At 40.6% G+C, this 72,089-nt stretch overlaps 3 protein-coding genes across 8 annotated transcripts; 1 reads left to right on the top strand and 2 right to left on the bottom strand.

Moving 5' to 3' along the window:
• The first annotated feature begins 5,586 nt into the window (after positions 1–5,586).
• Positions 5,587–7,800, top strand: LOC147636466 (uncharacterized). 2 transcript variants are annotated; one of them, XR_015266542.1, is made up of 3 exons: positions 5,587–6,433; positions 6,815–7,182; positions 7,388–7,800. XR_015266542.1 is itself a non-coding variant. In XM_086801907.1 (2 exons), the coding sequence occupies exons 1-2, from the start codon at positions 5,631–5,633 to the stop codon at positions 7,485–7,487; spliced, it is 903 nt and encodes a 300-aa protein (XP_086658033.1). In that variant the 5' UTR covers positions 5,587–5,630; the 3' UTR covers positions 7,488–7,800. The 2 variants fall into 2 exon arrangements, 1 of the variants encoding a protein (XP_086658033.1); XM_086801907.1 differs by lacking the exon at positions 6,815–7,182.
• A 34,947-nt stretch (positions 7,801–42,747) lies between these two features.
• Positions 42,748–45,370, bottom strand: LOC147636465 (uncharacterized). 2 transcript variants are annotated; one of them, XM_086801906.1, is made up of 3 exons: positions 44,198–45,370; positions 43,862–44,003; positions 42,748–43,744 (listed from the first exon to the last, which is right to left on the bottom strand). In XM_086801906.1, exons 1-3 carry the CDS (start codon positions 44,261–44,263, stop codon positions 43,503–43,505), a joined length of 450 nt encoding a protein of 149 aa, XP_086658032.1. In that variant the 5' UTR covers positions 44,264–45,370; the 3' UTR covers positions 42,748–43,502. The 2 variants fall into 2 exon arrangements, with proteins under 2 accessions (XP_086658032.1, XP_086658031.1); XM_086801905.1 differs by having other exon boundaries at positions 43,862–45,370.
• Positions 45,371–45,519: 149 nt separating this feature from the next.
• LOC147636464 (putative protein phosphatase 2C 57) lies at positions 45,520–47,873 on the bottom strand. Of its 4 annotated transcripts, XR_015266541.1 has the most exons (5): positions 47,403–47,873; positions 47,147–47,305; positions 46,421–46,632; positions 45,704–46,322; positions 45,520–45,608 (listed from the first exon to the last, which is right to left on the bottom strand). XR_015266541.1 is itself a non-coding variant. In XM_086801902.1 (4 exons), the coding sequence occupies exons 1-4, from the start codon at positions 47,470–47,472 to the stop codon at positions 45,797–45,799; spliced, it is 909 nt and encodes a 302-aa protein (XP_086658028.1). In that variant the 5' UTR covers positions 47,473–47,873; the 3' UTR covers positions 45,520–45,796. The 4 variants fall into 4 exon arrangements, 3 of the variants coding, with proteins under 3 accessions (XP_086658028.1, XP_086658027.1, XP_086658030.1); XM_086801902.1 differs by having other exon boundaries at positions 45,520–46,322; positions 47,147–47,247; XM_086801901.1 differs by having other exon boundaries at positions 45,520–46,322; positions 47,403–47,872.
• Positions 47,874–72,089: the final 24,216 nt, after the last annotated feature.

Here is a 72,089-nt window from a genome sequence, read left to right as displayed (position 1 = left end):
TGCAAGCTTTGACCACATTTCCTTGGCAGTCTTCAAAGTCTGTATAGCAAGGCAAATTTCCTTGGTGAGAGATTCTGCAATCGCTGACATTGCCTTCGCATTGTGAGCATCCCAATCCACAAGAGATTTGAGAAACTCCTCCTCCTGAAGACGTGTGAACTGATTGCTATCCCTTCGGGGACGTTCCTCCGAGCCATCAACAATGTCCCATAAGCCTTTTCTGCTAAACCATAGCCTCATGATCAAATTCCAATGCGCATAATTGTTGCCATTCAGTTTGTCGTCCTTGCTCGAACACGGGAGACCCATCTCCTTCGTTAATACGATCCACCTCTCCAAAAAAAAAACAGCCCAGATCTCATCCAACTTCACGCTGAAAAAACACAGATTTGAAGGGGTTCTCCGCGATGAAAACACTGCTAGATCCGATCAACCCCCCTCTTATAGCAAAAACACTGGTCCAAGGGTGCTTCTCGCGATGAAAATGCACAAATCAATCGCTCTCCTATCGGCTGAAAAACGCAGCCGAGATCTGCCTTCTCCTCGCACTCTGGTCCCCTAGGCGTTGACGTGCCTTGGCTCTGATACCATGTCAAAGTTGACAATACGGAAGCAGTATTGCGTTAGTGAGAAAACACTAAGGGAGAGAGGATGAGAGAAAACGCTGGCAGCAGAGAAAGGGAGAGAGAGGGTGCTCAAACGCTAGAGAGAGATAGAGAGAGAGAGAGAGAGAGAGAGTGTGTATTCGAACCAACACAACAGCAATGAATTAGATGAATTTTTACAATGGAGCTAGGGTGCTTATATATCCACAAATGGACTTGGTCGACCTCACTTGAGATGCATGCAAAATTTTAACAATACATACTAGGGTTCTCTATAGTATGAACCCAACTAAATGAGCTGGCGCTATAACTATGCCAGTCTCTAGAATGGCTGTCACACAGCCTGTCATCCCACTGGCCGCATATCACCCATGATCTCACCAACCATGCCAGTGGTGTAAGTGTGGGGCCTATCCCCCAGGCGGGTCATCAGTGTCCACCGCCTCACTAGATGAGCTCGATATCTCAACAGGAGCGCCCATCGAGTGCAAAAAAAAATTAATGGATCCGATTGAAGTGTTACGTTCACGGCAACGTGGACTACGAGAAGGTGAAGATAATGGATCCTCCACGAAGATGCCAAAATACCACCTCGAGAAGCGTGCATAACAGCGACCCTAGAGAGCATGCTCCGGATGTGACTGCATCTCTCTCCTTGGGAGTCCCACAAGGAATTAATGGCCAAGTTAGCTTGGTCATTGTTTAAAAATAGGTTTTTGATTGAATTTTTAATATTAGCATTAAATTAATTAAGAGAAAGATATCACTATGCTTGCTTTGAAAATTACCAAAATCCTTGTGATACTGTTGTTTTCTAGAGAAGGTGATGTTGTTTATCGTATTCTATGGTTTAGTTTAAGCAATTGTTATCTTGATTAAATTAAAAAGTACATGTACATCTTCTCCCAGCCTCGAGGCTAATCCCGTTTCCGTGCTTGTGTAGCCAATCGGCGACATTAGCAAGGCCCGGAGTTGGCCCAAGGTATCCCTCCTACCATTGGGAAGATGAGGTTCACCGGTTTAGGTGAGTAATATGATGCTGCCTAGTTCTGCGAGCCCAAGCTAGTGCAGTGAATAAGCCCTCCCTAACGTTAGACATCCCTCTAAGGAGCGAGAGGATCAAGTGATGGAGCTTGAGAGGGCGACAAGCTGGCTTGAGTCCTCGCCATCTGTCGATGATGAGGTGTATGGTCCCGTGGTTGCCTAGTCTATAGAGGCTGGAAGGCTGAATTCTAGATCATCAATGTAGAATAAAGTAAAGGAATAAGAGAGCCTAGATTTAGCTATGGATAATTTTGAACATTGTATCTATTTCTTTTATTAAATCCTTTGTTTGTAAGCATTGTTGTATCATCGCGTTAGATGATGTTTCAACAAACAATGTGTAAGGTTATTAATCAAGGAACTTGTCTATATATGTCACACATCGTGGTAGGACTAATTAGAAAACAAAATTGTTTCGTGAGTTGGGTGGAAAGTGGGAGGATGGAATACCCTAGTAGTACTATCCTATGGACGGGTGGACCCGATTAGTAGGGTAGCTTTCCAAAATATTAATTAGAAGTTCTATATTAGGTAAGTATGTTCTTGGGCAACTCTACTCTAGAGGACTAGGCCCTAGAGAGCGGTACCTTGCATAGTAGATGAGGAAAAAAGCATTGTTTCTAGGAATCAGAATAGAGGTTGCCCAATTTAAGGCCAGTCACTCTATGAGTGATCTGATTTTAAGAGTCGTTTAGAAGACCACCCTCCCCCTGCAAGATAGAACTAGGTCTTACCTTACGAATCGTATCCTTATATCTTTACATGGTCAAGGTGTCGATGAGTAGGAATTTTTTTTGTTAGACTTAATAGACTATCTTATGGTTTTCCCCTATTTCTTTAAGGGGGGGAACCTTACTAAAGAGATAATGACTTTCTTGTGTCTGCCTATAGCTCTCATAGCTACCAAAGGTGTTTCTCTAAATCAAAGAGGGGAAGAGATGGAAATACCCTTACCCGTGTACCGCTTCCTTACTTGCCTTGTTCTTTTGTTCACTGGTGCATACCAACCACTCATCTCATCAAAGACAACAATGCTACTTACTTGCATCTCACGAGTGGTAGGGTTATAACATTTATAACCTTTCTTCTACAAAGCATGAACATGCTTTTCTCTGCCTTTGGATCCACTCTTCTACTATAACATACAAAGGTCAGTCCATAGTGTGAACCAGACTTCATGAGTTGGCCCTATAACTATGCCATAACTCTAATACATCAAAGTGGCTATCACAGAGCTTGTAAACCACTGCGGCTTATCACCCATAGTCTCACCAACCATACCAGTGGTGTAAATGGGGAAGCTATACATAGGTGAGCATTAATGTATGCAGCACTAGTTGAGCTTGATATCTCAACACCTCACATATATAGGCCCAATTACATGGCTCCACATTGATCACCTCATTACTGTGAGTTTACTCCCTAGTTTCGAAGATCCCTTCATAGGAGCACACTGAGGCTTTGCCATCGATTGTATCACTTTAATAATATAATATTCTTCTCTACCTCTGTTATATCGCGTAATTTGTGTTTTCAAGTTTTGTGCTATGAAGATCCAATTGCTTGTGAGTCTTGTGAGTGTTCCCTTGTATACACCACATGCTCTATCCTCTTACATCACATGCTATATCCTCTTACATCAATATGAGTATAAATATGACCAATGCAAACCCAAATCCTACTTCTTGTGAGTGTTCTCTTGTATACACCACATCTTACATCAATATGAGTATAAATATGACCTATACAATAATTCCATTTTTAGCAAAAATGTAAAAAATACCCTATTTTGGATTAGTGATTTGAGCTCCCAAATGATGTATATGATGGAAAATAGAGAAATAGCAACACCCCAATTAGAGATTTACGACTAACATTTTAATTAAGCATCGGTTACTCTCTCTGTTTGTAGATTAAACATGCCCTACTCATCTCCCTTTATTCTAGGTCCACTTAGACTCATTCATGTTGATTGAAGACTTTTGTGCTCTCTCCACATGCCCACTTGAAGGAGGTGTCATCTTCCTAGGAATCTACCATGCTTGGTTGACACCTTTTGAGGTTTACAATTCTTCCTATCATTTCCCATTATGATTTCTCACTAGCAACCTTTCATTGCTAAGATGCTTAATACTAAGATGCATGCTCCCCCTCATTTCTAAGTGCTCTTTCATCGTCGCTAAGATGCATACTCCCCCTCATTTCTAAGTACCCTTCATCACTCTTAGTTTCTAACAAATTACATTCCTTACGTCAAAAGGGCTCAAACTATATTAGTATAAATGTATAACATCATGATCCCCTCCCTTCATGCATCTCCACCTACCTCCAATGTTTCCCCTGCCTCTCATGACTAGTTGGACATAGTAATTAATTATTTGACCCAATTGAGATAGCTCTCAACATCAAAAGGGATGGGCTAAGGCACCTACCAGCATTGCAACCCCGTCTCCCTTCTCCCTTTCTTCAGTGGCCTTCCTCCTCCGCCCCATCCTTACCTCATTAAAAGATCACAATGTACAATATGGCTTGGAAGCCCATGGAATGTTTCAAGTGTGGAGAATCACCACTTTACAAAATTTGATTCCTCTTCTAAGAATTTTCTAAACTGTTTCATGATTCGTTTGGGATGGAACTCTAACATCATTGCCTTCTCAAGTCGCTCTCCTTTGATAGTCCATTGTACAATCTTTAATGGCACATGTGATTGCTTGCTTTTTGACAATGCACAAAAAACTTGCAAAGAAATCTATATATCCATAAATGAATAAATATATATATACATATATGTATATGTATGTATGTGTACACACAAGTATGTACACACATTATATATATATATATATATATATCACACATAAACGTGTGTGTGTGTGTGTGTATGTGTACACACATGTATGTACATACGTTATATATATATCACACATATATGTATGCACGCGTGCACACACACACACATGTGTATGTGTGCATATGCATGTGTGTGTGTATGTATGTATGTATGTATACATATATGTACACATATATGTGTGTACATGTGTGTGTACACACACACACTATGTACGTACGCACATACGTGTGTGTGTGTATACACCCACACACATAATATATGTACGTGTGTAGTGTGTGTGTGTATATATATCTAATGTACGTTCATATGTACGTGTGTGTGTATACATACATATATAATAAAATCAATTTCATTCGGCTTAAAAATGTATTCATGCTGAGTTTTACATGGAGTGGTGACAAATTGAGCCTAGTGGCACATTTGTATAACATCAGGAGCATGAGTCAATGAGAGATTATAAAGCATTTCCAGGTGTAAACTTTGTGAGGGCTTGTGATGACTGATGACCAATTATTGATGTGCTTCCGCAAGGGAGCATGTGACCCCAGAATGCATGACTATTTGCTTTCATCTAGGCCGTCAACATAGAGAGAGAGAGAGAGAGAGAGAGAGAGAGAGAGAGAGAGAGAGAGAGAGGTAAATGGTGTGCTCAGAGAGAGAGCGCTCGTAGGTGCCATGATCTTGTTGAAGGCGTCCCCTGCATAGTGACTCGTGGGTAGCATGGAGCAAAACATTGACAAGCATCCATATTACTGAAACTGGACATACCTTACATGGGTTGCATAGTGATCTCGAAGGCGTCCCCTGCATAAGGAGTCGTGGGTTACATGGAGCAAAACATTGACAAGCATCCATATTACTAAAACTGGACATTAAAATACCACCTTACAAAAGCAATACTCGATGCACCCAAAAGAGCATTTCGGTTGTATGAAAACTAAGGGCTTTACTGGAGACTCCCGGAGGATTCTCCCCCTATGGGACAGGGCAGATGTGTAAAGCCCGTTAAAAAAAAAAGAACCTTTTCACACTGGTTTGAAAGGCTTATCTTGAGAAGATACCAAAGGCTGAGTTAGTACCTAGCCTCCCTGCGTCTGAGAGAATAACAAATCATTACTATTATTATAGCCATGCCTGGAAAGCAAGATTTCCGATGGGGCGACTTGGGCGAGGACGATGAGGGCCTGGATGCGGTGCTGCCCCCGCCGCAGGTCATCGGCCCGGACGACAAGGGCATCAAGTTGATTATCGAGTGGCGCAACAACGAGGACGGGGCCGACGGGGCCGTCGTCAAGGTTACCAAGACGGTGCGCGTCAAACGCCAGGTCAAGAAGCTCAGCCCCGCCGTCGCTGCTCGCCGCAGCATCAAGAAGTTCGGTGACGCCGTCGGCCAGAACGCCTCCGACAACCTCACTGTTGTCTCCACTGAGGAGGTTTTCCTTGACCGGGCCAAAATCGCCAGTGGCGCCTCCTCCTCTAAGCAGGACGGCGGTGGCGGAGGGGGTGGGGGAGACCTCGTCTCCCTTGGCAACGCTTCCCTTATTGTTTGCAGAATCTGTGGCAAGAAAGGTGATCACTGGACCTCAAAATGCCCCTTCAAGGACCTCATGGGCGGCAAGGGCTTCGGCGAGAAGCCGCCAGATGACGATGGACCTGGCACGTCCATTTCTGCGGGAGCGGCGCCTGCAGCTAGCGGCAAGAGCTCCTATGTTCCTCCCAGCATGAGGGCTGGGGCTGGGAAGGGTGAGGGTGAAGGTATGAGGAGAGGTCGGGATGAGAACTCCATCAGAGTCACTAACCTTTCGGAGGATACCAGAGAGCAGGACCTCCAAGAGCTTTTCAGGCCCTTCGGTCCGATCTCCCGTATCTATGTTGCATTTGATAGGGATACTGGGCTCAGCAGAGGATTTGCTTTCATCAACTTTGTCAACAGGTGCAGTTTCTGCTTCCATTATTATGTATGGCCATCATTGTTTTTCATCTTCATCTACAATACTATAAGGGGGTTTACACTTCTCCCGCCCATGCTGGTTTTGCGCTGACGTCTTGGCAGAATTCTGAAGAAATTGGGAGATCTCCCTGTCCAGGGAGTCTCCCCCGCCTACCCTGTTTGTTAAATGAGCAGCCCAAAAAAGTGGCTACATATGCGTGAATGCGGTAATACTAATACTAGTAGAATTACTAGTATCTAGTTTACCTGTACCCTCTTGCAAGTATTGCGGTTACCTGGATGTCAGTATCGGTGTCAAGTAGTGTCGATTTCAGTTAATTGCTATCAATGTCAGACCTAATCTTTATGTACTTTGCCCATCAGCTGAGATTGGTTTACCCCATGTGGGCCTGCAATGAAAGCTGTCGACGCTAAGATAGTGCCTGAACTGGGTCTGGCAGCATTTAGACAGAGGACTTTATCTGTCTGCATTGTCAGAAGGAGGCTTCAAGTGTGCCAGAGTGAGGTGCCAAAGCATGTCTTGCATGGAAATGGGTGGCATGAGAACATCCTGAAGATCAGAGGAAGTCCTTTTTTTACATTGCATGGATGAAGCAAATGCGTGGAAAGGCTAAGGCCAAGTGATAGAGTGCAAGGAGTCAGTAAGTCAATGAAGCCACACAAAGAAGGGAGACGATGTACCGTGTGGAGATGCTGTCGTGGCTGATGACGTGGTTTGTTTCAAGGAGGAGGTGAGGCAGTTGGGTGGGATGTAGTCTCCCTTTTTTGGGTAGCGAGCTTGCAAAAAAGCTCTCCTTATTACCCTCTTTCCTTATTGCTTCTCAGAATCTTCATATGCCTGCTTCTTGTGTATGACATGTTCCAGCCTAATTCTTTCTTGTGCCTCAATTTTGCTCCAAATGTCACTAAGAATTGGTTTCTGGTTTTGCATTGCAGGGAGGATGCCATTCGAGCTATCAACAAGTTGGACGGTTATGGATATGATAGTCTCATCCTTCGTGTTGAGTGGGCAACACCAAGGTCAGACAAGTCTTAAGCATAGGCGTCTTTGCCAAAGGGCTTTCCTTATGAAAGCTAATTGGAAGTTAGGTACAATGTTCCTCCAAGTTTGGCAAAGTGTATGGACATAAAGTTTAGTTGATAATGGTTAGCTCTGGACATTCTCTATTTTGGGGACTACTCCGGTTTCTTTGTATGTGTCTTCCCCCTTCACATTAATGTACTTGCTTATAATCAAGTTCTTATGTTTGCATGGTACATAGGTCACATAGTAGTTTAGAAGGCTATGTTGGCATAAGACTATGGCAGTAAAAAGCAGGAATATTATCAATTGTGATTTGGTGTCTTCAGAGTGTTGCTCTTGTACAACCAATTATTTTTTAAATGTTATTGAATTGACAATATATAATCATTCATGTCTTTTGAAGGATTGCATACATTAGCCAGTAGCACCATTCACAACCATTGTCATGTTCATCTCTGCTACTCTAATCGCAGTGAGTCAAACCTGTGTACAGCTTGCCCTAGTTGTGTAGATGGGCCAGGTCCGCTTCTTTCAAGTCTTTCGTCGTTGAAATTGCAGAAGTCAAGCAAGCGTTCTGGCCTTATACATAAGCTGTGGCTTAGTCTAGCTAGCTCTTCCTCTGTAGGAGTAGAAGTTTGCGCTGGTCCATCAAGAATGAGTTTACCATCGTTGTCGCTAGGAACGAAGAAGAGGCTTTTTGAGTTTTGCAGTAGGACCTGGCTCACACTTTGTGGGATGATCAGGTCTCATCTACTTGCCATTGGGTGCTTTCTCATATGCAGAAGTAACAATTCCAATTTATCCTTTGCCGAGGCATAGACTGCCGTTTGGATTAGCTTGGCAACTTCTGTTGGGTTTAGGGCGTAGGCTAGGATGCGGTGCTTTGTTTTTTCTTTATGTCCAAAGCCATGTGTTTCTTCATCAATAGCTCATATGTCCAAAGCCATGTACAAGGGTTTTCCACTTGTAGCATGCATGACACACAAGATTCTCTTGAAAAGAATTGATAAAGATTTGTGGTTGAGAAATGTTCCATAAACTCCTAATCCAAGGTTCTATAAACCGATCCTTGCGATTGATTGGGATCGTGAAAGGGAAAAGCAATAAACATCCAGTATACCGAAGAGAAGGTAATGCTTGATTTTTAGCCATTCCAAAACTTATTTTTTCCAAAGTGGACTTCACACACACCACTTCAATAAAAACCATAAGCAAGACATTTTTGTATGGTGAGCACTCTATTATATATAATGACTTACCACATGTCAAATCATGTGTTAGATGGCAAATAGGTAGCAAGCCAATATAGAAGCATGGAAAGTGTGCCACACATATCAAGTCAAAGCAATGCTTTACAACTAACAAGAAGGTTAGGTGAACCGGTAGGCTTACGTTGGTAGAATGGTTTGATGGGTTGCAAGAACACCATTATATAGTGCTCCTATTGTTTGTTGACTAAAATATTTTCAAAACGTAGACATAATTACCACTCTTCGGGACACATACTAAGGCACACAAAGATCAATCAAAGTTGAATATGTATAACTCACTTTTTGACCAAATTGATGCTGTGATAATTTCCACAAGAAAGTAACTAAGAACATTTGTAAGAAGGGGGGGGGGGGGGGGGCAAGGTTCTAGAAGAGAGAGGTGGGGTAGGTGCGTTGCTGAGGGCCACCAGGGCGCTCACGAGGGGGGAGGGGATGGGATGGACTCGCTTCAATTCAAGGGGGTCGAGCCCCCTTGAATTCAAGCTAAAAGTTCCATTGTGACGAAGGTCCCTATGTTGCGGATAAAATGTGCATGCCATATTTCCTTTTCATTAGAAAATGAGTTAGAAGTTTTATTCGAGAAGGTTCTTTTTATAGCTCATTCCACCCCTTGTGCAAAAATTTAATTTTCATTGTGTAACTTTAATCCCTAACAAGTACTTATGGGACTTATATACACAATTTAAATCAATAGTCCTATTGACAAATGCATGACTTTTGCCATACCAAGCTCTAAGGGGTTTCTTGAGTCCATGAAGGGTTGTTCTAAGCTTGTCGATATAGTTCGAATCTTCATGTCCTAGTGGCTACACCAAACATGCCTCTTTATAATGCACCCTTGTTGAAGCCTTTCTAACCTCCATCTAATGCATGATCCCACCATGATGTTGGCATAGTAGGTGAAACCACTCTAGTGAATGTCTCGCATAATAGACTAAAATTGCTCTTCATTGTGTCCAACCATGATGTGTGGGAGTATGTGAAACCACTCTAGACAATGTCTTGCATAATTTACTAGAATTCTCTTCATTGTCTACCTCCTATTGGCCCTTGGCCACTTGGCCTCTTCCATGACGGCACCCAACTTTGTAAACCCATTTACATTCAACAACATGCTTTGCCAGGTTTGGTTGGTTGAAGTCCATCCATTTTCTCATTCGTGGTTGTCGTGCACTTTGGCTAGTGTAGCCTCCCTTCAAAGCACTAAGGTTCACATGTATGGAAGACAACTGATATGCATTCATATTGTGCTGATGTAAAGCACCATAGGTTGTCCTTTTCACATGTTTTCCAATCCTATGGTGTTTTAAGATTGGTTGAATGGCATATCATCACTTGTTGCCCTTCATTTTTTAAAGCAAAAGTGTTGCATTTTTTTAAATTAGCATCGATGTCCTCAAGCTTGAGATTATTAGAAGCACATAATGAATATTGCATTTTAGCTCCATGGATGGAATAAGCTTCAAAACAGTCGGTAATATATTTTTTAAAATCCATTTCCTAATGAAAAGAAAATGATGCAATTTTAGCTCCATGATGGAATAAGCTTCAAAAGAGTCAGTAACATTTTTTTAAAATCCATTTCCTAATGAAAAGAAAATAAGAAAAATCATGGGAAAGGGAGATGGAAATCAAGAGCTACCTAAGAAGTTCATATTTACAGTATTTAGACAATGACTAACTAAAGAATAAAGAAGAATGACTAAATTGTCAAATTAATATATTCATCAAGTCTCTCTTTTGAGGTGAGAGCTAAGTGCCCTTAAATAGATCAGAAACCATTCAATGCACACACATGCACTCCATGTGGTTATAGCACATTCCATGTGAGAAACACTATATGGAAACTTCCATGTGTCTAGCCCATGTGACCCATGATATTACTCAAGTTACATCATCCCATTTTCTCCACATGTTAACTTTTTCTCATCCATTCACAATCACCAAACAACATAATAACCTTAGTTTTTAAGACCTTTTCACACATGCAAGTTGCAACAAACTCCAAGACTATGATTTCCTTAAATGCACAATGTTCACAAAAAATGCATGAGTCCAAGGTCTTTCATTTCAAACTCTTATCTCAAGACCTCCTTTGTATGTGTGATCATCTTTCCATGGGTCCCCATCAAGAGATGAGGTCATCCACATCCACATAAATATGTAATTTCCCTCCTTAAAGAAAATATACAAATTTACAACCTATGGGCTTTTTGAAACACTGATACTTACAAAGTAAAAAAGTTGTAGAGACCTTGGAGGACTGGGAAAACTTTGTCTTTCTAAACCCTTTGATTCGGCCATTGAAATCCTCATTAATGTCCATAATGCTACTATGTTGAAAATGATGCTAGTTGTTGTTGACAAGTTGATGTTGTGAATGACATTGCTTACTGTGTTTAGATCTTTGTGAATGATGTTGCTCTTAAACCCTTGTGTTTAGATCTTTCTCAATGCTTTTCTTTGTGAATGATGTTGCTTGCTCTTAAACCCTCGTGTTCAATGCTTTTCTTTGTTACGAAGATGAATACTTTATTGTTGATCTACATCTCACCTGGTGAGTCACACGTGGTGGTTGTAGTTGTTAACAATCCTAATATGGGATTGATCATGGTGATAGACACAAGATTAAGGTGGGTTATACCACACTAAAAACTCTATGACTAGAGAGAGAGAGAGATTGCACACTCAACATAAGATCTCTATTGCATATCACAATGAACCATACAATGATATAGGCCTTCTAGCCTTATCCCACTTTACACATCATTATCCACGTGGCACTCCCTTTTCCACTCTTTTAGTCAACACTCATCACAAACCATACAATATCACATGTGGCATTCTTATCTTACCACAATATCTTGCACCTCTAGGGGCTTTCCCACATACACACAACATCGTGATTACATCTCTCAACACCCTCTCTTAATCGAGGTGTTCCACAACTCACCCATCACCCATATCAATGTAGCATTGGCAAATGTAACGCATCTCTCAACACTCCCCCCTTCAATGTGAAATTGGAGTGTTAGCCAATGAACGTGTGTGCGCGTGTCTACCATCTTAGACATTGAGTCTATTTTGAGTTGACTCGCTCACAACGAAACCACTGAGTCGAGTTTAAACATAGAAGTTCGGGTGGGAACCAACCCATGCGCATACACCTTGCATGTGCATCGCTCATGCACACATTACGACAACCATTTTGAACTTCTCGGTGAGCTCGGGCAGGGCAACTCTGATACCAATAGGTGATTACAAAAATTTCTCGTTTTGAGCACACAAGCTCGGGCACGGTTACCCTCATATACATGGGTAAAACAAATACAATGCCTTTTGGCCAAAGCTGGGCAGCGGACCTAATGTGTGTGAACATCTTCTTGAAAGGTTCTGAAAATTCAGTTGTGTGTGAATGAACCCTTAAAAATACTAAGGGTTAAAAGAAAACATTAATCATAAATCATTTTAATTCACCACCATTAATTTTATTTTTTTAAATATGCATTGAATTTGCTGTTAGGTGCCAAATCTTACAGCTGCCAACTCGAGTTGTTAGAGCGATAACAAATGCATGGAATAAAGTTGCATCGTTTATGCCATAATGGTTGTCTTCTCCACGCTATCCTTTCGTGTTGTCCGCACCATGGCCATAGCTTGCCATACCTTACTTTGTTTTGCTGCCATCTCTTGAATCTTTCATGCAGAGCTTCCTTAGTCAAGGTCGAGCTCCTTCAGGGGTCAACCTTTGCTTGCTGCTAGCTCTTCTGAGATTTCTCTTGCACACACGCTCTATTTCCATGGCCAAGAGACCTGCTATCTTCTTCCTCCTCTCTACGCAGTTTGTTGTGATTTACATGTAGGTGACCATGAGCTGCCTGTAGCATGCCAGGCAACTGGTCCACTTTCTACAATCCACTGGAGTGACCCTATCTTTTGTCCAGCCGGGCACTGCATGCCACACCTGCAAGACCTTTGTTTGCACCCACCGAGAGGGCTCTCTCCACAAATATGGCAGCGTGCTTTTGCCCCGTAGTAGCTCCATTGGTTCGTTTTTCACGATCGTCCATCCTCACATAAAGTCCCCACATCCTGTAGCAAGTTTCTTCTGGCTATCTCTTCCACGGATACGCTACGACAACATTAGTAAGGCTACCTGCCCTTCCGTTTTTCGCCATCCCAGATGGGACTTGGACTCCGCCTCTCACTAACAAGGCCACCTACTTTTCTGTAAAACTACTCACTTGCACGAGCATGGCTTCTCTTTGCCACAACTGTCTATGGACACTTTACTGGAGCATGTAACCCACTCCCACCAGGCCTCAAATCTTCTTCCATAGATTCTCCAAAGCCATTCATAATGGCTACCATAGCTCTACCATAACCTGGTTGCACTTCTTTCTCTTCCTTCCAAGGACACAAGCTCTTCCATTAGTCCTTTCATGGACAAGGCTTCACAATAGCCTTTCTATTTGCTGCATTGCCTCTCTTTGAGGTATCCAAGCACATGAATTTTTAGCCAAATCCATGGCCACCAAGCCATCTATGGCTTTCTTCTTACTGGTAGAGAAGAGGAACATTCCTCTTCTCAAGCTTGCTTACCAAGCTCGAATTGTGCACCCTTTTGTGCACTACCATTATGCTTCCTTTCCATGAAGCATTCACCATATGCTCACCCCTTTATGAGCATCAAAAACAGCAACCAAAATTTTGCAACAACGTAGTGCTTCCCATTGAAGCACTCTCCAACTTGCATGTTCCTCCTCTTGACATGCAAAATAGATACCAGGGGTGCTTCTTCACATGTTCTCTCAAACAAAACCATAGGTGCATAACCAAATTAATGAAGGCTCCAATAGCATCCACAACCAGCTTATCTTTCATGAGCAAATCAGTGAGCTTGTACAATCAGCTCCAACCAGCCCCCACAATTGCTTGTTTTCACATGAACAAGCATGCACCTCACATCCTTGCCAAATTGCAAGGTACCAAGGGATTCACACATCCCAAAATAGCAACCCTTTTCAAAAAATTTATGAGGCAAAACTCACAAAACCAACCTTCTTGAGACACCTTTGTCTCCTTGGCAACTTCCTTATTGACACCGAAGACTCCCTTCATACTTGCTGAAATCTCCATTTTCAGCTTCCATGACAGCACCATAATCTCTAACTCTCCATGAGCAACTTCCAAGACTCCAAATGCAATCCAAAATGATGAGTGTGCATAATATTTCCATAATAACTAAAAATAATGCTTAATCAAATAAACACATAACCAAGAAAACTATACATAAATATTCACCATGACCAAGAGCCCACCCAAGCTCTGATACCATGTTAACAATTCTAATATGGGATTGATCATGGTGGTAGACAGAAGATTAAGCATAAGATTAAGGTGGATTATACCACACTAAAAACTCCATGACTAGAGAGAGAGAGAGAGAGAGAGAGAGAGAGAGAGAGAGATTGCACACTCAACACAAGATCTCTATTGCATACCACAACTAACCATATAATGATATAGGCCTTCTAGCCTTATCCCACTTTACACATCATCATCCATGTGACACTCCTTTTTCCACTCTTTTAGTCAACACTCACACACCATACAATATCACATGTGGTATTCTTACCTTACCACAATATCTTGCACCTCTAGGGTGCTTTTCCACATACACACAACACCAATTACATCTCTCAACAGTAGTTGGAGCTAAGTGTGTCTCTCTCACAGTTAGTGTTGTAGTTGATGTTTTGAGTGTCTCTCTCATAGTTGGTAATATAGTTAATGTTTTGAGTGTCTATCTCATAGTTTTAGTAATATAGTTGATGTTTTGAGTGTTAAGAAAACTACCTAGATGCTTGCATCACACACACACACACACATTAATACTCTTAAAAATGATATCTAAAATATATTAATATCAATATCTGGGTTGTTATGCAAAAAATCATCTCTTTGACGGAAGAATAAGATGGATTTTGGGTCATATTACTGTATAATCTTTTTTGGTTTGATCATACAATGGGAATCTTGGCCAATTTCGATTAATATTATTGATACATATGTAATTGCACCATCTTCTCTTTTCCTTAGGATATTTAACTATCTTGATAATGGATTCTTGCAACTTTTAGTCTGATATTGGCATAATTCACACATTAATGATTGGTAACCATGTTATACTTTGTCTATGAGAAATGGTAATAATGGAATAAATATAATAGTCTAAACCCACACCGATCTATCTATGTTTACACAAAATCTTTTGGCTATTGGAGTCATACTTTCTAAAGGTTATTTTTGACCCTTTGATATGTTACTCCTAATGTACTTTAGTATAAGTGTTTATTAGTAGTAGTATTGGATCTAGTCTTTTGTTAACAAGTTTTACTTAGTAGAGTAGTATTAATATTTGTTTATCCATTTTGGATTATCTGTCTCATAAATAATATGTGCAATTTTAAAAAATGCTTCTATTGAACCTATTGGTAAATTAATAATCTTATATGGGCCCTATCTTTTTTATAATAGTTAACTATTACATGTAATAGTTAACTATTATATGTACTTGATCTTTGTGATATTATTTGTTTAATTTTAATACTAATTATGTAATAATTCTCATAGTTATTTTAGCAAGTTGTTATTTTTTCAAAGTTACCAGGTTATGATCCTAGTTGATCAATTGCTTTCTTGTTATTGGGTTCTACTAATTTTCTCCTCTCTTCTAGATGAACTTAATTACACACACACACACACACACACACACACACACACACACACACACACATGTACACTTACACACGCACTCACATACACACACACACACACACGCACGCACATACACACACACACATGTATATATTTAATTATCAATTTGATGAATAAATGTAGAATTTTTCATTTTGCACATTTTAATGTTCTCTTACTTTCTCATGGCTTTTTCATTTAAATATTAGTTTGCATAGTTTTTTTTGCATAATGATCTCTATTTTTTTTATCCTCTCTCTCTCTCTCTCTCTCTCTCTCTCTCTCACACACACACACACACACACACACACACACAAACACACACACACACACACACACACACACACACATACCTACACACACACACACACGCACACACACACACACAAATTTTTATACTCCTTTGTCACTTGTACTAATATATTTGGCTTAACCTACGTATTATGATGCTTTATTTAATAATTATAAGTTTCTTTTTTTAACACATCAATTAGTGGTGGATGATCAATACTCTTTTCTAGCTCTAGGGTTGGTTGGATAATGGTGGTTAAAGATGTTGCTACTCTGGCTATAGATATAATCATGTGCCAATTGTAAAACAACATATTATTTCATATTAACAATATTTATTTTAATTTCTAGTCTGATTGGATTGTATGGTTATTTTATGATGGGATATTAAAATCTAAACACACACACATTGGTTTCCCAACTAGCCTTTGGTTTGGCTAGTACCATACAATCTTATCATAGACTATTGACAATTGATCAATCTTTTTATTAACAATTTTGTATTGTGCAGTTGCAATGGATCCCATCTTTGGTGACATGCTAGTACTAATGTCTCCCTCCCCATCCCTACTATTGGAACCCAATGCATTCTTTCATGCTTTAAAGGTCTAGATTTCCATAAAAAATTGTTGGATTTTGAAAAGCAAGCTTTACTTATAAAACTCCATCTGCATTTACTATTGCCTCTGTTAATGATTAGATTGCCCTTCTTGTTACCTCAAAAAAGGATCAATCATCTTTCATAGAAGCCTTCAATAAGTTACTTTCTTTCTTAACGCTTATTGACTTTCAGGATTCTTGTGGCTTTAACTTCTACTTTTCTACCTTACCTTGTATTGTAAACAAACTCTTTCAAATCAGTGGCCTGTGAGGAGGAATGAAAAGGCACGGGTTGGCATAATAAGCTCCTGGCGGGGGAAATGTTCTGCCATTCCACCCCATCCTTGGTGGTGGGCCCCTGGTATGTACCTCAAACATGGTGCATCACATTGGCCAAATGGACATAGGGATGCTCCATGCAAGGGAGATGTAGTGCCTCTCCAACGAGGTCCAGGGTTAAGGTGGATCATCTAGGGGTGGCCCTCGTTTTCAAGTACCTACGCTCCTATAGCCTGATTCGCATCATAGGTTTTGGTGAAGTATAGCCAGTTCAGTAGATTCGGGGGCCAGGATTGAAGAGTGGGAAAACTATCGAGCCCTATCTGCTCCATGTGGGCCACTATGGCTGGATCGGTTATTGCCCTATAGCAAGGTTTGGTATGATACAACAACTTGTGCTTGACCTTGTGGTTGTTCTTCATGAGGTTGTGGGTTGTGTGGCCGATGACTTGGTGCATGAGGTTCTCACCCAGGTGGGAGAGCTGGGTGGGGTGCTTTATGTACTCCTCGAAACGGGGACCGACAGGTCGCATCTTCTTCTGGGGTGTATGAGGGAGAACCGCATAGGAGGAGTCAGAGTGGGCAAGGGTTGCCATGCTGTTGAGGGTAGAAGGCTAGTAGGGAAGTGTGAAAGCTTGGGATAAAAAATTGTAATAGTTTAGGTAGGGAAGAGAGCAGAAAGTGAGTGAAATGAAAGTGGTGGGCCCTTTTTATAGATTTCTAGGAAAGGAACAGTCGTGGCTTCATGAGGGTATGGCTATGGCTAAGGAGCATACAGCCATGGCTAAATAGAGTGAAGGGTCATGGCTAAGGAGCATACAGCCATGGCTAAATAGAGTGAAGGGTCATGGCTTCATGAGTGAATGGTTGTGGCTTGATGAAGGAACAGTCGTGGCTTAAGCTTGGACAAGGGAACGACCGTGGATTCGTGGAGTAAACAGTCATGTGGCTAAACAATTGACAAGGGCATTGCCATGTCTTCATGAGGAAAGAGCCATGGCTTAAGACAGTACGGCTGACTAAAGGGCGTACGGCCATGGCTGAACAGGTGACAAAGGAACAACCATGTCTTCATGAGGGTACGACCATGTCTTCAGAGAGAGTTTTTTTTTGGCACACTATAAACATGTTTTGTACCCTAGGGCTATATATCCAGCACCCCATTGTGGGTTTTGTACTGGCTTCTAGCCTAGCTTGCAAGAGAGAAGATGGCTCCAATTCGGTTTTGGCGACGTTGGTAGTGCCATCATCGGAAGCTTGGAGGCTTCCATCGGCGGAGGGAGCTACTAGGTGAAGGGGGGTTGGAGAAGTAAGGGGTTGAGTGGGGGTTTACCGAGGGAGGCAGATGATATGGGGTGGTGGAGTAGCCAAAGTTGAAGGTACATCACTGTCGAGGACAATGGACGGGGTTGTATGATCATGGTGTCCTCGTGGAGTTTTGCTTTCCCTTTGTCCTGCACCGTAGTAGTGGTGCCATTGAAATTTTTGTGATTCCGAATTCACGGGAGTAGGAACAGTAGACCTTGGTTGTTGTGCGGGACCCATATTTGCTGATTGCCTTCATAGAAGTGTTGAGCTTATAGGAGAGACTTAGGGATCCACCTGTAACAAGTAGTTGTGAGGGGAGGACAAGGTTGGTGGTGATGGGCCACATTGAAGGTTTGCGCACCGGAGGTTCTCCTGTATCCTATGGTTTGTGGTTGTTGAATCGGAGGTCGGCGGATAGTACAAGGAGTTGGTTGTGTGCCAGGGCGTGAGTTGGGGAAGTGGATCTTCAAGGAATCCATAGAGTTGTCATGCCCTCATAATAGCCTTGGTGGGCTGCAAGGAGCTTCTTGGGCACCCAAGTATGAAGGGTCTTGGATTTTGTGTATTGGGTCGAAGTTACACATAGGGTTAGTTAGTCTTATTAGTGGGGTTAGCAATGGTAGTGGTTTCTTTGGTGTGGGCTTGGGTTGTGGCAGAGCTTGGTGTAGGTGAGATTTGGTGAGGCAATTGGGTATTCACTATGGGGAGAGGCATCTTTTTGGGTGGCATGGTTTTGTGCTATGGCCAGAGAGCGAGGAATGTAACTTGGCCGGAGGCCAGGATTGCCGTTCTTGCATCCCAATCAATTTGACACTAGTTGTGTCCCATCCATCCATGTCCTAGAAGGACCTCTTTGCTCATTGTTCCTGTATAGGCATCACATAAAACTTCCCTTTCCAAGGGGTTATTGCCAATGTGAAACAAAGTTGTAATTGTGCCTAAACATTGGACCAACTGTGAAGAAACAATAGTGACCGTGGGCTAGGGTGTTCAGTAATGGTGGCCTCCCGAGGGAGTGCCATGTGTCATAGGACACCAGATTCTGGTTAGCTCCTATATCAATGATAGCTAATTTTTGTGTGAAACTTGCCGAGGTGGTCATCCCTAACCACAACCACACGGGTTTCACCTCTCAGTTCTCTTCTTTGAGGTCCACTACTTGGGCCATGTTTACCATGATGTTTTTGTCCCTAAGTTTTTATTTTTGCTCTTTTGCTTCATGTTGGGCCGTGTCTTTCATTTCCTTGTGTCGTTTATTTTGTTGTTTTTGGCATGAATGGCCCTTAATGTGGTGTCACTATGAGTGGGCCATAGAAGCATTGTAGTTTACTACTATTGAAATATCCCGCCATTGTCATCATGTTTCTATGCGCACTACGCCTTGTGGGGTTATTTCAGTGACTAGGAAGGTCCTAAGCCTCTGAATTTAATTTTCTTTTTATGGTTTTTCGTGTTGTAGAGGAGAATCGTATCGCCCTCTCATTTTCGTATCTTTGAGTTGGTCATTGTTTACGCCTTAGCTTTTCCACAGTTATACTATACACAACTAGAAGGCATGTTTCATCAAGCTTTTCAAGTTCGAAAAGGTGACAGCTTAGGAGATTTCCTGTGAGTTTCTCCCATACCGCAACTCTTAAGCTGGGTACTAAGAACTACATAAGCATGATTGCTTTAGTACCATAGGTTAAACTAAAGGGTGTTGCGTTTGTGGCTATCCTATATGCTGTGCGATATGCCTAAAGGGCAGTTGGTAACTTTTGCTCCCAATCATTTCGGCTCACCTCAATTGTTTTGGTCAAGATAGTATAAAGGACTTTATTTGTGCTGTGGCTTGGCCATTGGCTTGGGGATAGTAGGGGAGGATTTCCTATGGGTGACTAGGAATTCTTGTGCTAACAAGAGTTATATCACTTTATTGATAAAGTGTGTGCCATTGTCACTCACTAGCTCAAGAGGGAACCCAAAGCGAGTGATCAATGATTCATAAAGGAATTTAGCTATGGATCTTGCGTCAGCCTTGCGGGTAGCCCTAGCTTCGACCCATTTAGTACAATAGTCCGTGGCTACTATGATGTAACGTACTTAAGTGTATGAGCTACCGAACTAATGGGTCCTACAAAATCCATGCCCCAGTTCTTAAATGGTTTTAAGGACAAAACCAGGTTCAGGGGCATTCTGTCCTTAAATCATGGGATTGCCACTCGTCGTTCATCACATCGTTTGATGTATTCCATAGTGTCTACCATATTAAGGTGGGCCACCATAGCCCTGTTATGAGGATTTTGCAAAGAGCAGTAATGTCTGCTCTACGAAGTGTCCACCTGCACTTCCAGAGTGGGCCTTCTCTAGAAGGAAAACATATTGGTCTTTGGGGACACAACGTCTTATGATTATATCTTTACCTTGCATGTAGAGTTGCCCTGCAATCAACTGGTAAGGGGTAGCTTTTTAATGAGGTGCCTTGCTCAGTTTTTATTGAGGAGTGGGTCAGTAGGTAGGCCATTGGCAAGGAAGTGTGCAATTTCCTCTCCCCATTTGGGAATTAAGCATAACTGGAACAAGGCGGCATCTGGTAAGTCATCATCGACAATCATTGGTGGCTCATCATTTGGGATGTGTGACATATGGTTAGCCAAAACATGTTGTGAGCCCTTCTACACCATTGCCAGTGAAGTCAAACTCGAGAAGAATTAGCTGGTGATTCTACCCAGTGGTACATGGTTTATTTACAAGGTAAAGGAGAGCTTGATGGTCCACAAAGAAAATGAGCCAAAAGATAATGGCAAAACTTTTTAATTTTGTAGACCATCGCTAACCCCTCCCTCTCTATGGTGGTATAGTTTTGTTATGCTTTATTTAGTTGGCAACTACTAGCAAAGCTAATAGGGAAATCTCTATTGTGTTCGCCAGGTTGAGCCAGTACACACCCAATTGCAAAGGCGGAGGCATCGATGTGAACATGAAATATGATGTCCCAATTGGGGGACCTCAAGGCTTTCTTCAGGGTATTATACACATGTTGGCACTCCTCTATCTATTAAAAAATGATTAGAAGTCTATAGAGGGGACGAGCAATGTCGGCGTACATGAAGATAAAACGTCGATAATACCCGACATGTCCCATGAAGCACTAGACTCCTTTGAAAGTGGTCCACGGGGTGGCAACTCAAGAATGAGTCACACCTTGCTGACATTTGTGGTCCGTGTTTTAAGACAATGTGTCCCAAGATGACTTCGTGCCAAACCCAAAATTGGCATTTAAGAGGATTGAGAGAAATGTAGTAGAGTCGGCATCTCTCTAGAACTTTTCGTAAACACTCTAAGTGTGCTTTCCAAGTAGAGTTGACACAGAGGTCATCGATGATTGAAGACTTCAAGGAATTTTCCAAGTAGAGTTGACACAGAGGTCATCAATGAAGACTTCAAGGAATTTTCAAAGATATTGTGCACATTAGGAGTTGGAAGGTGCCTAGGGCATTGGTCAGCCCAAATGGCATGACACGGTATGCATTTGTGCCCCATTAAGTCACAAAGGCTGTTTTATGTTGATCCTTTAGGTCGATTAACACTTGATTGTATCCAGAGAATCCGTTAGGGAAACTGTAGGCTTCCTTTCCTCCAACTCTCTCGAGCACATGCTGTGAGGGTAATGGATAGTGATCTCGTATTGTGGTTGCATTGACCTTTTTGAAGTCTACGCACACTCACACTTTTCCATTCTTTTTGGGGCACTATCACTATGGGTGAAACCCATTCTGTGTGCTCTATCTTGTAGATGAATCTAGCATCTATAATTCTTTCTATTTCCTCCCGAACCATCTTGGAGCATTTGGGGTTTATAGGGTACACCCTTTGCTTTACTAGTCTCACTGCCTCTACAATGGGAATGGTATGTTTAACCACTTCTAGAGGTACACCCTTCATGTCCGTGTACTTCCATGCAAAGCAATCTTGAAATTCTATGAGAAGAGCGACCAGATCTTTTTCTTCTTCATCCTAAGAGGTCTTCCCCTATGTAGATGGGTGTGGGATCCTCACCTAGGCCTGTCAGATTGACTTCTTTAACTTTGGCTAGACCATCATAAGATGTCCCTGGCTCTCCATCATGGGTTCTTTGGGCCGAGTCATATTGTACAAAACAATCGGCCATCTTGAAGGTCCTGAAGTTCTCAGGGACTTGTTTAGTCCCCTCATCTTTAGCGCTTTCTTCTTCTATCATTTTTTAAGCTTATATCACTAACTTTTTGTTGCGTGCCTTGTGCACGGAGCAGCAAAGCTTTTGCAATTTAGGTTGGGATTCAATGGGTTCCTTTAGTATGGAGGTGACTGTATTGACTGGAATGGAGACGTTAGCGAGCTCCTTTTGCCAAACTTGGTTGAAGTATGTGTCCATGTCAATAGCCCCTACATATTTCAGCCAATATGTTTCCAAGTCAATAGGGAAGACATGCGTCTCTTTTTTGAAAAACCCATTGGATTTACTAGTTCTGTGTGAACTGTTGCCTTGTAATGGTTCCTCCCTATTGTCATCAAAAATATCATTTTCTACTTAGAAAAACGGATTTGTGCCAACAGCTAAGTTTTAACAGTCTCTCTCTCACTCTCTCTCTCTCTCTCTCTCTCTCTCTCTCTCTCTCTCTCTCTCTCTCTCTCTCTCTCTCTCTATGGAGCCTTTGCAATCTATGTGTGTAGCCCCTTGTGAAGCTAGAAAATGGAAGGTTGATTTACACATTCGTATTCCTGAAGAGTATGACAGCTCTAAAAAAACCCATCCTACTGATGCACAATCTATCCAAGCTCGTACGATAGCTAAGGAGAAATATGTAGATCTTTGGGTTGATGGGCATCTCTATCCAATTGACCCTCCATTAAGAGAGCAAACCCTCCTTTTCGCGATTTATCATCTTTTATGTAATTTGTTGGTGGAGTGTTAGGATACTGCAGAAGATTGACTACAAATGGAGCTTGGCGAACCCATATTCTCCAATCTCAATTGCAAGCATCACAATTCAGCCTTTTACAATGTCAAGAAGGACTTAAAACATCATCAGATAAAATGAAAGAGATCCTCGCAGAGAATGTGAAGGATGCAAAGATTCAAAGGCTAGAGGAACTTATCAAACGACTCAGAGCAATGCCAAATGGTGTTCGTGAACGCAAAAAGACATTGGATAAGGCTAAGAAAATAAGTTTAGTTAGGTTTTTTTCCCCTAAAAAAAACTATTAATAGTTCCTTCTCTCACGTCATTTTCATTTCACTTTTTTAGAGAGCTTGAGCTCAAGATCTACGTAAGCACCCACATAAGGACACCAGCACATCACCACGTTAGCATAGTCATACATGGATATGGGATGCACCAAGAACACTGCACTTGTTACCATGCCTTCACAAAACACAATGCACGGCACCCAACGACCACATATTGTGGCGACACCACGGAAGAGAGTGACCCCTTGGATTCTAGGACACACCCAATGGGATCACCAAAGTCCCCAACCCTCCTCACACAGCAACACCAACACACACACATGCAGACCCTTCTAGTGGGAGCAAGCGCGTGAAGAAGACTCCACAATGCAGCCACCCCAGAGATCAAGACAGAGAGGCCAATGATGAGTAGTTCGACTGGGTTGGTGAAAACATTCCTACATTGCGCAGCACCATATGGCCAGACGCTACTACCAGGACAGGGTCCCCTACCTACCCGGGAGGAACTTGATACACAGGTACCACAGCAACAGGAGGAGGAGGATTTAGACTATGAGAGAGACCAAGAGGAGGTTCCTGCAAGTGTGCGCAAGCGTAGAAAGGTCAAGATCTTCTAGCTAAGGAAGTCCCAACCTCGCCAATACACCAACACAACACAGAGAGCTCCAAGGAGAAGGATGCGCCAAGGGCATAGGGCTCTACAAGAAATCAAGGGCATAGGGCTCTACAAGAAATCAAGTTTTATCAGAGGAACACTGAGTTGCTGTGATAAGAAGAGCCCCTTTCACTTGCACAGTGAAGGAGATTCTCCAACGATATAGAACAGAGTTCCGTGTGCAAGAGGGATTGCCGTTGAAGAAGCATTGCAAGAAGCCTCTGAGGCTTACCTTGTTGGGCTTTTTGAAGACCCCAACCTCCTTGTAATACATGCAAAGAGGATTACCATATCTGCCAAGGACATGCAACTAGCTCGGTGCATTCAAGGCAAGCGAGACACGATCTAGAGATCTTAGATGTTAACCTTCTTTTTGAAGCAACTCTTTTGTTTCAAACCCCCCTTTGTAACAAGGCTATCTGGCTTTCATTCGTAACCTTCTGATAATTAAAATTTTAAGTTTCTCTTACAATGTCTCGGTGTCATCATGTTTGTTTAACATGGAGTGTCTATCATGTGCCAGTTTGTCACCCAAGGCATCAGAAATGCTCCTGGAGGACTGAGGAAGCTATGCCAGAACAGTGCAAATTTGGCCTCTGCAACGGCGATGTAGGCTCAAAATTTGCACTTCTCCCCTAGCCACTCAGGATCATTTCTGATGCATTTATAATGAAGTTGAGCACACTAATTGTAAGAAACAATAGTTTACAAGATAAAAACACCTTTAATCATGTGTAAAAATACAGTGTTTATCATCCAATGCATCAGAATTGCTCCTGGAGGACTGGGGGAAGCTATGCCAAAACAGTGCGAATTTAGGCTCTACAGCGGGGCGATGCAGGCTCAAAATTCACACTGTTCTGGCACAGCTTCCCTAGCCACTCAAGATCGTTTCTGATGCATTTATAATGAAGTTGAGTACACTAATTGTGAGAAACAATAGTTCATAAGATAAAAACAGCTTTAATCATGTGTAAAATTACATTGTTTGTCATCCAATGCATTAGAATTGCTCCTGGAGGACTGGAGAAGCTATGCCAGAACAGTGCGAATTTAGGCTCTGCACAGCGGCGGTGCAGGCTCAAAATTGGCACTGTTCTGGCACTGCTCCCCGAGCCACTAAGGATCATTTCTAATGCATTTATAATGAAGTTGAGTTGCATCAAAATTACTCCTGAAGGGCTGGGGAAGCTATGCCAAAACAGTGCAAATTTGGGCTTTACAGCAGCGGTGCAGGCTCAAAATTCGCACTGTTTTGGCACTGCTCAAAATTCGCACTATTCTGGCACTGCTCCCCCAGGCTCCCAGGGTCATTTCTGATGCATTTACAAAAACATTGATGGTACAAACTAGAAAAAACAATGATATTCTTGATGAAAATAAGTTTGCAAAAATTGTATTGTATTCATAATAAGAAGTGATACATCATATTTACAAAAGCTTTCTTACAATATTGAGCTTCCTTCTCTTGTTATTGGACACAGAGTGTGCTCAAGGAGTGATTGGGCTATTTCTTGAGGATCCTCTATGTCTATGCTTTTGGCTATACCTATACGAGCAAGAAGCTTACCCCTAAATCCAGGGATTTTTTAATCAGAACTATATATTTGGTGCTCTCTGTGCCATAGAGGTTACACATAGCACCTTAGAGAGGGCTTTCAAAAAGAAGAGAGTGAAGGCAGATTGAGGGGTGTAGTCCCTGTGGATAATGGTGATGCCATCCACAGGAAGCTGACCAAGATAGTGCGCCTTGGCCTGGTCTCCGCTGCCTCTCCTAGCAAATGCGTCGATTTCAACCGTGTTCTGCAATCAAAGGAAAAATCAAAATATTTTCCTATACATAATTAAAAATGTTTCTAAGTTGTAAAAGGTCGATTATTACCTCTTGCTCAATGTCTTCTTTTGCCAAAATGCTGGTGGGGACGGAGAGGTCAATCGAGGACTTAGCCTCATCCTTTTTAGGTGCTTTGGTCTCCTCCATCACTCCAGCAGCAAGAGTATCCTTTTCAGCCTCTAGCTTGTCTTGTAAGGTTGTGAATTCCTCCTCTGGAACTAGGGCTTGCTCCGCGGTCTCAACCACAGTTTCCTTGACCAAAGCAACTGTCTCTGCGATAGATTCTCCAAGGGGTAATATAACACTATCTAGGTGAGGACCGAGGTTGGACGTATCAAGGTCCACCTCACATTGTGTGCATATAATGCCCAAGCATTCATCCATTCTCAAGCCAGCGGCATTTTCAAGGTCATGAAGAAATAAGTATTCTTCACCTTCCACCACAATGGTGCTCAAGAGATTGATCTCAAGCTCTGGCAGCACCTTGCTCTCCTCGTGTGGGGAAGATGGCCCCGCATCTTCTACTACAATGGGCTGTTCAGCTATAGATTGTGCACCCTCTGGAAAGTGCTTTGATGCAAGTTGCTCTTCCACACCAGCACTCATTCCTACTGCCTTCACTTCCTTGTCATCCCTCAAATACCCTGCCAACTGCAATACAGGCATCTCTACCTCCTCATCTGAATCCTCATCTTGCTGATGAAGAACGCAAAAGTGGCGAGCCATGAGAGGAACCTAGTTCCTACATTACCCTTCCCTAACCTCTTCACCTCCTGCGGGGATGCAGATGTCAATAAAGCGTTCAAGGCGCTGGATGTAGGGGCGGGCATATTGTTGAATGTACTTAAGCAGCTCAACAGGCACCCATCAATCATTGGGGAAAGCACAACATCTAGTGCATTTGTGCTCACATTTCGGTCACGTGGAAATACATGCTTTATTTGCTTTCCAAATTGGCATGCTTCACATGTTTTCTGCATACCTTCAACTTTAAACTTTAGCAGCCCTGTCACAATTCCTTTAGTCTGCATAGACTTCATTCTCTGCACATTCACATGTCCAATTCTTTTATGCCAAATGTCTGTGTCTACAACAATTCCTAAACCATTTGCAAACATCGCAACACTCACTTCACGCATGTTTACATTCAATGTAAACATTCTACCCACTCTGTTGCCTTTTGCAACCAACCTGCACTTGTCTTTAAAGTCTTCAACATAACAACCATCAGGGTTAAACCGAACCTGCAAACCCTGATCAATCATCTAACTAAAACCGGGGAGCCAAGTATTTCTCCATGTATGCAATCTGCATCTCATAATGTTGGGATGCAAGGGCGAGTGACTTTTCAAAGTCGACTTCACGAGCGAACATGACAAAGAGCTTGCTCTTGCCCGCCCACGGGGTGGTGGAGAGGAACTCACAAAAGTTGTCAAAGTGGGTAGCCATATGAATCCAAACAGATAGTGTGAGCTCGTGCTTGGTTTCTATCGTGTGAAAATGAGAAAGAAGGCACCTTTGGCTATTTATAGTTAAAATTGAAAGTTTGCCCTTTTCACACTAGATCACTAAACAAAAAAATCACAGTTTGCAAGATTTCAATTAAATAAAGATTGGTTAAAAAAGAGCCTGCTACAAAATTACAAGCATGTCATCTAATCTAAAATTGTTATAATGTCTTCATTTTTTGCCCCTCTTGTGACATTTACTTCATGTTGTCATTGCCTTTGCCTCGATCCTGAAACTCTTGCCCCTCATGTGCATCAGAACAGAGACTATTTTCCCATATACCCAGTTCATCTTCAAGCTCTTCCACATGCCTACTATGTGTTGGTAGGGCTATGCACCTTGCTGCTGAAAATTCAAGGTCCCCCATTTGCCATGATTCTGAGACCATGGTTGTCCCCTCCTTATGCTTCCCAATCTGTAAAAATATAGAAAGTGGCACAATAACTAGAAAGTGTAAGGGTTAATTCTAGACATGGAGTGGAATCACATATATCTTTCTTCTCATCAACTTGAAACTTGACTCTTCCACATTGTCAAAGCCCATGATGCTAAAGTGTTGACGCAGGTCTGCTAGGCTCCAATGCTTGCTTACTGCCACTCGCTCAATCCATCCATTTTGCATCATCACAGCTAACTCAATAGGCACAATTTCTTCTTCTGATGCTTAAGTGGGATCCATGTCCCGTGCTTTTGCATCCATCTTTGATAGTGTAGACGCATGTACAAAATAGAGTGTGCCTTCAAGAACTTGAAAGACACTGTAGAATCTACTACATTGCACTTGTACATACACATCACCTTGATGTGACCCCTCATTAACCTCCCAACCCTCTCCTAGTAATCCTTGAATAAGGGCAGACCGTACCTCCTTACAAATATACATTGTTTTTGTTTGGTGCATTGGCATGGAATTGAACATGTGCACAAAAACATGTAAAGGACAAAACCAATTTAGCCCTACTGACCTAGATGCCTTTGAAAACTTGAGTGATGTCTTGATATCACTTACCATCTTAAACTTTAAGCATAAGATGGTCCAAGCTCAGGTTTGGGCCATTCGAGATTGTTTTAAGAGGGGGGTTGGGGATCTCTTCTAGCTTGCCAAATAAACCTGGTTTTTTATCTACAAAATATGAGTGAGAAAAGAAAAAGATATTGTTTTGTACAAGATCACTTGGGCTTTGAGATACAAACATTGCCTCTCCAATGGATGCATGCATAACATAGAAAACACTAGTGAGGCTTTGGAGTGGTTGTTCCTCAACATAATTAGAGGGGAAAATATCTGCAGAGAGAAACATAAGAAAATGGAGAATCATAAGAAAATTTGAAACAAAAAATCCAATATTAGCATGTTAAAGTTGTGTTTATGTTACATTGACAATTTGAAGGAAACCTTGGTCGTTGGCCTTGAATGTACAGGTCTCCAAGGGTATACACATGTTGCACTATGGCAACAGTCCTTCCTTCTCTTAGTATGCTTGAAGCCTTGTAGCCGCCCCTTCCAATGATGTAGCATATTTCCCAGTTGATGCACTCGATGTGTTCCCTTACAGCTTGGCTGCATGTAGACCCAAGCCCCAACCCTGAATCTTGTTGGAGCCCAAACTCCATTCTCATCTCTTGTATTATGCAGCACAAGCTCTTCCACCTTGTCCTAGGTCTTCTCACATTACTGGAAGAGGCCATGGTGGTAAGAAAAGAGAAGAAGGGAAAAGAAAAGCTTGTTTTACAACAGAGGAGTGGAGAGGAGAGAAAGTTCAGGGTTTTCAGTGCAGCAATAGAAAGCTTAAAAGAGGGTTAGAGTTTGAGAATAGGCTTCCTGAATCTAGAGTAGACTAAAGAGGGATAGAGTTTCTGCAGCAATGGAGAGGGAGGGAGCTTGAGAAGGAGGGAGAGCTTGAGAGGGATGGAGTTTTTGCAGCAACAACAATGGAAAGCTTAGAAAAGGAAGAAAGAGGGAGAGAGAGCTTGAGAATTAGAGAGCTTGACAAGGAGGGAGAGCTTGAGAGGTATGGAGATTCTGCAGCAATGGAGAGCTTAGAAGAGGAAGAAAGAGGTTCAAAATAAGCTTTCCAAACCTAGAGTATGTTGGGAAGTTTGAGAGGGAAACACACTTTTGGGAAAAAATTGAAAATTTTCAATTTTTAGGGTTTTTAATCTGCACGATTCTAGGTGGGGGGACCTCTAAGTTTGGGCCCAACAGGTAGGGGGACAAGAGTAGTAATTAGGCCCCATTAGCAAGCCAAAGCCTAGGCCCCCTAGGGTCAAAGAAGTAAAAAATGTGCACCCAGCCCTCTTCCTATTAGTCCATTCCTAATCAAAAGTTAATCCAAGAGGCTCTCTTTGGGTCCAAAAAATTCCTAATGGCTTCAAGGTATGTTGTTTGAGGCTCATCCTCAAGTTGATCCTGATAGTCTCTGACCAACTTTTGAGCCGCCTTTAGCCTTTCCTTCTCTAGAATGGGGTTAGGATATTCAGCTAACTTTCGGGGTAACTATTTGGGGGTCTATATGTCCTCTAATGAGAGGGGTTGAAGGTAGTACTTTCTCCCCTTTAGACCAGGGGTTGACTCATTGGTGGTTGTTCCCTCCTTGGACCCACTCTTTATGTCATGCGGCTATCCCTCTTGCCTATCTTTGTGGCCTTCTTTTTTCATGAGAGCCTTGTCACATGTGCTTGTTCCGGGACTTCCTTATGGGATAGAACTTTTGCGTGTCTAGGGTGTCCTTGATTTTGCGAGGTTGATGCCTCAGTTGTAGCAACGTGAGCTACGGCGCTTCTTCTACTTTGCATTGTGGTAACTGCATTAAGAGGGACCGTTATGGATGAAGCAATCTCGCACAGTTAGCAAATTAATGCTGGTGCTAAGATTAGTTTCATGTGTTTTCCCCATTGTGCTAGTTCTTAGTGGACAGTCCTTGTTGTAAATGTGGTCCATTCCACACCCCATGCATAAGGAAGTTAAGGTGGAGGTACTCACAGGAGTACTAGCCATCCCCTTTTTTACCAGACACTCAGCTACTCGGTGAGGTCCTGCATAGTGATAGCATTGCATGGGTGGTTATTTGGCCATGTTATTCAAGTCTCGTCCATGGAGTTGGGGTTGCTAGGTACACAGGGTACATCTAGTCTCCCTCCATCACATACTGACTTGGGATTTGGGAGGGTGGACTGTTTGATTCAAAGGGCTCGAAGGTGGTCCCTTCAGCAATCTCCCCCTCATCACCCTCTTCTCGAAGATTTCAGTTAAAGTTAACTGACAAACAAGAGTGATTCAAGGTAGTGGGGGTGTGGTGGTAGTATAGGGGGTGGTAAGGACACTTTGGGTTCCCTAAGAATTCCTCTCTAAGAGCCACTTCATGGCCTGTTTGAGGTGCATTATGCAGTGTTGGTGCTGGCAAGGCCAGTAGTTGTCTAGGATTTGTTGGCAAGGCTTGGGGTAGGGCTCGGGCTTGAACAGCTCTTTGATAGTAGTAACAATTTATGGTTTCATGATTGCCCCATCTTTGGCAATAAGCACAGTAGAGAGTGGGATAGGTTCTTAGATGTGGACACTCCATTCTAGTATGGTTACCTAGATAAATCGGGCACCATACTAACTCCCTCTTTGGGTAAAGATGGGTTTGGCCCACTCAATCCCATCCTTGGCTTGTTCTCCAATGTTGGGTCATTTGTTGCATATCAAGGCTGCCAATGTGTTGTCTTAAGGAGGAATCTTTCCCTTTCCCTTCAGATCTTGTGCTGGTAGTTTTGAAAGATGTCTCAAATGTGCCCTCATGTAGTTCTCAGGAAGGAGTTTCCTTGAAATTATCCTCAAAGTCCATAGCAGTCATGCAGCATTGCTCAAAGGAGGTAGCTCAAAGGAGGTGTGGGCTAGAGCGTATAAGGATTTGTGCAAGGGTACATCTTCAAGGCCCTCGAGGAACCTCCCAATCACCCTTTCATCAGAGAACTTATATCTATTGTTTACAATGGGAGTGGAGGTATCTCACCCGGTTGATTTAGTCCCGTCTGGATTTTACGTTGTATAGTTGTTCAATTGGGCTCCATCGGGTTCCTTGTCATGAGAGTATCCCACTTTGAAAGCCTCTTTCAAGGCTTCAAAGGTGGCCTTATCCTCTACCTTGATCAAAACCACTCTCTGGCTTTACCATCTAGGGTGAGGCAAAAGGCACTCACCTAAACCTGGTCATCCACGTGGATAAACGCCTCACAGATCTGATTGAACATTTTTGAATGTGGTATGGAGTCTCCAGTTCCATCGAACTTGGTGATTAACTTGGAAATGTGGGTTGGTTTGTTTCGCTCTTGTCTTGGCGCTTGTGCAGGCTAAACTGGTGCTAACAGTGTTATTCTAGCATCTACCCCCCTCCCTATTTTCATGGCTATCCTCAACATTTTCGTGTTAAGCCTACCATAGCCAGGGCTGGGCTAGGATAGGCAAGGGAGATAGGCAGGGGAGATAGGCCGAGTAAATAGTATACCATTGGGGGTCCTTGTTTGAAAGGAGGACCGATTTTTCCTTCATAGGGTCCCATATGGTATCCAGGGTATATCCCGCAAGGCGAGTATTGTTGGTACTTGGTGCGGCGGGTTGATAGGATTGTGTAGGGTAGGCTCCCACCCTAGAGAGAAGGCTCCTAACCTAGGTTTGGTATAGGCCTATAGTCTTAGTATGAGTTAGCCATTCTAGTGGTTGGCATGGCCCCCCAAACTAGGATTAGTCTGGGTTTGGATACCCTCGCTTTTCCCTATCTCTGGCATGAAATATAGAGGTGGCATGGCCTCCCTCTCTGGTTGGCGTTCCATGCCCCTGTCCCTGGGAATGGATTGTATCGAGTGTACGCTTGCTGGGTCAGGCAGATCTCCTAAATGCGCAGGGACAACGTGTCTTCTGACAGCCACCCCCTAATATTCTCCTAACTGTACAATTGTACCCTTTTGTACTTCAATGCTCTTTATAAATGCACTTTATTCTCTTTGAATGCACACTGCCCATATTTATGAAGCAAATTTGAAAAGATCTTCCCAAAAGGAAGGAACGACCATGGCTCTGAGAAGTGAACGGGCGTACGCTTCTTAGAAGACAGGCAAAGCCAAAAAACACGCCAAACCTCCTCTTGAAATCTCTGAGATTTTGGGTTTTTCTTGATGATTTTTTGTGTTTTCTTTTTGTGGGTGGCTTGAGCTAAGCTTAAGCTACCCAATGGTACCTAGAATGCTTAACAAAACCTATTTAATTAAGACTAATTAAGGTATTAAGCTACTTATGAAAGTTTTAACAAATGTTGAAGGGAACAAAGATTCATGGACTTCAAGAGCAAAATTAGGCACGTACTTGTGTCTCCTGCTTTTGATGAATACTTGTTAAATTTGCAGCAATGTGATGAGCTATGGTGGATCAAATACTAGAATCAACATCATTAACAAAGAGATCAGATAATAATTAAGATGTGATTAGTGAGCAATTAACTAATACCTTAATGTAGGCATAGGTAATCAAAAACCAGCAAATTCTCATTAGGCCAATGCCTCAATTTATAGAGTTTACATCCAAGCATCCAATCCCATTGATTTCTCCTTGATTCACTCCACCTCTTTTGCTTGATTCACTCCATCTCTTTTACTTGATTCTCTCCACCTCTTCCCAGAATATCTCCACACCTCCTAAATCTCCTCATGCTACCCTTTATTCTCTCCCAGTAGATACTTCTCACCTTTTCACAAGTTCTCTCACATTTACAGATTCTCTTTTACAGCCTCTTGCTCTAAGGGCTTGTTCCTGCACACACCCTATTCACTTGTATATTTCAACACCTCCCCTCAAGTGAATACTCCTAGCACACCTGGACCCTATACCAAGTTTCCCTCTTACTTTATAGTCCGCGACCAGTGCCTATCACACCTCCCCTCAAGTGAATAATCCTAGCACACCTGGCCCCTATACCAAGTTTCCCTCTTACTTGATAGTCTGTGACGAGTGCCTCAAGTCCCTAAACTCATAGTCCTTGACATTCTCTCTCTCTATGTGTCCAAGGCTACTACGAGTGCCCATGACCTTGACTAAAGTGCTCACACATACATCTAACACATGGCCTACATCATCGGTGGCTCAAAGGTGGTTTTACTCTGTTGGGGCAAGTTACATTGGGTTGTGGGGTTTTTTTTCTCTCTCTCTCTCTCTCAGAGATTTTCATATGGCTCCTCACTTCTTGGAGCCTCAGATCTTCTCTTGTCTTCAGTCTTCTTGTCGTGGTGGTAGCTTCTCTTCACGCGTCCATGTCTTCCTCTTCTTTCAGTCTTCTTGTTGTCCCAGCTTCTCTTCACGCGTCCATGTCTTCCTTTAATGCTTCCTCTAGCTCTTCTTCTCGGCGTTGATCCTCCTCTTGGAAAGAGATGTTCTTCTTCTTTCATGGCTGGGGCCATGAGCATGACCATCAGCTCTTGCTCCATGTGAGCAACATGTTTTAATGTATTGTTGACATTTCTTTTGAGCTTTTGATGTTTATCTTGTGTCATTATGCAATGCAAACCCAAATCTATGCGGGAGGTCTTGCCTCTTGCCTTATTCTGGAGAAGGGTAGTGTTTAATCCCATTTTTAATGATGTAATGTGCCCAATACATAATGCATATAGCATTCATTCTTATGTACATTCCCAAATGCAACTCTGGCTGTGAATAACATGAATATGTGTGTGGGTTAAATGCAAGATGATGATTACCACAAATTTATCAGCATAATTTTACAAGAAATTACATTAAACCAAGATGATGATTACAACAAATTTATCAGCATAATTTTACAAGAAATTACATTAAACCAAGGGTAACAAATCTATACGGAATGATTGGAGTGTCAAACCATCTCCGAATTTCAATATGAAGTTATAGGGATCTGTATCAGATACCTAATGGTTAATTTGAACCCTCAATTACACCAAAAAATAGTGATTAGTATTGATTAATCACTAATTAACAAATTAATCCTCTATTTTGTGTGCAAAAAATAGAGTATGCAGGGAGTCCAGATCTAAGGCCTTAGAGTTCAAATGAGCTCAAATCCTTTCAAGGCCATCAAAAGCAATTAGTCTAGTAGAGGATTAAGCCAAGAAACACAAGATTTGACCAAACATTGAATGCTAATCTCTGTTTTACCAAAGTCACCTGCACATTTGATGAAGAGCTTGGATCTCACTGTAGACTTGATCAAATCAAAATCTGTCTTCACCAGCTTGTAGAGCACCCTTGAAAACCCCTAGGGCCAAGAGGAATTAGAGCCATTCCATCTGGTGTAGACAAGATCTCATTTTTTCCTCAAAAAAAAGGCACTTGTAGATTCGCGATTTTCGCAGCTTGCGTTGGCGGTTTGCTTGTTTCTCTTGATGGGCTGAAGCACAAGGCTTGTGGGTATGTGTGGCTAAAGTGGTTTGAGCCAATTTTATGTATGAAGGGAGAGAGAGCTCCTCCACTAGCTAGGGGTGCAGAGACTACTTGAAAAAGCGGTTAAAAACTTAATTATTTACTGATCCTAATTAGCTAAGTGATTAGCAAGATAATGGGCTCATAAGATTGATGGATTCTATGTTAAATTTGCAACAATGTGATGAGATATGGTGGATCAAATGCTAGAATCAACATCATTAGCCAAATACATTACATGATAATTAAGACATGATTAGTGAGCAATTAACTGATAGCTTAATGTAGGCATGGTTAATCAAAAACCAGCAAATTATCATTAGGCCAATGCCTCAATTTATAGAGTTTACATCCAAGCATCCAATCCCACTGATTTCTCCTTGATTCACTCCACCTCTTTTGCTTGATTCTCTCCACCTCTTCCCAGAATATCTCCACACCTCCTAAATCTCTTCATGCTACCCTTTATTCTCTCCCAGTAAATACTTCTTACCTTTTCACAGGTTCTCTCACATTTACAGATTCTCTTTTACAGCCTCTTGCTAAGGGCTTGTTCCCGCACACACACCCTATTCACTTGTATATTTCAACAATACTCCCAAGCTCCTTATGCTCCATTGAACTCCATTTGTTGAGGAAAACAAGATCAAACAAACAAAAAAACATACCAAAACATAAAACTACCGGTGGGTTTGCATTATTCCAACCGGGCTATGCAATGACTCTAGCAAGTGAAAGAGTGTGGAGGTCCCTAAGCTAAATGCCTATCCCTAGAAGCAGTGCCAAAGATGTTAAACAAATCAACATGCTACCTTGCACAAGAGAGGGAGAGAAGAAGAGAAGGAAGACCATGCAAGATTCGGTTAGGGAACTAGACAATAGCCAACCCTAATGAGGGTTAAGTCCCCTATGTGAGGCCACTAGATGCTCACTCCACCTCCACTTGTGTTACTCACATGGAGCTTCCACAAGCTAGGTAGAGAGCAAAGAGGAAGGGAGCTATGGAGAGCTCAACCTCTACTCCATGCCTTTGTGTGTGCAAGAGTGATCTCAAGAAGAAGACAAGATGAGGGAAAAAAGGAAGTAAGGCAAGAACCATCACCTACATGCACACAACCACCATCAAGCATGCAAGCATCAACAAACACAAGCCTACAACCATAGCCACAAGAGAGTGAGAAAGAGAGAGAAGGCAAAACTCAATTGTGGGATTGTCCCTTTTCATATTTCCTAAGTCACTTATATATACATGAGCTCACTTTTTACAATGGCCGGCCTGCCCATTTAACAATTGGGGGCCCAAGACTAATTTCCTAGCTCTATTTCCACCTAGGCTTATTCCTGTGGGGGTGGCGGCTCGCATTACACAAGTCGTAAGCTCGATCATCCCATATATCTTTTACATGAAGCGCTTCGCGCAGTTACATATTAATGAGTTACAAGAAGCGTAACCATGCTGAAAAATAATGTTAACTAGTGTGGTTAACAAGAGGAACCTGTTTCCTTTGAGAAAGTAGGAAAGGGTTATTGGATGCATGCCATATAGGATGAGTATGACTCAATCCTCAAAATTGGCACTTAGTATTTGGTAAATGTTTCCTTTGGTAAAAGGCCATTGGTATATGAAGTGGGTTTATAAGCTTAAGCATATAGTTAGTAGCATTGTCCACCACTACTAGCAAGGAAAGGATTGTTGCAAAGTGTTTATGCTTAGAATAAAGGCATAAATTGAAACCTTTATCGCCACATCTCGTATGACTACAATCCGGTGTATTATTGGATTGATAGCACATCATAGATGGACTCTACATCAGTTAGATATCAAGGGTGCCTTCTTGAATGGTAATTTTTGTATGAGGTCTATGTATCTCAGCCTCATGGTTTTATTGAGAAGGAATAGGAGTCTAAAGTATGCAGGTTAAGAAAAGCTTTATGTAGCCTTAAGTAGGCTCCTAGAGCATGGTATGAGAAGATAAATGTATACTTGGCTGCAAATGGTTTTTGCAATAGTCCAACATAAAGTAACCTCTATGTAAAGAGAAGTAAGAATTATTTTTTGGTCATGATTTTATACATTGATGACATGCTGCTCATATGCCCTAATGAGGATAACATTGCATCCTTTAAGGTTGAATTATGTGTGTCATTTGAGATGAAAAATTTGGGCTCCTTACATTATTATTTGGACATGCAGTTTATGCAACGTGATGATGGTATTCTGATGTTGCAATCAAAGTACGTGGTTTGGTCGAAGAATGCAATTCTCTTGCTACACTAGTAGAGACAAGTGCTAGGCTCGATCTCTCCAGGATACATGTGAACCATTTAATGCATCACTTTATCAATAGGTTATTGGGTGCCTCATCTATTGTTATATGCACATTATGTGTGTATATACTAGGAGGCTAACCCACATTAGGCTTGTAAGCATGGGAGCATGGAAACAAGCTCTAGTGGAGCATGGGTTAGGACTAACCTTAAGGGTTAAGGTTAGGGTCAGGCATCCAAGGGTCACACATGGGAAATGGAGAGTCAAGAGTCGCTTGAGGGTCCTCCTATATAATAGGGGCATGGGACACACTCAAGGAAAGCTGAGGCTATGTTATCTTGAGGCTAGGTTATGATATGATGTTCTCTTGTATAGAGGATTATATCTACTCACCTATCATTTCACACTATAGCTACATGCTACTGGATTGGAGTTATACCTCTTGATGGTATGGGACATCAAGGTAAAGGTATGATGTACTTCATTATAATTCATGTGTGCATCCCTTAGGCCTGGGTTTTAATAGTGGTATCAGAGCGATCTCTAGTTAATTGTTGTTATTTTTTCTTTCTTATTGTAATTTTTGGCATTTTGAAGTAAATTTTAATATTTACTAAATAAAAATATTATTTTGTTGATTTGTGTTGATGATTATCACATGGATCATCAATATGGCGGTTGGAACACATGTTTCTTCTTTTCAATGGACGAATCGACATTGCGGGGGAATTCCGTGAGTTTAATGCTACTTTTTTCTATTTTTTGTGGTTTAAAATAAGTATTAATAAAAAAATTTACCAAAATACCACATATTTTATTATGGATATTTTTGGTAGAATAAATTCCTTGATTTTCTACAATTTTTAGTAATTTTTTCCTAATTACTTAGAAATTTTTAGAAAATGTATTTTTAATGCATTTTTGCAGGTTTTTCGCGCATATTCTTTCGATTTTCTATCTAGATTCTGCTGAAATGTAGTGTGGGTCAGTAAATTGATGCATGGAATGCTCTCCCATGTGCGTGGGACACTCTTCGCCTCTGAATTCTAAAATTTTCTTCTTTTTTCCTCTCTCGCGTGTGAACGTCTCTTAATAGGCATAATTTGATTAAATATTAATCGTAATTAAACTTGAATTATGATTAATGGGAGTTTAATTAAATGGTTAATCCTCCTCTCTGATCACATAGAAGGAGGGGGTGGAGAGAGAAAGTTTCTGGTTGGAGAAGGAGGGGAGAAGAGAGGAGAGAGGAGAGGGGAATCTCCTCCTCCCTCTCTATCTTGATGCGCAGTGCACGGGGGGGGGGGGGGGGGGGGAGGTTGTTCACTGCAGGCGGGCGAAAATCGCCACCCCCCCTTAAAAAATTTCATAAGCTTTTTATTAAAGCTTAAAAAAAGAAGCGTTATTTTTTAGTTTTAAAAAATATATAAAAAAGAGTTTCCAAAAAAAAGCTTTTCAAAGCTTGGAAAAAAGCTTCTTTTTTTTAAGAAGAAAATACGAAATTTGAGAAAAACTTTCTCTGGATTTTTCTAAAATTCTCTCTTGGAGTCTTTTAACTTTCTATCTCTTGGGAAACCTATTGGCTTTCCGAATTCTAGGAAACCTATTGGCTTTCCGAATTCTAGAAATCTTTTGACCTTTCGGATTCCAGAAACTTTTGCCCTTTCACATTCCTTTTTTTTTTTATCTTTTCATTTTCCCAAAATTGTTGGCTTTCCGTATTCCGGAAAAACCATTGGAATTCTGAAATTTTTTGACCGTTCGTATTCTTATACGTTCGGGGTAAATTAAAAATTTTAAAAATTTCTTAAAAATTAGTGAAAAATTAGACAAAGGTTATTTTAAATTTTTGAAAAATATGGAGTTGGTGATTTGCATGTGGTGTGTCCATTCGAGCGTCTGTGACCATTCAAATTTCTTTTAAAATATATTTTTTGACTTAGAAAATTAAAAAATCCATTAAAATTATAAATTTTCATTGGATTTGAGAATAGTGGAGTGGAATTAAAAATTTCATGAACGATGGGATTCTCACGAAAAATTAGGTATATTCTAGAATTTATTTTTAGAAATCCTAGAAATTGATATTTTAAAATATCAATGGTATTTTGATAAATTTAAATGCTAAATTTTTTTGAAAAAATATAGGTTTGGAATGCCATAAGATAGGTTTGGTGGAATTCAAAATTAGCATATTTTGAGGCCCTATAAAATTAGAAAAATTTTTAAAAAAATCATGATAATTCTTTTTCTCGAGAATTTAATATTTTCGAGAGTTATTTAATGTTGAAGTACGTTTTCTCGTACTGACATTAGATAGATGCGGGTTATTCGCACATTATTAATACGATTATACCTCATATTAGTAGATATTTATGTTTGGATTATTTTTGAACGATATTTTCATGATTTTTTACCATTGTTTAGTCATTCTTTTTGGACATGTTCCATACTTTTGATGGCTATAATTTGCATTCAAAGTGTGTCACCTTTGACACTTGTCCATGATAATTTATTTTGCACTTGTTTAAGTGTGGTCTATGCTTAATTTCTTAAGCCTAAGATAAATTCTATCAAGTGTGGGTACATCGGCCGCCGATGGACACCTAGTTCCTGTTATTATAATGCCATGTTTTCTTACTTTATTCCAAATGGTTTACAACGAGGAAATTACTTTGAGTATGAATTCCTCTGATCATTCGCAGTTTGATGGGCAAACAGAGTGTATGAATCAGATTGTAGAGGATATACTTCGTGTATATGTCTCTGGAAAAGCATCAAATTGAAAAAATTATCTTCCAATGATGGAATTTGCCTATAACAGTTCTAAACATACGGCTATTGGTTTAGTTCGTTCATGCTTATGTATGGGTATCAACCCAGGGTACCTATTGATGTCGATCTTAATAAGGACATCGACCTTGATGCATCGAGAGATTTCTTGCGTGATATGCAGGAAATGCTAACCGAAGCTCGGGATTCTATCAAGAGCGCTCAAGATAGGGCACGATTTTATGCTGATAGGGGAAGCTCGTCTTGGTCTTTTGAACCAAGAGCGTTGGTTTATTTTAATGTTCCTAAAGATTCTCAGGCTTTGTCAATAGAAAAATGCTTGAATTTTATCTCCTAGATATTGTGGTCTATTTCGAGTTATACATCGGATTAGCACGGTTGCGTATCATAACGAAAACTACCTTCAATTGTTAGAGTTCATCCAGTCTTTCATATCGATAGATTGAAGGGAAACTCGGAGGTGAGGATAACACAGTTACTCCTCAAGAACTCATTAAAGTTGAAGATTGAAAACTACCTTCAATTGTTAGAGTTCATCCAGTCTTTCATATCGATAGATTGAAGGGAAACTCAGAGGTGAGGATAACACAGTTACTCCTCAAGAACTCATTAAAGTTGAAGATTTATCCTATGTTCCACACATGAACCTGATAAGGTACTTGAATTCAGGGAAAGGAATCTTTGTAGTTGACTAATCCCTAAGGTTAAATTTAGATGAAAAGATAGGAAAATAGAGGATTTGACTTGGGAGTTGGTTGAGATTGTTCAGCACAATTCCTCAAGAACTCATTAAAGTTGAAGATTTATCCTATGTTCCACACATGAACCTGATAAGGTACTTGAATTCAGGGAAAGGAATCTTTGTAGTTGACTAATCCCTAAGGTTAAATTTAGATGAAAAGATAGGAAAATAGAGGATTTGACTTGGGAGTTGGTTGAGATTGTTCAGCACAATTCTCCTTCTTTTCATTGCAAGAGTGCAATGTTTTGAGAGAGGGGAAGTATATTATATGCACATTATGTGTATATATACTAGGAGGCTAACCCACATTAGGCTTGTAAGCATGGGAGAATGGGAACAAGCTCTAGTGGAGCATGGGTTAGGACTAACCTTAAGGATTAAGGTTAGGGTCAGGCATCCAAGGGTCACACATGGGAAATGGAGAGTCAAGAGTCACTTGTTGAGAGTCCTCCTATATAATAGGGGCATGGAACACACTCAAGGCAGGCTAAGGCTATGTTATCTTGAGGCTAGGTTATGATATGATATTCTCTTATATAAAGAATTATATCTACTCACCTATCATTTCACACTATAGCTACATGCTACTGGATTAGAGTTATAGCTCTTGATGGTATGGGACATCAAGGTAAAGGTATGATGTACTTCATTATTTCATGTGTACATCCCTTGGACTCGAGGGTGGTCGGGTGGATGAGATTATGCCTGACTAATGCATGTTTATGCATAACAATTATCTAGAGAGATCTTAGGGTTTAACATCTATCTATACAATATAAGGCCAAACATTCAATCTGGGGTCTCTCAATTGAGTAGGTTTATGTAGAGTCCTGGAAGAAGGTTGCCAAGCAAGTATCCGACACTTCCCTTGGGCTATTCTATGCTAAGGGGGGCGATATTCAGCTGCATGCTTTTAGTAACTCCAATTTGGCTAGATATTATGACGAGTGTTGAAATATCGAGCTCAACTAGTGCGGATATTGGTAACACGCAAGGATGATAGCTCCACACTTAACGCCATTGGCATGGGTGGTGAGATTATCGTTGATATGCTACCAATGGATGACAAGCTGTGTTACAACCACATTTGGATCACTAGAGTATGGCATAGTTAAAGCGTCAACTCATATAGTCAGGTTCACACTATGGGTCGACCTTTGTATGTTACAATAAGAGAGTACTTTCCCTCATAGGATGTATTCTTTGTTTAAATTAGATGATTATGGTGGATTGAAAACACAGCTAACCATGAGCATGATAAAAGAGAAAAATGTGTATAATTCAATTGATGAGAGTATCCTTTAAATAGGCTAGGGTAGAAGCCTTGAGATACATAAGCAGTGATGTCATCATCTCCACATGGGTAGTAAGCTATATTCTAGGTTATGGAATATCCACATGCCCAATTGCATGAGGCACCTTCTTCTAGTTGATACCTTTACCTATTTGCTACTTTTTGCCAATCTTAAATACTCTTTTACAACCATTCAAGCACATGAACCAAGGTCTATGGTGTCTATGACAAAAAACCATACCCAATGTCCATTCAAGCAATGATTGGAGATGTCCAAAGAAAAAGCCTTTACAAAATAATAAAAACTAAACATAAAAATTACAAAGATGAAATCAGAGCGTGAGTCCCCATTTCCATACAACTGCATGTTACATAATAAAAACTCCAAGAAATTCATGGCTTGGCAACATCATAATAAAAAGGTTTAGATTTTTGCTTCTTAACCTTTTTCTTGATTATTTTCTTTATATTAGTTTTCACCATTTTGTTGACATCTTCAACAACCTCTTTGCACCTTCGAGACATTGGTGTGACATAGGCATTTAGGCAAACATCCATCGCATAAGCTCAAAATATGTATGCTTCACAAAGTTGCATCAATGTGCGTATGAACTTCTCTTATCAAAGAGCATGTGCCTCTAGAAAATAAAGATTAAAAAATAAATTTTAATGAAAACTTGCTCAATATGGCAAGTGTGGCACATAGATGGCTCTGGTGCTGATGACGTCGATGAGCACAGTTGACTTGGACTGACGTGGATGCTTGCAGGACGCACACCGAGGGAGTGGCTAGACATTGGGCGACACCTCCCTATCCCTTGCGCCCCCAATGAGCAGATAAATACTATCACACTGACCCTTCCAAAAAATGCCCCCAAAAAAGGTTGCATATTCAAGAGATCTAATCAATTCACAAGTAATCGAGCCAAGGCCCTTTGCACCAAGGAAGGAACTGAAAGAGTGCACAGAGCGGAAGCAAAGGAGCACTAGAGTGTGCTGAATAGAGAGTGCAAGAGAGAGAGAGAGAGAGAGATATGAAGCAACTATGTTGAATATACTGAAGCAAAACAGTCCCAAGCAAGAGACACAGATAGTCTCATAAGTGAGGGAGCAAAATATGTACAAGACTGAATGAATAGTGAGAGGCCAATCCCACCTATTTATAGGTGAGGAGGGCTGGCCAACTGGAGTTGAATATGCTGGCCGACTGGGAAAATACCAAACATGCTGGGAAAAATCCCAAAAAAATATGTAAAATAGGGGTGGCCAACCCACAATCAAGGGCCATACAAAAGGGACTAAAAGGACACCAGAAATGGGCAGAAACTAGGGATGAATGTGCTAACACCCCGAGAACCCGAAGAAGTCGTCCTCTATCAAAGACAAGAATGCAGCAACAACAGGTACCAGGAAAGCTCCACAAGCAATCTCCACACCAACTCAGCTACAAAAGCAACAGAACAAGCTACCAAGTACACTGTTCTTCTAGAAAAAAACAACCATGAAGGTTGCGTCATGCTGCTCCAAATATCGGTGCCAAACCCAAATGTAAACACAATGTTATAGGAATCCCTAGAAGCCTGTAGCTCCAAGAAGATAATACCCTAAAAAGAAAGAGTCCATCTGCTCCAACTCTGTACCAAGAGTAGCCAAATGCTGTACAATAGCACACTCCTCGAAGGTCGGCATCGCCAGATGTAAGAACTCAACTGTCCCCTCTGAAAACTAATGTCGGGACTCCACAAGCCCACCGAAATCCAAATCCCAATCCTTCAATCCCTAGAAGTACCACTATGCCCCAGACACGGTCACGAACACACCTAACCACAATCCAGAATCCTCACACAGAGAAAGGAAAATCAGAACCTTCACAATAGTGGTAACTGAAGTAGTAGTAGCCTCCTCAATAGCATCACACAGCGTAGAAGCAGACTCCTCCATAGAAGACAAAGGGACCAGCAACACATCCTGGTCACTAGTTGATGAAGAAAGAATCGGAGGCGAAGCAATAGGAGAAAAATCCCCCTCAAAAGCTGTGAGCAAAGATAGCCCATTGTCTTCCTCAAAAACATTACCAGAGATATCATCCTAGCAAGGAGAAGCATGCACAGAAACTGAAGGCAAGGCAACAGGAGAAACAAACTCCTCACATGCAATGAGCAAAATTGGCCCACTATCCTTCGCTACAAGAACATCTCCAAAAGAAGTATCCATAAGATCACTGACTACATAGCACCCAGAAGTAGAAACCATCAGTCGATCACTGGCATCACCATACAGGTCACAAAGCAACTGCCACACAAAGAAGGTAGAAGCATCATTAGGAACATAGATGAAGTGTCGAAGAACAGAATCCTGACAATTCAGAAGAAGAAAGCCATAGATCTGTCCGTCAGTCTTCCTCCACCGACACACATCCTCCGTAGAGGCAAGATCTGGCAAGCACCGATTCTTGTACAAGAGAAACTCCATCAAACCATACTCACTGAGAATAGAAGTAACCTACAACTTCCATGAATGAAAGTTACCACCATCCAACTTGTCTGCCTCATCTAGGAAATAACAAGGAAGTGGTACGTGAGCCAAATCTGAAGCTGTCATCATTGATCCAACCAAGAGGAGCAAACCACATAAGATAAAACTGTCCAAATCAGTAAACGCTGATGTAGATTCCTTCCTCCCACCATAACGCAGCCCTAAGGGACTGGACAGCAGCCGAAAAACCTCATATAGCAAAAAACGTAGAAGCTTCTGTCGACTGTACCTCCAACCTTGAGGCCACCAGAAGAGGGAATGCAGATTTGATATAGAGAGGAAAGGCAGCCACACAGAGCCTGGGAACATGCTGTAAGAGGGTGCAAGAGGGAAAGGCAACAACAAGGACAGTAGCTTGGGCTCTCCTAAAAATAATGCACAATCTCAAAAGAAGAAGTGTCCTCCATAGGTACCAAGAGTGCCACCAAAGCCCGAAACACCACAAACCCCCTCTGCAAAAGGGAATGACCACCGGAGAGAAAAACGCAACCAAAGAGGGGCTCTGCTGTCCTGAAAAAACAGGCCGCCGAGATCCAAACTCCAAGTAGGAAGGAAACGCTGATGAAAAGTTCCCTTCTGGCTGCAAGCGATGAAGCCAAACTAAAGAAGAACCAACCAGCAGAAGCTGTCCACAAAACGCAGCAAGAAGAAGGCTGCAAATCTGTGAAAAATGCAGAGGATAAGGGGCTTGAAATAAGGCTAAATCTGGGGCAACAGGTGGAATCGCTGAACCGGGAGCGATGATACCATGAAAGAGTGAAGCAAAGGAGCACTAGAGTGTGCTGAATAGAGAGTGCAAGAGAGAGAGAGAGAGAGATATGGAGCAACTATGCTGAATATACTGAAGCAAAACAGTCCCAAGCAAGAGACACAGATAGTTTCATAAGTGAGGGAGCAAAATATGTACAAGACTAAATGAATACTGAGAGGCCAGCCCAACCTATTTATAGGTGAGGAGGGCTGGCCGACTGGAGCTGAATATGCTGGCCAACTGGGAAAATACCAAACAAGCTGGGAAAAATCCCAGAAAAATACGTAAAATAGAGGTGGCCAGCCCACAATCAAGGGCCATGCAAAAGGGACCAAAAGGACACCAGAAATGGGAGAAATTGGGGATGAATGTGCTAACACGAACCAACTAAGCCCCCTGTTACCAGATTGTGAAATGAGGTGCATAGGCAGCTATGAGCCTTGGCATTCTAAGCAAACTGACCAGATCTGTCTTGCAAAAGAGGGAGCAAATCATAAATCTTCAGTGCAACAGGAACAAAAGGAGCCAAAAGATTAATTTAAATTCTGGTGTCTCTCTTCCAAGATAGAAGGCAATCCTTCTGGTTGTGGCCCACTACATGTAATTGAGCCCTACAACAACAAAGAAATATATTTTAATGTAAATATGACAAAGATCCAGATACTCCAATTTGCCTGTAAACAATGGTATGTACAAGACCATCCACCTGTCGATCAAAAGCTTTGACTGCTTCTGCAAAGCTCAGAAAATCAAGGGATTGCCACTCAAATGCTTCGCCATGAACAATACAATATGTTGCCTATGCACCATTATCAACAGGAATCTGTCTCCTGACCAAAAACCTTGTGTAAAGTTCAGGGGGAGGGTTCATTTGGAAACAGACTGTGACCACAGTCAGGTTATCTGCTGTGTTTCTACGCAGCGCCTCGTCGACAAGGTCCCGAGAACACTGTGCAGGGTCATTGTGCTGCTGCAGTTTCCTGCGAGCGAAATTGACTGCATTCTGGTTTGTAAAAACATCCCAGAAGCCATCACAGCCAATTATCATGAACTCATCGTCTTCTGTTAGAAGGGCTCTCTTCACTTCAGGTTCTGCGCTAAGAGGGCAATTAACACCCTTCAAACCCTCAATGTGCCAGTTCCCAATAGCTCTTGCTACACTCAGGTGTCCGTTCAAGTAGCCATCATCTACATACCCTCCAAGGGCCTCAATGCGGCTCCTTTCCTCCACCAAATCAGGCTTGTGATCCCTTGACATCTCAATGGCCTTGCCCTTTCTGCACAGAACAGCTCTGCAATCTCCAGCATTTGCAACAAAAATCTCCCTGGTGAAATTCATAAAAAAGTAGACTAGTTAGTGTTGGCCCAACAACACCTCAAAGTCCTCATCATTACTAGCCATACAGACCCACAAAATACAGACCTTCCAAGAACTAAGACAGTTATAGCAGTTGTGCCAGAAGATAAGCCTTGGTTCACAGAACAGGCTTCTGCGAAAGCTGCATCTGTCTGCAAAAATGCATGGTGCACAGCTTCCTCAACTGCATATGGGAAAGCTACATCTTCCACAATATATTTGAGTAACTTGTCTTTGACAAACTGCGCCGCATTCCTTCCGTCATGTCCATCAAATACCTGACACCAAAACGAAGAACAAACAGCTTTCAACTGCCCAGCGCTATAAGATATCAAAAGAAAGGATGATAAGGGCCAGTTCCACATGCATGCTATTTTCATAGCTTCAACAGACTTGAGTTGAGCATGGGCTAGCAGGAGAATTTATGGTGAGTCACTGACAAAGCATTGACTTTCCGTATGTCATATCCGATTCAGTTATGGTAAGCAAGCTCTATAGATTAATTTAGTTTTGGTTGACCGGCTGCGGGTAGGCTATAGTGATACTTCTCGAGCCAAGGCATGTTTAAGCCTGGTAAAGACTATACATATATGACTGCTCGCATTGGTAATGCATGCAACCCTGTTGGAGGTATCTTGTTGCCGCACATCATAGCCATAGTTAAAAGTATTACTGGGGAAAGACTAAATGCAAGATAACATATAAAAGCCCTTTTGATTCATCCTGAATGCAAGATAACAGTAGCACCATTACAAAGTTAGCAGTTAAACTATAGAACCTCTTTTGACTCACCCCATAGTAAGATCCCGAGCCTTCCCCTGCAGCTAGTGAGCCCAGATGTTCGACCAAATCGTCGATGAGTACATGCTCGTCTTCCATGGCTTGCCTTGAGCCTATGTCATACCACACCCCCGAACGGATAAATGGCTTGAACTCTACAACTGCAGAATTCTGGGGAAAAAAATTGGCAATCATTGTACATCATAAACACATACTGATTACTGTTAGCATGGTGATTAAGCTATATTGGGAAAATGAACCAATTCACCATGTCTGCAACACTTGCAGGCTGCGTTACTTCTGTACCGGCTGCCATTCTTCAAAGCCCTGCTGTGCATGAAGCTACCTATGGTACCGTCTGGAAAAGCCTCCTTTTACTGAAGGCAAATCTAAGCGAAAACCTTGAAAATTCGGCAGCCCACAAGCGCATCAAGAAGAGGGTCGTTGAAGGAGTCCAAAACCTAACCCTAGCCCTGGCTGTGTCCCTGTCGCCGACCTCAAGCAGTTGATCCAGTAAAGCAAAAAGGATCCTTGAAAGAGATTTAGAATTGGAAAAAAAGTCAGAGTCGATCAGAGTGGGGGCTTTTGAGAGAGAGAGAGAGAGAGGAAAAAAAAACCAAACCAACAAATCACCCAATCAGCACAGATAGGAATTCTCTTTTACGGCGCACAAATTTGCATAAAACTGAGCCGAGCTGATCGGTTATTTGAATTAAAATAGGCAATTTAATCGATCAAGCGAGCTGGGCACGTGTTTGCACACAATTATTATTTTTTTCGCTAATAGAGGCTGCGTGTAGAACAAGAAACTTAGGTCGGTGGGTGTGGTGTCTAAATTAGGTTTAGGTTTAAGAGCTAGGCTAATTGTTAATATTAATAATATATATTCAATCGCAGTCATGCCTTTGGCTTTTGGAGCTCCTTCAACCAATGAACGTGTGCTACGTGTGTATACGTAGAACTTTTGTACTCATATTATATTTATATTATATTATATCAACACAACAAAACGTGGACGGTGGTCACTTGTACCTTAGCTTACCTCAGCCTCATGAGTTCAAATTTTTAACTTTTTTTTTTGTGAAACTCAAATTTTTAACATTTTACTATGATGGGAGGGAGTCCACACTCCTATCACAAGTGGGTGGAGCCCTTTCTCCCATTTGTGCTATTTCAGCGCTAAGCTCCTTCGAAGCCGACGAGTACTACACAACTACGCAAGCCCGTGTGTCATGGGGCCTAGAAAACAAACCTCCAAGAACTATCAAAAACAACTTTTCACATAATTACCGACAAATTATCAATATATGTGTTAGCTCAATCTAGCGTTTACACACCAAGTGGAAACCCTTGTTTTCAGTGCACATCCCCAAAAAGAGGGAAGATATCCCCCTCCCATTCCTCATGGATGGTGAGTCTCCCCCATCCATCACAAGTTCCCCTCACCAATCTTTTCAACTCGATGAGTTGACGGCTTTGAATTTGAATTTAAGCAACTATTGAAATTTGAGGGTCTTGGCATTTGTTAAGGTTGGAAAGTTATGATGGCATGCAATTACTAAGGGTTTTGGCACACCTTTTTCCTCAAAGTTAATGGGGGATTAAGAAAGCGGTGAGGGTTTGACACATCATCGTTTGTCAGCTTGAGATCTTTGGCACATCATCATTTGTTAGAGTGAAGGTTAGATGTTGATATACAAAGTCCTTGCAAACTGCATGCAACCAAAATCTTATTCTAGGAAAGATTGTGGAAGAGTAGAGAATTCACAAGAATTAATTCAACCATAAAAACCATTGCTTTGCAAGCTTCAACTAAATCAAATCAATTGAAATTTAAACACTTAACAAAATTAAAATACTTAGCTCAATAGACCATATTGGGTGCAATCTTTCCCCCTCTTGTGCGTGGCCTCTCCCCACACAAGAGTATTTCTTTATTAGCTTTCTTTTTTCCACCAAAATTAGGCCATAGTCCCCAAAATATACAAGATGTGCTTTTTAGAGAGCACGGCACTCTTCTTTAACAAAAATAGAGTGTCAAATATTGGGACTAGGGTAAAGCCATAGGCTTTAATAAATTCCACATAAATAAATGTATCTTTCCTAAAGTTCAAAATGGAAAAATCATTTGCTAAGGTTACAAGCTACTATGCTTGCCAAAAATGAAATGTGATGAAACAAGACATTTCTTCCAAAGTAAACTCTTCAATTCCCATAGTCTTCATCACCTGAAAATATAAGCCCAATTAATTATTAAACTAATCCCACAAATATTAAACAGGCACAAATCATCACCAACTCATGACTACCAGGCGTAAGTACCCCAGGAATCACCCTGCCATACAAACCTAACTGAAATAATCATAGGTGGCCTCAAACATACGTCATATACCGCACGTATTAATATTTATAGTGGTATCACCCACGATATTAACCTAGCCGGCATGACGCAAGAGTAACCTAGGCGTCCCCAAATTACTCAAGAGGAAATAAATAATATTTTTCTAGAGGACTTAAAATATATTTTTCTAGAGGACTTAAAATATATTCTCATGACATCCCTCTTGCTTGAGTTTGCAATTGTCCTCAATTGCGGATTTGCTGGGTTTGAAAAGAATGAAGAATTTTAGGGTAAACTCGGAAAAATTTCTCAGGCATCCATTTAGCATCTTCTTGAGGATGATTCTTGAAAGTCAAAAGATACTTGAAGTATTGATTACCTGTTCTTGTTGTTGTTATCTCTTGGTCAATGATAGCATCAGGAACTAGTACTTCTTCCTCTCCTTCAATAAGAGGTGGTTCCTCATATGTTGGGTGAGTAGGAAGTGTTCCTCGAAAAGGTTTCAAGAGATGGATATGAAAAGAATTGTGGATATTTCAATTAGATGGAAGCTCTAGTCTATAGGCCACATCATTAATCTTTTGAAGGATTTTAAATGGCCCATAATATCTAGGCGCTAGCTTCACTGCAGGGAATTTTCCCACACTCTTTAATCGACGTTTTTTAATTCTCAAAAGTACATAATCACCTTCTTGAAATGAAAAATCTTTACGCTTCCTATTTGCTTGAGATGTATACTTCTCTTGAGCTCTTGCAATACAATCATGCACTTCAGATAAAATGCGATCAAAGTCTCTAACATATTGGTCGGCAGCTTCAATCTTATGAGAGAGTCTAGTAGCCGGAATAGGCAAAGCTCTACCATAGATGATCTCAAATGGTGCTCGACCAGTAGCAGTATGAGGAGTATTATTATAAGCAAATTGGAGTAGGTGTATGTACTTATCCCATGCACTAGGTTGCTGGGAAACATAGGCTCTAAGCATATCTAAGATAGTGCTATTTGTAACTTCGGTTTGTCCATTCGATTCCGGATGGAAAGCCATGGAAAAATCTAACTTAGTGCCTAAGTTTGAGAAAAGGGCAACCCAAAAGTGACTACAAAATTTAGAATCTCTATGAGAAACTATCACTTTGGGTAGTCCATGATGAACAAAAATTTGCTTAACAAATATGTTCGTGGCTTGCTGAGAAGTTAGTGTCTTTTTACATGGAATGAAATAGGCTTGCTTACTAAATTTGTCCACTATTGTCCAAATCATATCATGGTGACTGGAAGTAGTAGGAAAGCCAGTAATGAAATCCATAGACACTTGTTCCCATGGTCTATCAGGAATAGGTAGAGGCATAAGCAATCCTAAAGCTTTACCTTTGTAGCTTTTAATTGTTTGGCAAATGTTACATTCAACTACAAATTTAGCTACATCATTCTTCAAATGAGGCCAAAAAAAAGATCTAAGATCATGTATGTTTCTAGGCGTAGGCCAAGAAGCAATACACTCAATTTTCTTAGGATCTACACGAATCCCTTCAGCCGACACTATATGACCTAAGTATTCAATCTCTTCTTGAAAGAAAGAACTCTTTTCAGGATTGACATATAATTCATTTTCTCTCAAAAGGTTGAACACTTGTTCCAAGTGTTGTTCATGCTCTTGTCGATCCTTGCTGAAAACAAGAATGTCATCAAAGAATACTATAACAAAACTTTGAAACTTAAGGAATATGCGATTCATCATACGGTTGAAAGTAGCTAGAGCATTGGTCAAACCAAATGGCATAACCAAAAACTCATAGTGACCAATTTGGGTTCTAAAAGCTGTCTTGAAAATGTCAGATTGAGTCATACGAACTTGATGATACCCAGACTTTAGATCAATCTTGCTAAAGACCTTTGATCCTCTAAGCTTGTCAAGAAGATCATCTACCCTAGGAATAGGATATCTGTTCTTGACAGTAATCTTATTCAATGCACGGTAGTCTACACACATTCGGTAATTTCCGTTCTTCTTCTTAACAAGAAGTACTGGAGCTCCAAAAGGTGAACTACTAGGTCGAATAAGGCCTCTCTCTAGCAAGTCTTCTATTTGGCTTTGGATTTCTTTTTGCTCTAAATTGTTGATTCTATAGGGAGCTTTACAAGGCGAAGAATTTCCAAGCAATAAGTCAATACTATGATCCTCAGGCCTAGACTTAGGTAATCCTGGAGATAGATCTTCCATGAAACAGTCACTAAATTTGGAGATAAAAAGATCAAACTTTGGACTTTTGGATGTGTTAGACTTAGCATCAAGCTGGTTAACCCATACCATATAAGTCTTAGCCCATACCATATAAGTCTTGTCTCGTTTTCTTAGAGCTCTCTTTGCTTGAGTGTGACTCAACAAAGGACTCATTTCTCCTTTGACTTGACACTGGAGGATAATATTTTCATTGTCTTTCCTTAGAGAAATGCTATGAGTGTCATAGTCTATAATAGGATTGTACATGTGTCTCCAAGGCATACCCAAAATTATATCTACCCCTTGTAAAGGTGCAACTAAGAAATCCCTCTTTTTTGTTAAAGGCTTGATGCATAAATCCAAATCTTTCACCTCTTGCATGCAATTATACTTTATTCCAGTAAATGCTGCTTTGACTTTATAGTGCGTGGGTGAAGAATGAAGATTTAATGCTCTAAGTACCTTTTCAAAAATGAAATCATGTGTACTACCATCATCATGCAAAATAAGAACTTCATGTCCATTTATCGTTCCTTTTATTTTAAGCAAAGAATGAACATGAGGTTTACCTTCTTGTTCTGAGTAATCTGGATCGGAATTACCCTCTTGCTTGAATGATTCTTCTTCATTGTCGTCTTCTTCAATCATATTGACTCGAGCTGCTACTGCTGCTGGTGTTGAATTCTTGGTACGCTCCGGACAATTCGGTGCTATGTGACCTTCTTTGTGGCACTTGAAACATTTGATAGTAGATGTCTTCGGTTTGCCACCATTGACTTTCTTATTGGTACTCATGTTGCCTTTAGTCTCGTCCTTGCCTTTGTCATAACCTGGTTTATACATCTTCTTTGAAGCATAAAAAGATTTAGTAAATGGTTTAGAAGAAGTACCCTCATGTGCTTTAATCTCTTTAGGAAAACCATTTTTACGTTCTGAATTAGTTGCCAAAGATATTGCAGAAGATAGTGAATGAGGTCGAAACATATTCACATCGGCCCTAATGGTAGATCTAAGGCCCGATATGAATTTCCTCTTTTGGTCCTTCTCGCTGACTCTATCCACAACCTGCACCTGTAATAAAGTATTCCAAAACTTTTTTACATACTGTGACATAGTTTCCTTTTCCAATTGATGCAAAGTGTCCCATTGGTGTCTAACTTTGGACTTGAATTGTGAGGGTAAAAAGTGCTTTTTAACCAACTGTTGAAATCTTTTCCAAGAATCTGGCTTGTCACGACCTTGCTTTATTACACTCCACCATAAAGCTGCATTGTCTACCAAATGATTGACTGCACATTTAATCTTATCACTCTTTGAAAATTTTTCTCCAGAAAAATAGTCATCTAGTTGACTACGCCAAGCTAAAATGACCCTAGCATCCTTCTTTCCATCATAATTTTGAAATGTGAAAGCTTTCCAACTAATCTTGGATTCTTTTTGTGACCTTTGTGCTTGCAATGTAGCATTTACAGCCCTTTGAATAGTGTCATCTTCGTCATCAAAAGATAGCGAAGAGTCACGCTTGCGTCTACGACTCGTGAGCTGTCTCTCCAATTCAATACGCTTCTCTCTTTCTTCTACAATTTGATGTTGTAAAGAAAGGAGTTGCTCTTGAATTGATGGCGAGATAGGCAAATTTGCCATAGTGCTTGTGCAAATGATGTAGATAAATAAAATTTTACTTTATTTGATGTAAATAAATAAAGCAAAAATAAGTACTTATCTTGTTTTTCTCCCGCAATTTGATCTTGGTTGAAGCTGAACAAAGACGCTGTTCAATGGCTGAATTGAATTCTCGTCGCCTCAAACAAATCCCGAACGATTCCGTGTGATTCAAGAGACTTGGGCTAGTCGAATTATTGATGAAATAATTTTTCTGCACTTTGAAACTTGCTAAAACAGTCCTGTAAACCTTGCCCAATCTCTGTAATATTTTCTAAAATTTTTTTAGAATTTTTCAGAAGCGATTTCAGAATTTTCTGGCCTTTTCTAGGCAATTTTCAAGCCTTTTAAAAGCTGTAAATCACTTTTCTGCACCCAGAAATTTCAGATTTGGAAACCTTTTGTATTTCTCTTTAAATTTGAAAATAGGAGAAGTAAAGGTTCAAAAAGGTGATGTGACTTGCATAGGGATTGGGAAAAGTAAGATTAGGATTAGAAAGTGATTAAGCTTGATTAGGCTTGTGGTTGTTTTTTTTTAATCTCTCCCACACGCCGTTTTGCGCCGGCAGGCTGCCGTCGTGTGCCTCTTCTTGGTTTTTCTTTTGAGAAATTTTTTTGATGGCTTTACACTGATTTGCCTGCTCCGTCCATTATAGATTTACTCATGCTTGAAGCTTTGTGATTTCTGAGAGAATCCCATGAGGTTTTTGGCTATGTGGATTTCATCCATGCGGTCAGATTTTGATTTCACTGAGTATTTGGAAAAACCACTTTTTGATAGAGAGGGATGGTTTTGCAGGGTGGTGAGTGGGTTTGAGAGTAGGTCTAGTTTTAAATCTTTGACCTTTGGGTAAAGACCTACAAACACCCTTCTGTCCACTGGATAATTTCCTGCACTTTCTTGATTTTTGAGAAGTTGAAGCCCTTTCCTACCTTCTCCACAAATCTCCTAGCCCAAGCTCTGATACCACTGCAACCGGAATCTTATTCTAGGAAAGATTGCGGAAGAGTAGAGAATTCACAAGAATTAATTCAACCATAAAAACCATTGCTTTGCAAGCTTTAACTAAATCAAATCAATTAAAATTTAAACACTTAACAAAATTAAAATACTTAGCTCAATAGACCATATTGGCTGCAATCTTCCCCCCTCTTGTGCGTGGCCTCTCCCCACACAAGAGTATTTCTTTATTAGCTTTCTTTTTTCCACCAAAATTAGGCCATAGCTCCCAAAATATACAAGATGTGCTTTTTAGAGAGCACGGCACTCTTCTTTAACAAAAATAGAGTGTCAAATATTGGGACTAGGGTAAAGCCATAGGCTTTAATAAATTCCACATAAATAATTGTATCTTTCCTAAAGTTCAAAAAAAAATCATTTGCTAAGGTTACAAGCTACTATGCTTGCCAAAAATGAAATGTGATGAACCAAGACATTTCTTCCAAAGTAAACTCTTCAATTCCCATAGTCTTCATCACCTGAAAATATAAGCTCAATTAATTATTAAATTAATCCCACAAATATTAAACAGGCACAAATCATCACCAACTCATGACTACCAGGCGTAAGTACCCCAGGAATCACCCTGCCATACAAACCTAACTGAAATAATCATAGGTGGCCTCAAACATACGTCATATACCACACGTATTACTATTTATAATGGTATCACCCACGATATTAACCTAGCCGGCATGACGCAAGAGTAACCTAGGCGTCCCCAAATTACTCAAGAGAGAATAAATAATATTTTTCTAGAGGACTTAAAATATATTCTCATGACACTACATTAAGAAAGATCGAAGGTTTCCCATCCTCATATTTCTTAGCTTATACGATCCTTGTCATTAGTTGAGGTAGTTTGGCACCCACGATGCTGGTGCGCAGAGGTTCCTTAACTTGAGTTTCTCTGGCTCCTGAGAACATGATGGCGTATGTCTTAAAGTGGGCCTCTCTTACCCGGTTGGGCCTTCGACCCACTACGGCCATTCCTAGTTTGGCTTTGATATTGCTATCTCAAGGGGTGTCGAAATAAGGATTGTTGAGAGATCTCGTCGTCCCGAGACCGGTCAAGCTACCAACTTCCTGAAATGCCACATGAATTCCGGTATTAAGCTCTGTATCCTGAAGGATCCCCAAAGGTTTAGCTGTGTTCCTATTGGCAAGCTTGATCACAAGGTTTGTGCTTATGAGTGGGGGGCTTCTCCATGTCTCCAAGCAATCCTTGACGATTATATTGACACTAATACCACCATCCAAGGCCGACATGCCTTTATAAATGACAAGTAGCATGGTGTTCAGTCCATCGCTTTTGAAATAGTATCCCGAGTTATTCTTTTATCTTGGGTATAGAAGAAAAGCTCTAAATTTAGCATGGCTCATCCTCCTGCTCTTTAGGTTCACGAGTGTCGTCTCTTAAGTTCCCAGTCATCCAGTTGATTAAGTCTCTCCAAAGTTGATAATTTCCTCGTAAAAGAGAGACTCAGACTTCCGACGATAAGAAGGTTGTGATGCCTAGTATGTCCCTTGTGCAATATTCGTGTGCTCACTTGGCTGATACTCACTTGAAGGTGGGTTTAGACATGCTAAACTTAAGAATTTTCTTGTAAAAGTCTCTCCAAAGTTGAGAATTTCTTCTAAAAGAGAACTTCTTGGGATTACCAAGTCACTCATGCAATATTCGTGCTCACTTGGCTCATACTCACTCGGAGGTGGGCTTGGACCTACCAAAGTTAAGAATTTTCTTGTAAAAGTCTCTCCAAAGTTGATAATTACCTTGTAAAAGAGAACTTATTGGGACTCGGGGACTTAAACTTCTCTTGAGGATAAGAAGTTCATGAGGCTTGCTATGTCCCTCGTGGATATTCATGCTCACTTGGCTTATTCTCACTCGGAGGTTGGCTTAGACCTACCAATGTGTAGGGCATCTGTGCTGACCCTTCCCTAGGAGGCAGTGCCTTCGATGGGTTAAAATGAAGTCCTCACCTATCACATTGGTGAAAATATTATGGTGACTATGATAACTCGTAGAAGGCCAGCTTTCACCTCCTACTAAGTCCTCCTTCAGTGCATCTAGCAATTTGGTTATATTGGTTTCAGAGACAGAGGCTCCAAAACTAGCTCTTTTGGCAGCTTCTTAAGAATGGTCACAAGTTCAGCTACAACCATTGACACGCTCTGAGGTTCCCTTACTGGTTCTATGATTGACTATGAAATGGATTCAGAGATATGCTCAAGCAGGGTTAGTGATTCGTACCCTACCACTTGCTCAAGTACTTGCTCTAGTTCCGCTTGCACCTTCCTTACAAGATCTTGGGCTTGTTTTATACTCTTTCTCCAACATCGGATTGAGGTATTTCTTTGGAAGGTAGGTGTAGATGGGTTCCTTATCTTCGGCAAGAGCTACTTTGAGAAGGAGACTCCATGAGGGAGGCAACTTTAGAGTCATCATTAAGAGCTAGTTTGCCCTGGTTTTTAGATTTTTTGAGATTTTTAAAATTTAATGGAGGGTGATTAAAGGTCTTAATCCTAGTTAATGGTGGTTATGTAAGTAATTAAGTTTTTTAATTGAATTTACATGCTTCTAAGATGCCAATCCAAACAAGGCATGAAAAAAAGTATGAACACAATTAACTATCCCACTCTAATACACACCTAATGGAGCTTAATGCTCATGTTATGGGAGTGGATTCCACTCTTAATCAAAATTACGAAGACATTCCTTAACTCAATGCAATGAAATCTAAGTTTTTTGGGCTTCAAACTTGGGGGAGGGGGTTGGTTATCATTATGTAACCCTATCACGGCATTCAACAGAAGGGTTTTGATTAACTTTATCTTCTACATATTTACATAAACATATTAAGGCTCAAAGGTTAATATAGAGAAGGGCATTTTATATTCATTATTTTTAAGAAACATGGATAGGTGGCTATGGTGGTGGTTAAGGTAACATCTCGTAATTTTTTGGTCAATGGGTCTGGGCTCAAATCCCATGAGACCTTATTTTCTTAAAACAGTTTTTAACTTTTTAATAAAAAAAATCAATACCCACGTTCCACATTAATCGCTTTTGGTGCTGCTTCTGCTAAATTGGAACTCCACCAGCTTCTTGTTATTCTCTTGCTGCATTTAAACCCTTGAGTTATTGTTGCATGTTCTCCATTAAAATTTAGCTTTCTCTGGTTTTTCTCCATTCACAATCATCATATCCCAGAGCTTGGTTCTCCATTCAAAATCAGCACACACACATCCACTAGAGACTGGTGCTGCTTGTTGTCAACTTACTCTTTTGTTGAAGGGCTACAACAAATTGTTGCATTGATGAGGAACACCTACCAAAGCTTCTTGGTGCATTCAGCATGCGTTGTTCTCACCCTATTGAACCAGCAAAGCACCCATGAGCTACAAGCTATTACATTAATCAAGCAAAAGGTAAGCTACTGATTTGAGTCGCTTTGTAGGAGCTATTTTGAGCTGAATTACAGTAGCTATATAGTGTTGTGTGAGAATGATCCATAAGTTTCTACAGGCTGCATTACCAAAGTAATTTCTTTGAGATTTCTTTTTGCTATTAGAGTCATGAGATTGGTTCACTATCAAGAAAATTAGTCTAGATCTTTTTCCCCTGTTGCACAAGTAGTATAGAGATTTCAGTTTAATATGGCTACTGCTCCAAGCTTGTATCCATGATATCAGGCTATCAGGCCTAGGGCTGACTGAAGGAAGCAAAAGTATAATATTCAAAAGTGTTCAGTTAAAGACAAAAAAGGTTTGCATTCCACATTACATGTTTTGATGACTTACCAGTTGGTACATTCGTACATATCGAGAGCTTGGGTGAAAACTTTCACATCATCATGGGCCACTATCCTGAACAAGGATGCGGAGTTTATGGACCACAGGTACATTGAGCATGGCCACCTAGAATAGCCAAGAATATGAAAACTCAGAGTGGCAAGCAGCAACATTTGGTTTTTCATCACCCCCCATAGACACAAGATGCATGTATGTCATGATTGGGGACAACTTAAACAACATTTGTATGCTTAAAAGACACATATGTGATGCTATGAATGCATATGGAACAGCCATGTGATGCTGGAAACAACTTGGTTCATGGGAGTTGCTATGGGTCTATGAATACCCAAGAATATGGCCATGGGTTTTGCAGGTTACCCACATTCTTGTTGATATGGTTTCTCCCATGAGTTTGGTGATACCCACATATGTATAACTGCCCCCGCTCTGTGGGCTTGTTAATGCCCCAGAATCAAATCTTAAATGACTACCTTCATGAGGGGTGCATGCACAGGCAATATGCATAATGCTTAGCCTCTAGTTTATTCTAGTATGAGTCATGACTAGTCATGCAAGCTATGAATAACTGCGCATAGCATGAATGGCAATATATTGCAGGTATTCTTATACATGCAAAGGCTTATTGAGGGCAGCCAACTGGTATGATACTTCAATGAGCTATGGTAACTTGGTTGCATAGAAAATTAATGAATGCTTTGAGGAAGTAGTATTGGGGGGCAGATTATGGCTAGTAGATGACCTATCTTCTGTCAGCTATGGTTCAGCTTTTTGAATGCCCATACTACTAGTCACCATCTAAACATGTGATGTATACAACGGGTATTGACTACATGGATACTATGTATCATATGAATAGTCTGTGGGTTATAAGTACCTGTATTATTTTGCACGGACCTTAAGCATGCGCAAAGGCACATTTTATGATGCAACAAAGTGTCTAAATTAGTTGTTAGCCAATGGAATACTTTGTTTGCAAGGTGTAATTAGCTTATGTATTGAGGAGAGACATTGGGTTTCTAAAGTACATTTTGCCTTACCTTGAGAAGGCTATGATTCGGCATTATGGATGCATGATATTATACAAAACAGTCATACTAGCACATGAGGGTTGCACATATACAGTATGGATGTCAATTTTGTGGCCAAAATAATATGATGAGGGGTTGTTACCCTGGTTCATGAATGGTTCAATGTTAAGTACAACATGCTTGGGCAAACAAACACATGTGAAGACACATGTTTACGATGCCTAAACTCATGGATATTCAGTTTACAGTTTGCAAGCAGAATATTGCATTGACAAACTTGATTGGGAGTCAAGTAGCAAGGTTTTGAGGGGTTGATTTACAGGTATTTGTAGAGCTTATTGTCATTGTTGTGTGCCCAGTAGAGATGGCAAAGACATCCAACCTGTTGATAAGGAGACAAGCTTGACAAGAACAACTATCAAGCCTTATTGAGAATGAGTTAAGGGCTAGTGGGCCTTATAATGCAAGAACACTACATATGGGTCAAGAGATGTGAGAAAAGTTTCAAGTGACATGTCTCCATGGTCTGGAAGACTTAGGTCAAGCTCAGGACCAAGTTTGACAGGTGGCACACATGTAAAACCACGTGTATAGATGGTTGCAGATCAAACTAGGCATAGTTCACAGAAGGCAAAGTTGCCATTTTCAACTGCTTCCCAAAATCAAACCAGGATAGTTTTGGACAAATTGACTTCAGCAGGTTGTAGTATATAGGTTGGAAAATCACCAAGTCAAGCCCCAAGAAAACCTAAGATGTCTGGACCCATCTACAGACTAGGTCTACGTGGCAGCAGAGCCATGCAGGGTGTAGTTTACAGCTACAGCTCAGACCAGCAAGCAACAACCTAGTCTGAGAAGGTTAAGTAAGGCCAGATACCCAATCTACAAGCTCACATATGATGGTTTCATAGCAGAGCATCATGCCAACATGGCTAAAGTGATCCAACATCACGAGCCAGATACATTCGAGCAAGCTGTAGGTATCCCAGAGTGGGATATGGCCATGGATGAAGAAATGAATGCTCTTGAGAGTAACTAGACATGACATTGGTGGATTTGCCATCAGGGAAGCACTTTATGGTTGCAAATGGGTTTATAAAAATCTAGTACAATGCTGATGGTACACAGAGCAGACATAAAGCGTGGTTGGTTGCAAAGGGTATGCCTAAAAAGCGACTTACCACATAAGGGCAACTATTTCATTAGCTACAAGGAAAGGTTGGAATTTATTTCAGATGGATGTTAAAAATTCATTTCTAAATGGTGACCTCTCAAAAGAGGTGTACATGTAGCTACCTCTAGGATATGTACATCCTATGTTTCTAGATATGGTGTGCAACTTAAAAAAGAATTGTATGGACTGAAGCAAGTCCCAAGGGCTTGGTATGGTAGGATTAATAGGTCTCTGCATGGTATTGGTTTCAGGTCATATGACTTAGATAGTTCTTTGTATGTCATGACATTAGGGTATGATATCACTATCATCATCATATATGTGGATGACCTGATTTTGACTGGAAGTAGCCATGAGATGACTGAGCAGATTAAAGAAATGTTATAAGTAGAGTTTGAGATGAAAACTTGGGCAACCTAGATGTAAATGGGGTAGCGTGAAAGTTAGTTGTATCTTTTGGCAGCAAACTTGTGTTCTCTGTATTTTGGGTTTTCTGAGCACTAATGATATCTTTTGTGGTATGTTTGGATGATCTGGGTGTTATGTTGGATAATCCAGGTTAGGGTTATGTGATCCATGTAGCGACTGTTTGTTCTTAATTTATCTTTCTAGTATAATTTTGTACTAGGCTTCATCCAGTGTACACATTGGCGTCCTGTTCGTTTGTGACTTGGGGTCCTGACCGTTAGAGCAATGTTCTTGGGATTGTTTGTTTGATGAAGTATGGCCATGTGTTTTGTGTACAGACACTATTTCTATATTAGCCGAGTGAACATCTAGGCGTTATGCTCGTCGAATATCTCACCCGTATGTCACTAGGTCAAGAGGGTTCTAATCACTTTTATGCCATGATCCTTGATTCATTGTTCTAATCACTTACTTTTATGGGGGAATGCACATACAAATGCATTGTAACGCCAAAATCTTTTTTATGGACTTGGTGGACAAATTGTGTTTGGGGTTTGGGTGGATCTTGGTATAGCATCGAGCTCTCTACTCAATTACTCAGCATTGGTGTGGTGCATCAAGTTGAGGGTCTAGTCTATCAGGTTCCATGAGATTGAAATAAGTGGGTTCAGGTTGGATTTTTCAAATCCACTCACCAAGTTGTGCCATGTGTTAAATCCATAAAGTGCCAATAGTAATTTAATATTAGTATGTGGGCATTATGTGTGTGAACCAACCCTAGTAGTTATAGTTACTTGCGGTTTGGCATGGAACCCAGATGTAAATGGGGTAACGTGAATTTTGAAGTTAGTTGTATCTTTTGGTAGCAAACTCGTGTGTTCGCTATATTCTGTGTTTTCTGAGCACTAATGATGTCTTTTGTGGTATGTCTGAATGATCTGGGTGTTCTATCGGGATAATTCAGGTTAGGGTTATGTGATCTAGACAACGACAGTTTGTTATCTTTCTGGTAGAATTCTGTACTAGGCTTTGTCCAGTGTATAGATACACATCAGCTTCACCTTTAGTTTATTAGCCCTAGTTTAGTTACTTGGTTTGATGTATTTAGCCCAGGAGCACTTTTGGAGGTCTGTTCTAGATGGCCTGTTGATGTACATTTTATAGGTTGATGTGGCAGTGTGATAGAGTAGTATATGGACATCATGTCTATGATGTTAGATCACATGGTTGGATGTGGTAGTGTGATGGAGTAGTATATGGACATCATGTCTATGATGTTAGATCACATGGTTGGATGTGGTAGACACATCATTTACATGCCAGGATATGGGCAGCTACACATAATGGCATATGGACATCCAGATAGTGGATGATGGATATCTGGAGATATGGGCAGCTACACATAATGGCATATGGACATCCAGATAGTGGATGATGGATATCTGGAGATATGCCAGGATATGGTCATCAATGTGCTTCATCTCGAGATCCATGCACTCCACCCTCGCAAAATTTGCATCTAAGTTTCAGTCCAAATAACACTACCGAGATGCTTGAAGTGTGTTTGTCACTTGCCTCATATAGAAGGATATTTTTTAAGTTCTCTTCAAAAAAATACATTTACAGAAATGGAATTTATAATTTCATAAAAATTTACAAAGGGGATAATAACAAGTACCATAAAGCGGTTACATAGGGGTTTATAAAGTGGTTACATAGGGGTTTATAAAAGGTGCCTTGAATGCACGTGATATAGATATCTTACACTAAGTGACCCCCCCAGGCTTCAAAATCAGGCAAATCACAAAAAAAAACATGGTTTTCCCTTTCTAAGGTATTAAAATAAAATGCCCTAATGTAGATAAACTTTAAAACAAAATCAAAAGCAACAAACTAAGCATATCAAAGACTCCAACATCGTATATTTTTCGTATTGTGACCTCCTAATCACCATCGTGGTAATATGGGCAATCCTAATAGCTTGAAATAGATGTATGAATAGAGCTAAGACTAGACTAATCCTTAGGCGGGTGCCAAATATGTTTAAGTTAAGATCTTGCCTTAGCCTTGTCGAATCATGTGTAGTTGGGCCTTATCTTCAAGCCGTAATTGTAACTTCTCGATGTGGGTGCACTAGCCCTTGTCAATCACATCCTCACTCCATTGTCTTGCTCCTTTACTAATGGGGTGAAAGAAAAGCTCTCTGCCTAGATGGAGGCATTTGTCTTCGCGGTCTCTCTCACAAAAGGCAAGAAAAGAAGAAGCTGATACAAGAGGAAAACCTACAAACAAGCAACATCAAGTAAGAAAGATTCAATAGCATACAAGAAAGTAAGAGTACATAAGAAGGAGCTCGCAAGTATTCTATTACAAGGGAATGAATGTGTATTGATTAATGTAAAAAATGACATATATACACGTGGCTAATTTACTAGGCTAACCAAACTTAAAAATGGTATGGTCTCTAACTAGTCTTAAGCAAGTATGTACAAGGAGTCCTTATAATTTTCCTATTTGATATTAAGCACAAGGTAAAGCCTCTTTATATGCTATAATGTTGTCTTAAAAAAGATAAGTGCCCATTCGAGCAGGTAAGATGGCAAAGTACCTTATAATAGGTCAGATGGGTTAAACCGTGTTAAAACCTATGAAGTGGTTAATAAATGCTCTCCCTAAGATACCAATATGATAATCATATGATGAACTAAAAAATAAACTTAATCCTACAACTCTACCAAAACTAAGAACCTAGCATGGCTTTGATATCATGTGTGAGAATTCTGATTTACTAGGGATAGACCTTAGCAGATGGATGCTCATAGTGAGAGAATATTTTAATTTGCTAGGGATAGACCTTGGTAGATGGATGCTTATATGTGAGAGAATATTCTTATTTTCTAAGGATAGACCTTGGTAGATGGATGCTCATAGGTGAGAGAATATTTTTGTTTGTTAGGGATAGACCTTGGTAGATTAATGCTCATAGTGAGAGATTGGATTAGGGAGGCTTAAACTAAACAAAACAATCAATGACTCAAAATGTATGAAGACTAATATGCACACTCAACACAATGGATTGCAATATGTTATCAACCAAACTTTTAAGATACATAGCCTTTATCCAAGATCGTTTACATTTAGCATCCTTATCCTTGAGTTGTCACGTAGTTGGCACCTTCCCAAGCTAGAACCTACACATGTTCTTATCCTTTAAACTTTACACAACTTGACATTTACATAAATGTGTGACACCATACTTTCCAAAACAATAGTCTTATCCATATACTAATGTGAATCTAGAGTCACTATCTGACATAATGTTTTGGGATAATCCATGAACTTGGCATGTTTTTATGACAAAGGGATCGCAACCTCTAAGCCCCTAAGGTCTTCTTCATCATGGATAGAAATTGGGCACCTTGGTATGTTGATATGGAGTCCACTTCTTGTTGGGTATGTCTAGAGATTCCATTTCACTAAGAACTCCCCTTGTTTAGATTTAAATCTCTAGTAGTCTAGACATAGTTAATAATATCTCTCCTTAGCCCTGGTTAGAAGCTAAAGCTCCAACTTTAAATAAAGCAGCAAAAGAGCCTAAGGCACAAGCCCAAAAGGCTGTAGTAGCCCCTAAAAGGCTAATGAACTAGAACCATAGGTCCAAAAGAAGAAGACCTCAAAACATAATACATGACCTATTTTCAAGGGAGATAATGTTGTAACTGTTGAAAGTGGTTCAAATGAGAGTCCTAAAGTTGTCTCCCCCTTGTTGTGGAGACAGCCAGTGGCCTCACTACGTAACCTGCTCTTCCTAAAGAAAATAAGGCCATAGATGACACAAACCTTCCAAAGAAACTCAAGGAGTAGTACCCTAATCTATTGTTGTTGGAGAAAGAGAATCAAACAACCCCAAGAGAAACTTGTTAGTAAAAGCTTGTTAGGAAGGTACAAGCTAAATTAGAGTCTATTCTTAAGTAAGTAGTCGAGTATGAACCACTAAACCCACCTATGCATAAATTAGGAAGGTACAAGCTAAATTAGAGTCTATTCTTAAGTAAGTAGTCGAGTATGAACCACTAAACCCACTTATGCATATCCTCAGTCCTTTACTACTAGAGCCAATCATAGAACTTAGGAGGAGGAAACCTCAGATGCCAATAAAGGCAATCCCATAAACCATTTTCAAGAGGTTGCAAAAAGAGCCATTTCCATATCCTCTTTCTCTGGAACTAATTCAACTAGATCCCACATTGCTAGATGGAGTGAAGGAGATTGAGTGGGACGTAAAAGTTGATCTTTCATCATGGGTCAACATAGTCAGGGATAGGTTGTCTTTTGCAAGGAAATTCTCAGCCCTAGAGAGACATATTCGACTAGATGAATGGGAACCTAAGAGCCCACACAACTGAACCTAAACATGAAGAAGAGGAGAATGAGTTGTACCACATGGAGTATCCTCCCTAAAAACTAAAACTAAAGGACAACCAAATATGCCCATGAACAAGTTGGGATATTTTGAAAGCAACAAAATAAATATTGTGTTACTTATTATGTACAAAGACCATAACTAAAACTAAAGGACAACCAAAAGTAATAGCACACATGTTGATGGCACCCATTCCAAGACAACCATTTCATTAAATTTAACCCCATTGGAATTGAGGATGTCATTGATGATCAGGTGTCAAACCTCGACCATGGCTTCCTTCTCCCACTGTGGAATTTGGATGCATATGTGGGAGAGATGTAGGGCTCTTTGCATGAGATCCATGAGTAGGATCCAACGAAGTGATTCATCTAGCATCTCAATCTCCCTTGAATTGTCCATATTACATGGTAGGGGACTCAATGTAGTGCAAGGTGGATATCTAGGCCCCATGGGGATTGGTTAGGGAAGGCCATGAGGCTGGCCTTATCGAGATAAGAAGTTACTTCAAGTAAATGGAGCAGCACATGACATTATACCAATGGATAGGACACTGTCATGGGATCTTTGGTACCTCTTGAAGAATTAATCAAGCTCACATACAAGTTAAAAGAACAAAGCATAGACTTGAATCAAATTGACAAGATTAATCAGGCTCATATACAAGTTAAAAAAGAACAAAGCATAGACTTGAATCAAATTGACAAGATTAAAGCATAACATAAACGAGTACACATCACTATCGACACAAGATTGGGTGCAATCTCCCCCTCATGTGTGCAACAAGCACTTTCATGACATAAGTAATTTGAGAATTATATTCAAAAGATAGCCCAAGGAGCTAATAATATTTGTGCATACATAATAGGGCTTTGCTTTCCCACTTTTACAAAAATAACTCAAGCACTAAAGCTTGTTCACACACTAAGTGTAATATAACCACAATTCCTCAAAGACATGTGCTAGTAAAATAGCAATTCCATGCACAAAGCACGCATAAATAAACAGTGTACAAATCATGGCCAACAAAATAACCCATATGAAATAATAATCTGAGATGATATAGACAAGAGATCCTCTATCGCACTACTTATCACCTATCTCACAAACGTAAACACATTAGTTATTCTGCCAGCACTTATCCTATATGGAGGCCGATTGGGCGGTGTGCTATCGGGTACCACAATAATACGGTGATCTTTGAGATCCTCAGCTGGTACCTTACTAAGCAAAAATGTATCTTAAAAACAATCACTATAGAGATGTAGGAAATCTACTCGCTCTCGAGTTAGTTGATTTTAACATCTACTCTTTCATGCTCAGCACTCTCTCTTACAAAAACCACGTAAGAACAGGATGCTTTCTTTATTACCTTATTGACCTGTACATGACGACTGACAATAGGTATGGTAGGGCAGGAGGATTTTTTTAATCGTTAAGATAACATTAAGTTGAAAGAAAAGAAAGGAAAAAAGGGGAGGCTCATGTCAACGAGATCATTTGCCCATTAAATTAAATTAATGTGTTGAACACACACAGTTATGTTTATCAATTAATTTTTTCATGGAAACCCTTGTAATTTTAACCTTAATACTTTTCATTAAATAATGGTACTTGTTCTAATGATTTTTATTTTCTTTTGTAGATGTAAACATTGGAGATTCGATTCATGGAAGACCATGTGGCAACATCCCGTGCTACTTCACAAGAAGATGCCAGGTGACACGTGGAGCACGAAAGATTTCTTACGGCTTTAGACGCAGTAGCAACACCACCTTCTTTCTCTAGTCATCCTCCTGAGAGGATGAACTTCAATAAGTATAATGGTAAACTCGACCCCACAACCCTTTATCCCAGTTACATCAATTTAAAGCTTATTTTGCTACTTCAAGAAAAAATGATACTAATAGAGTGATCTTGGCTAGTTGTTATTTAGAAGGTGAGGCCATTCCATGGTGGACCCAGTGGGCTCATGCCCACACTAGATTAGGTATAGAAGCTTATGACCAGGGGACGAGTTTGTCTTAGATCTTAAGTGGCAGTTTCTACCACCCCATTACCTTAAGCAACTCAAAGACGAGTTCAGGGAGGCACGTCAAAATGCACAACTAGTCCTACAGTTTGCCAACAAAAATCTAAACTTATGTTTGCAATTAGGCATTTCTGAAATGGACAAGAAAGGGAGGTTCATGTTAAATTCATCATTTTTTTTCCTTTTTGACCTATATTAAAAATGCAGTTGTACACGCTTATATACACATATGTACACAAGGACCTTCTCATTAATTTAAACACATGAATCTTGCTATTTTTCCTAACAAGGGTTTTTTCTATTTTTAATATATATTGTTTCATGAGGTAGTGCACATTTTGAACACAATATTTTTTCACACTCAATTAAACGCTTTATCATAGTCACCTAGTCACCCACTGCCAACTACTTTACCAAGTGGGCTAAGACCAAAGCTACTTTATCATAGTCACCTAGTCACCCACTGCCAACTACTTTACCAAGTGGGCTAAGACCAAAGCTACATAAAAAATTAACACAAGATTTATGGCCAAGTTCTTATTATATGAAATGTGTTTCTCATTATGATGTACCTCTTGAAGAATTAATGAAGCTCACATACAAGTTAAAAGAACAAAACATAAACTTGAATCAAATTGAAAAGACAAAAAGCATAACATAAAAGCATGAAATAGAGTAAACATTACCATCGACACAAGATTGGGTGTAATCTCCCCCCCTCATGCATGCAACTCCCACTTTCACGACATGAGTATTTTCAAAATTGTATTCAAAATATAGCCCAAGGAGCTAATAATAGTTGTGTATACATAATAGGGCTTTGCTTTTTCACTTTTTCAAAAATAACTCAAGCACTAAAGCTTATTCATACACTAAGTGTAAAATGACCAAAATTCCTCTAACACGTGTTAGTAAAATAGCAATGCCATGTACAAGCACACATAAATAATATGTACAATCATTTGGCACATGGCCAACAAAATAACCCATATGCAATAATTTTCGAGATTAATAGACAAGATCCTCGAAGTGCGGCACACGCACTCCTCATCACCTATCTTACAAATGTAAACACATTAGTGGTTCCAATTAATTGTTATCATAACAATTAATCCCAATATGAAATGCTCAAACACAACATACTCACCACTTGTTACACTTCGATGAGCGTATCACTATACCAATCATCTAACATGGAATGTCACTTGCGTAAACCACTTGTTACACTCAGACCATGCAATTGTCTAGCATAGTCCACTTGTTTCACTTCAACAACACACAATCGTCAATCATGGCACTACTTGTTTCACTTCAACAACACACAATCGTCAATCATGGCACTACTTGTTACACTTCGATCACATACACTCGTCAAGCATGATCTCAAGCTATACAAATAACACCAGGTAACTAGTATTTAATGTGGGGTCATCCACAATACCAATTCACTAGCATGGCATACTAGCATCATAGGCATCCCCGTTTAAGCAAAGGGTGGGACATCATGTAACAGAGACCCTAATGAGATTTTTAAGCGGGGGTTTTGACTTGGACATGGAGAAGGCATCCTCAAATGGTGCAGAGCATGTCAAGGTTGAGGGAGTAGGAATCATCCCTAGTGGTGACGAACGTTTTGGCGAATGGAACCAGAAGATCCACAGGTCGCCATTCTAGGCTCCCAATGCAAGGGCGGAGCTGTGGAGGTAGCATTGTTTTCCTTATTGTTGGAGAGGCCGAGGTTGGGGGGGCTATGCACGCAGCCATATAAACACAAGTTATATAGAAAATTCACACACCTACCCATTTCAAATGGGTGCATGGGCGATGTACGCACGTGCAGGTGAGTGCATGTACATATGCATGATGTGTGCACGTGCACGTGTGCAAGTGTGTATGCACTTACATGTGAATGTGTGTGCACGTGGGTGGGGTATAGGATGTGCAAAAGTGTTGGCACATATGTGAGTGTGTGTGCACGCCCCATGTGAATGTGTGTGCGCGTGGGTGGGGTGCACAACATGCAAAAGTGTGGGCATGTACAGGTGCCCGTGTCATGCAAATGTGAAAATGGGTGTGCACAAGTGCAATTATATGTACATGGAGAGTTTTAGTTATTTTTTGACATTTCTTGTTATGTTTTTTTGGCTTTTGTATTTTTTATCATTCTTGGTGAAGGCGGTAACTATACGCTTCACCAGGGGGAAGCTACACTACATATGTACACATGGGCTTAGGGTTCGTGGCTTACCATCAGCGAGGCTAGAGAATCTCTTTTACCCATCCATGACAAATTCTTGGATGCCATCACGCGGCTTTGCTGGTGCACTTGTCTAGCTTTGGCCTTCTAGTTGGCGAGTTGATATTATGGCATGGCGCACGAGGTATCACAAGACCATTGGAGTCTCTCTTGGTTTAGGGAGCACCTATGAAGCATAGTGGAACACTTTTCACTTTGGTGGGTGTCTCATCTCAATTTAGAATAGTTGAGGGTGTAGCCACTACGCACGAAATTGGTGGCATGACCACGGTTTCTTCTGCCTACTTCATTGGCTTGTTTGGCATGCATGACGATGTGGGGGGGGGTGCTACCACTACTCTCCATTCTTGCTTAGCCTTTGGGGTGGCATTAGAGGCAAGGCCTTGGGTCTCCACACCCATTTGGATTTATCATTCAAGGGTGCGTTTATAGGGGTCTAGGGGCACAGTTTTTTTTAATCTTGGAATCCAGGTGTGGGGGTTCCCTTCATAGAATCCTTGTGCTTTTAGAGCAATTTGTTAGGATCCAACAAAGTCATGACTTCTAAGGTGGTACTAGGTAATGAGGTCATCGCTTCTTGGATATTCTTGGCTTCCGGGGTTGTGCAGACGGTGAGATCTTTGGGACCCAAACCAATAGGTTCCCTTTATAGATGCCTTGAGCTTTTAACAACTTGATGGGGATGCAATGGGGCTCAAGATGTGGGTAGAACTCTATTGCATGGGGATATTGCTTTGGGCCAAACGGTGGTTGTTAGGTCTTTACTTCGGTGTCAAATCTACCTAGCTTGGCTAGCCAAGGTACTCTTGGGTACCCATTCCTTTTTAGTGCCCTCCTCAAAGGGTTAATAAGATTGACGTTTGGGGGGTAGTCTTGAGGCGCAACATGTACCTCCCTCACTTTTCTACTCGACTTTGTCAATTAACCAATTTCACTATCAATGCTTCAAAACCACTCCTGTGATCGCCAACCATGGTCATCAAGTCGTGCTCGACAGTTAAGCCATGATCGTTAGTCACGTACACCCATAATGATTGTGACACAAAACCTTCATAATCACGTCATTTGAAATTAGGTTTTGGTACCAAAAATAGTTTCACATAGACTCAACCAAATTGAAGGAAGATGGGCCCAATGAAAACAATAAGCAAAATTCCATCCATGATGATTAAGCATTGTGATTCCTCCTGTTTTGAAGTTTTTGGTGGCTCTGAGTGATTGTCTTCTTTTTGGAAATAGTGTGTTCTCTGTCAGGAGATTGGTTTATTTCTATAATTCTAACCACCAACCAATTAAATGTAGATAGAAAGAAATATTTGATGATTCACCAAGGACATGTACAAAGTAGGATGCACATTAGTCTATTTCTATAATTACAACCATCATCCAAATGTAGATATAAATAAATATTTGATAATATTGACTAAGGATGTAGAGAAGATAAGAAACCATAAGCTTTGCACAAGCTTAAGCAAAGAGATACCTCATAGTAGCTGCTGTGATAGTGAAGTCGAGCAGACACGATGATGAAGGTGCATACATGCAAGTAGCAAGTAAAATAGGACTCAAGAGGTAAACAAGAAAAAATAAGCAAAAACCACTACTGACGATGACTCTTAAATCTAGGTCATAAATGGAAGATGGAAGATAGTCAGGTTCCACATGGCACATCCTAATTAGACACATTGAGGTTCCACCATGATCCTGTCATATTATCACGCCATGGAATTGCGCCCATGATCATCGATCACACCATAGAATCACATAATGGAATCATATGATGATCATCACCCATGATCATTGATCACACCATAGAATCACATACTAGATTCATGTGATGAAATCATGCCCATTATCATCAATCACACCATTGAATCATGCTCGTTATTGCCAATCTATAGTGGTGTAGCTCATTTCTACTATCATTAGTGGAGATTTCATTTTTTGACACCATGTTTCACATTAAAAATTGACATTTCAAAGGGTTCAAAGATATACGATATAATTCACATCTTTGAAATATCTTTCTCAAGCATTCCAAATTCCCTTTCCATTGTGAGTGCCCACAGAGAACATCTATAAAGATTTCCAACCACTTTTACACATAGTCATTGAATGCAAAGCACACATCAATCTCTGAAATGTTGTGGGGGCATTGATTAGACCAAATGGCATGACTTTGTAGGCAAACATTCCCCATCTAGTCATGTTGAAATTGTCGGGGAATTTTGGAGCTCATGATGATGATATATGATGCTTGATGTTGATAACTTGCTCATATAAATGATTTAAGCCCAAATAATAAAAATATCATCAATATAGATCAAAATAAGAATCACCATGTTGTTGGAGCAAAAAGGCAGAAAACAGGCGACTGGAAAACAGTTCCGTATAGCAGTTTCGGTGGACCATATGCTCCAAGATTTGATATGCTAAATCCTCACATAATAACCTTGAATCACCTCAGAGGAATTAGGCGAATTCGTTGAGACGACGCTGCCGAATGACGCCGATTAGCAGAAAACGGGCTGCGCTGATGGCGATAACGAATTCGTGAAGCTAGGATCAAATTGGTCTACAATCTCT

This window comes from Cibotium barometz, chromosome 8 (genome assembly GCF_041138505.1).
Source record: "Cibotium barometz isolate CiBa-2024 chromosome 8, ASM4113850v1, whole genome shotgun sequence".
Classification (NCBI taxonomy): domain Eukaryota; kingdom Viridiplantae; phylum Streptophyta; class Polypodiopsida; order Cyatheales; family Cibotiaceae; genus Cibotium; species Cibotium barometz.
Note: the sequence above shows the minus strand (reverse complement) of the source record. Positions and strands in the feature narration are given on the sequence as shown.

What these genes read in the sequence shown, in the direction of transcription:
- LOC147636466 (XM_086801907.1), top strand. Translation starts at nt 5,631, where the DNA reads ATGCCTGGAAAGCAAGATTTCCGATGGGGCGACTTGGGCGAGGACGAT. An exon ending in TTCATCAACTTTGTCAACAG is followed by an intron (nt 6,434 to 7,387) that starts GTGCAGTTTCTG and finishes TTTGCATTGCAG; the next exon opens with GGAGGATGCCATTCGAGCTA.
- LOC147636465 (XM_086801905.1), bottom strand. Translation starts at nt 44,183, where the DNA reads ATGGAGTTTCTCTTGTACAAGAATCGGTGCTTGCCAGATCTTGCCTCT. An exon ending in GCCAATTTTGCTCATTGCAT is followed by an intron (nt 43,745 to 43,861) that starts GTGAGGAGTTTG and finishes CTTTGCTCACAG; the next exon opens with CTTTTGAGGGGGATTTTTCT.
- LOC147636464 (XM_086801901.1), bottom strand. Translation starts at nt 47,450, where the DNA reads ATGGCAGCCGGTACAGAAGTAACGCAGCCTGCAAGTGTTGCAGACATG. An exon ending in GCTCGGGATCTTACTATGGG is followed by an intron (nt 46,633 to 47,146) that starts GTGAGTCAAAAG and finishes TTTTGGTGTCAG; the next exon opens with GTATTTGATGGACATGACGG. An exon ending in ACTGTCTTAGTTCTTGGAAG is followed by an intron (nt 46,323 to 46,420) that starts GTCTGTATTTTG and finishes GAATTTCACCAG; the next exon opens with GGAGATTTTTGTTGCAAATG.